The sequence below is a fragment of the Megalobrama amblycephala genome, linkage group LG7 (assembly GCF_018812025.1).
Source record: "Megalobrama amblycephala isolate DHTTF-2021 linkage group LG7, ASM1881202v1, whole genome shotgun sequence".
In the NCBI taxonomy this organism is placed as follows: domain Eukaryota; kingdom Metazoa; phylum Chordata; class Actinopteri; order Cypriniformes; family Xenocyprididae; genus Megalobrama; species Megalobrama amblycephala.
Window position 1 is genome coordinate 9,498,431 of NC_063050.1, and position 72,089 is coordinate 9,570,519.

The 72,089-nt window shown below is 38.7% G+C and overlaps 1 protein-coding gene across 1 annotated transcript; it reads right to left on the reverse strand.

Moving 5' to 3' along the window:
• Positions 1 to 26,503: 26,503 nt before the first annotated feature.
• Positions 26,504 to 52,827, reverse strand: LOC125273095 (NACHT, LRR and PYD domains-containing protein 12-like). Its single transcript, XM_048198363.1, has 9 exons — positions 52,401 to 52,827; positions 50,981 to 51,155; positions 50,697 to 50,870; positions 46,600 to 46,773; positions 46,345 to 46,515; positions 46,090 to 46,260; positions 42,325 to 42,498; positions 32,040 to 32,086; positions 26,504 to 28,090 (listed from the first exon to the last, which is right to left on the reverse strand). The coding sequence occupies exons 1-9, from the start codon at positions 52,825 to 52,827 to the stop codon at positions 27,534 to 27,536; spliced, it is 2,070 nt and encodes a 689-aa protein (XP_048054320.1). The 3' UTR covers positions 26,504 to 27,533.
• Positions 52,828 to 72,089: the final 19,262 nt, after the last annotated feature.

A 72,089-nucleotide genomic window follows, 5' to 3' on the forward strand; every position in this document is an offset into this window, starting at 1 on the left:
CACAAATGGCCTAAGGAGCACAAGATCTTCTCCAGATGGCTGGAGCTTCGAACCAAACCTCCCCTGATCTTCCTCATCTCTGTGCTTCCTAAAAAACTTTGGTAGGTTCAAAGCCGTCACTTAAATCGCCTCCAGAAACTGAGAGCACATCACAGTTCTTGTGAGGAAAGGCGTCCTCAAAAGCTGTAAATGAGGAACGGGAGAAGACCGTCGCTTTACACCAGAGCATGAAAACAAAGGTCAATCGTATTTAATCGTTTATATGCCTTCAGTTGCTCGGTGAGTCTTATGTTTGTTAAAACCTGAGCTTTTTCAGTCAGCAGGCCCTTCTGGTCAGATTTGAGCCCAGGCCACAGTGTTCCCCAACATAAAGCTTTACTAGGCTGATCTTTACTCTTTAGTCTGCTTCTCCAAATGTTGACAGATCTGCTGTGTTGAAGGAGAAAGCAGATCATTGTTGTTCAACATTGTACTGCATATGCTAGACAGCTGAAATGAAACAGAGACGTAATTCTGCTAAGAGAATTAGCATGAAAAGTTCAAGAGAAACTGCGACAGCATATTTGAAATGGAGCACATTTGTGATACTGTTTCTTTACAGATCTTTATCAGTTAAAACTGTGAGTTTGAGAGTATTTTTGTGATTATTTTTCAGGAAGTCTAGTTGAAGCCTTGTTCAGCAGTCACGTGACAGGAAGACTTAAACAGCTTTTGATTTCGACAGGGGCAGAACTGACATGGACCACCTTCACTAACCTGAAACTAACACAGAAAAACAACTTCTATTACATAATCATACATACGTAAATAACACGCTTAAAAAGACATGAAGATGAACTAGCATTTTTAGACTATCTTTTTTATTTTATTAACCTGTTATTTTTGGATTTATAATCTTTGAATTTATAATCGTGACACATTTATACTTTTACATAAATCAATACAAAACTGTTCAAAAACTATTACATTACGTACACAAATGGACACTATTTAGCCAGGTTACTAATAGATAAATAACACAAAATCAATAACTTCTTGCGTTCTGCTTCGGAGCGATGGTCTTCACCTCAGCCGTCGTCTTGTACTTTAGTGCTGGATTTTGAAATGGAAAGCTGAGGTTTGAACCCACAGAAATGCCTGTAGAGCCACAGTGAACGTCACATTCACTGTCATTGTGATATCTATGTAATACCTTTTTATTACATAAAAACTTAATGATGCTAAATAGATACTTTGGTTGATCCTTTCCAATTTTACAGGACTTTTATTCTTATTAGTTTGGACAAATGATGAATGAAATTAGTCACGGTTTACTTCATTAAAAAACTTCGAGCTGCAGTTTTCCCAACACTAACACTGTGCACATGGCCACAGGTTACGTCATTCTTCTCCTCAATCTTTAGTTTTTTAGCCTCACATGCTTAGCTGCTGCTTCTTGCATTTTTGAAAGCAGCTTGTGCCGGTTACGCTTTATTTTCACATTCTCATAACTTCCTACATTTGTGTGTACAGATTATAACAGTTTAATTTTAAACAATCATGATGCATCTTTCTGTTTTAGAGTGTTTAAACCATGATATTATGTTTTTGTGTATAAATTGTGTGTGAATATTCCCAAGCTCTCTGACAGTGCAATGTCAAAGTTGATTGTGGTTATATTTCTAAAAAGTACATTAAAACACGTCTGTATTAAAATGAAAATTATTGATCAACATGTTTTTATAAAAAGCAAGAGTAGAACTTAAATTTCATCCAGTTATTAGGAACACAGCATGAGGTGAATCACATGATACCCGTCATTGATGTCACCAGGTGTCTGATCCACTATATCTGTAAAGTGTCCGTCATTGCTGCACATTTCAAGCGAGGCGAGGCGCACCAAACAAGCCTGATATTTCACGTCAAGCTGTCTCGTGATGTCAGAATAAAGTTGAGTTTGTGGCAGAACCTTTGACAGCGCTTGCATTATAATGTTCGGTCTTTTATTGCATTTGCTGTTCGATTGGGTTCGCCACAGAGGGAAAGACTGATATGGCACATATAAACACAGACAATGACAGAAAGTGTTTGAAAGACTGAATGAATGTAGATGAAATAGAATTACTATAACGGTGAGAAAATACTAATAAATAAAAACACAGAATGATTTGTTCCTCTCAATCAAATGTCTTTCTGAAACACAGATTAAGGAGATTAATAAAACCTGGACTATGGAGTCTTGAATTAAAATAAACCAGATTCAATTTAAAACCAACTGTGCTAATCTGAATTAGCATGAGAGAGGCTGCCTGTAAAACATGGAATGAACCAAGAAAAGCTTAAAATTGCATGGAACGGAGAAGCAAATCCAAGGAAAACAATGGCAGCAAAAAATACTTCAATATAAAAACTAAAGTAAACAAGAGACATTTATTTTAAAGCAAGCAAAAAAACTGTGAAAAAAAGCCTGGAAATCTGTTTGTATCTATTTACATATAATAATCAAATGCTTTTGTTTTGTCCTTTAGCAACAAACTAAACATATGTGATAAGCGGTGTTGGCAGAAATGATACTGGTTTGATCCAAAGCACTATCATACTGGTTGTTTCATTACATAAAAAAGGCAATTCTTGTCAGCAGGTCCTCAACCCTCATCTCCAAAAAACACAAACATATCAAAAACTTTTACATAATAGAACAATTAAACAAAATTAAGACAGTCTCTCCATATTCTCATCTTTCTAAAAACTGCATAAAATAACACTTTTTCAACATTTACTCTCCCAATTCAGCCCGGTGCAAAGCATGATGGGAAGTGAAAGTCCTGTTTGATTGGGTTACTTGACTGAAGCATGTTATTTCAAAATGAAAACATCAAGTGAGTTCTAGTAACATTTCAAGTCAATTTAACATGAAGAAATCACATTTGAACCAGAAACAATGGTGTAAAATCAAAATAAATTGTTTAAATAAAGTGAAACAGCACCAAATATACACACAGACACAAACACACACACAGTGTATATCAATATCGATATATATCCAAGTAATACATGAGTCTTCTTTGAAACACAACGTCAATCTGAAGTTAAACCTCCTCCTGGTAGGTTTAATTTAAGCCTCAGTTTAGTCCTGGAGCAGCTCTAGTCTTCCTCCAGGAAATCAGCTTATTAAACTCTGGACTAGACTAAGTTCGGGACTCGAACTCGGGTCACATTGGCGCTATATGACAATATTTTTATTTAACTTTAACGTTGTACATAGTGCGCTATACGTTTGACTGAATTGTTTGCTTGTCTTTATTTCTTATTGTATAGCTTCTCAGACTTTATACTTATACTTTTATAATGGTTATTATTGATAATTAAAACTGACGTTTAACAAAAAGAGAAGGTTGTTTTGTCTTATTTCATTTTATTATAGGCTGCATACAGTGAGGATAATCAGAGTACATATGCTCATATTGCCTGAACCACACATTCATAGGTTTCATATTTTTAAAATGAAAACGAAAAGAGGTAGGGTTGTGTTTTATATATTCTGTCAACCAATCAACGTTCTGCAGAGTGTTGTGTGTGGTACCCCAGCGAAACGGTCCCAAAAAAGTGGTACGGTACGGTTCTGAATTAGGGTACCATTCACAACTTTTGACAATGGAAACAGCAAAAATTGCGTACCGTACTGTACCGAACCGAACCGTACCGCTCAGTGGAAACGAGCCATTAGTCTAAAATTAAGAAACCCTTAAAAAACAGTAAAAACATTGAGTTTACATCATTAAATACTTAATTTATTATTCCAATATACAATAACGTGCTGTCTTTTAATTTGATCACTGCACATTATAAACAAGACAAACATTTGCTGAATAAATGTTAGCCAATACAAACATTATAGAAAGAGAGGACCAATAAGAGCAAAACAAATCGAAGTATTCAAGAATATCAAGTAGAAGTTTAATGACATACAGTGATATGCGAAAGTTTGGGAACCCCTTGCAGAATCTGTGAAAAAAGTGAATTAATTTTAATAAAATAAGAGGGATAATACAAAATGCATGTTATTTTTTATTTACTACTGTCCAGAGTAAAATATTTTACATAAAAGATGTTTAGATATAATCCACAATACAAAAAAATAGCTGAATTTATTAAAATAACCCCATTCATAAGTAATGTGAAGCATTGATTCTCAATAACTGTGTGTGGTCACCTGATGATCCACGACTGTTTTTGTGTTTTGTGATGGTTGTTCATGAGTCTCTTGTTTGTTCTGAGCAGTTAAACTGAACTCTGTTCTTCAGAAAAATCCTCCAGATCCTGCAGATTCATTCAGTTTTCAAGCATCTTCTTGCATATTTGAACCCTTTCCAGCAGTGACTGAATGATTTTGAGATCCATCTTTTCACACTGAGGACAACTGAGGGACTCAAACTCAACTATTAAAACAGGTTCAAACATTCATTGATGCTCCAGAAGGAAACACGATGCATTAAGAGTCCTAGGGGTGAAAACTTTTGAACAGGATGAAGATGTCACAATTTTTCTTATTTTGTTGAAAAAAAAAAAAAAAATTTCTTCATTTAGTACTGCCCTTTAGGAAGCAACAGAAGATACTTGCATGTTTCCTGGAAGACAAATTAAGTAAAATTTACCTTGATCTTTAAATTCTAAAAGTTTTCACCCCCCGAAGGAGAAAGTGGCGCGGCCGGGTGGAGGGGGAAGGCGGGCCGGCAGTTTGAGACCACTGGTCTAGAGGGTTCACCCAACCGAATAACTGAACTAACAAACAGAAAGAGTCAGGTGAAATTGCTCACTTACTTTCAATTGAATTTAATTGAAGAAGTCTTTAACACACTGTGTTGCTACTGAACAAAAACTGTGACAAATTGTTGATTCAGCATTTTATTTCATTTTTTTCTTCAAAAATCAGCAATTTCTTTAATAGTTCATTTTAATACAAAGATTTGCTTTATTATTTAACCAGTGTTGTCTTTATTACATCTCCATAGTCGAACCTACTGGCCTATAGTAATATTAGTAACAAGTGCAGTATTATTTGACACGTGTGCTACACAACACCTGAAAATGCTGTAATAAAGAGGAGATTTCCATAAAGTATTGTTACATAAGGGATAACGTACATCCAACCGGTTGTTATCTCAGAATAATTATGACTTTGCTTGCCTGTATCCACAAGGGAACCTAATATTACAGGAACTATGCTCACATGCTTCCTCTTCTGTTAGATTCTGGCAGTGATGTACTAATGTGATCAATATAAATGTTTGTTTTTGTCAAATTCTCAGTTTTCAGGAAGTGTCAGTGACACAGACTACAGTGATGTCGACCACATACCAAAAATCAGCTCAGATGAATCGGATGGTAGTTCTTCTGGACATGACGTGGGTAAACGTGCTTTGATGCATCCAGAATCGCTCAAAGAGGCAGGCAGTTCATCTGATCAATTTATGACAGCACCGTCACCAAAAAAGATGAAATGCCAAACTAAAGAGACAAACACCTTGTCTGGTGACACAACCTTTGTTCAGTCCATGCCATCACCAAAGCAGGAACGCAACACATACAACAAGAAGCAGTATTGCCTTTATCGCCCTATATTCAAAAATGGCAAGACACCTTAAATTTGTGCATCGTAATGAAGTGGAGGTTGTAAAGGAAGTACACGAGCAGCTGCATTTCAGCAATTATATCCTCCTGGGACCCGGGAATAGACTTCTGTCTTCTGTAGTGGACATTATGTTTTAGTGATTTTCTCTGACAGAATACATGTCACACATGTTTTAAGTCTGGATGTCCTGTAAAGAGCACATTCAGGGCTTTGCAGAGATACCAACATCTTTACATATGACTGAAAATGAAAATGAGCACTTTTATGGAAATATGATAATATTTTGTAATTATAATTTAAATCGGATTCATTTTCAAATTGATTGTCATAAATCAACATCTCAGGAAAATGGGGTTTCAAATCAAAATATGTCTTTCTGTTATGAAACAGGGCATTGATTTCATACATGACCTCTGTAAATGACACCAGGACTGAAATCATGTTTATCAGGCATTTTAGGACATACAAGTGAATAGGAGAAGAAATTATATATCAATATTCCTATTAATTATTAGATATATTTTTATGAACATGTTGCCAGTTATTACTCCATTACACTTCTTTTTTTCATTGCATATTGCTCCAAGAACACATTAATATGCAAATTAGATACAGTGTATTGAATGGGAAAATCCATGTATGAATATTTTACCCACATATTGCATAAAGTAAAATGGCATATCAATTAATTCCATTATATCTTTCATAACATAGTTGAGAATCATCTTTATACAAAGTTTGATTAAAAACAATCCTGAAGCCTAAAAATTAATTGGTGATTTTTAAAAAAATCCCATTGTTTTTGCCTATACAGTCCTAGTGTCCACTACAGAGCACATAGCATAGCATTGTCACGGAAAAGAAGGCTGGATACAATTGCAAGTTAATATCTCTTTATTAGAGCTTCACACCAGATGATAGTGGACAAACAAACACACACAGTGCGTTTGTTTGTCTGTGTGCCCGTGTGATGATCCGTGAACGTAATCCAGAACGAGTAATCCAATGAAACAGACAGGAACCAGGAAACAGCGACGAGAAATCCAATCCAGGAACATACAACGGGACAAACACCAGGACTCCAAACAACGATCTGACAAACATGAGACGAAAGACATGGCGTTAAATAGGCAGGTTGTAATGATCCACAGCTGCCGCTGATCAGTAATCAGCAATCAAGTGACAATATAAAAAAAAAAAAATCTGGGTCTATACTATATAGATATAGATATAGTCAGGGATATACTATTTCATAAGTATGGGATGAACAGTGATTTATGATAATGTCAGACTTCACTGCTGTCACATAAGAATGATAATTATTTCAACTTACCAAGGGTGCCGAGGCTAATAACATTTATTAATTCGCTTTTAAAGCCCACATTTAACGTTTGCCCATCAGATCCATCAGATCCTGTCGATCGGTTAGTACAGTTTACTGCTGAACAACTCCTTTTGTCGGTGTGAAATAACACAGAAATCGAAAATTAATAGTTAGAATATATCTTCAATCTCCACTCGAAGCTCAGACAGTCAATCACACCTGTCAATCATAACAACATAACTACCTTAAATGACCAAAACGATCTTTCGGAAAATCTTAATATAAGTGTAATTCATTTTTTTATTTTGACTCAAGTCCCATTAGTTTACATGGAGAGGGCGGGGTTTATGACCTGTACTGCATCCAGCCACCAGGGGGCGATCAAAGAGCCCACAGCTTCACTTTTCAGGACATATGAGGCACACATGGTGGAAATATACAGATTAAGTGGCGGTAATATTATAATAAGATCCCCTTCCTATGTCACAAGTGGATCGAATCAGAATGGCTTGGTTTGTCACATGCTTGCAGAGAAAGGCTTGCCAGAACAAAATTATACTGGGTTGTCCTTTTTCACATTGAATGTGTTGGTAGATGCACCAATTATAGCACTTAAACACGGGAAAAGTCAGATTTTCATGATATGACCCCTTTAAATGAGCATAACATATCACTGAATGTCATTAAATATGAAGTTTCTGTATAATATGTGTTCATTATTCATTTCTAGGGCTTATTTTGTTTGTTTTATGGAGAGCTTGGTTAATCATCAGGACAAGAAGACACTATTAACTACAGCTCTTCAATTTTATTATACAAATGTCATTAAAATGTCTACAAGTTAATAAAACTGGTCTGAGATCAGGTAAAAACCATATCACTGGATGATGATGGTTCAGAGATATTTCCATTTTGATGCTAATTGTCGTAAAACACCCAAGAAGAAAAAAACAACTTAAATATTGTGACATTTTTATGAGTGAAGCAGAAAATTGAATGAGGAATGAGTGAAGTTTCAACAGTACTTGCGTTAGGTGAAATCTTTCTGACTTCTGCATCAGATGATTTAATGTGGAGGACTTTAGTCCAGAAGCCTCAGCGCTCTTCAGTACATTTGTGATGGAAAAGCTTCACTCTCAACTTTATTCAGCAAACAAACACTTTCTGTCCTACAGACTGACGAGAGACCGGTTTAGATGTGAAGATAACACTAGGAGAATAATCACCCCAGAGATGAGAAACAAGAACCAGTCAAATATGAGCTTCATTTACAAGCAGCTGCAAATACATACTGTATAAGAGCAGAAATAAAACAGATTACTATTAAAAACTGTCTAAAACTAACTGGAACATGCCATCATACATCAATGAAATGATGATTAAGAACAAATCAATAAATAGGATGATAAAACCAAAACATACAAAGTCATTTTCATAAATAGCTAAAATGAGGTTTCATTTCAGGTTCACACATCAAACATGAGGACAGTGGACACCCACACAGATAAAATATTGTTTGTGCAGCACTTTCAAATCTGGGGAAACCTCTTGTACCAAAATAAAGCAGGACTGAACACCCAAAAATGAAATTTCTGTCATTAATTACTCACTCTCAGGTTGTTCTGTACCCATAAGACCTTCATTCATCTTCAGAAGATGTAACGAGTGTAAAATGAACATTGTTATTTTCACTCAAAATCTCTTCTTTCTTAATTAAAAACTCTGATCCTCTTATTTTGAATATATTGTTTGAGTGTATTGTGGTTTGATTGAATTATGCTGGCATGTATATTTGTGGAGTTTTGTATATGATTTGTAATGAAGTGTACTGCCCCTTTAAGAATCGCTTAGCTTTGGGCGCGTTCTCTCCTATGGCTCAGTTAATGCTAAGCTACATTGAGATGAAGATGTCATACAATTTCAACATATTAGTTGATGTTCATGTCGAAAACTGTTCTTTGGAGTGTTTTAACTTTATTTACAATGTGGGATTACACCGATGTGCCGTTTTGTCGTAGTTTATATTGTCTGTATGCTCGCGTGGCTTATGTGCTGTTATTTCCTAACAGACGAAGTTTTTGAGAAGCTACACAATACATGCTTTCTAATATATATATTCTTCTTTTGTCAAGGTATGTTTGTCAGTGTTCTGATATGTTTATTGTTTAAACTGTTATGTGAAGTTTTATATAAGTTTGTGGGCCATTCCACCGAATGGGTGACATTTGCTTGTTGTAACTCTTCTTCAAAATTTAATTTAATTTTTTTCAACACTGAATCTAATACTACACACATTTAACTATTCAAAATGTGTATTGGTCAATCTCAGGTAACTTTATGTTTTTACAAGGTTTAATTTGGGTAACAGGACTGAGTAAAAAAACCAGGGGACACGACTGAAATATGTATTTTATATAACATATTATGGATTTCTTATAAAATTTATTTTTGTTTAGCATAGATGGTAAATGGAGTAACACAACAATGCAAAAATAAGATTTCTGAAAGATTTTAATGATTATATTTCATGATAAAGTTTAGGTTTAGATAGCAGGGACTATTTTTTAGTATTCTCAGTAGTTTTTAATAATGTTATAAATTATATATTTTAAATTTGCAGTTAGATTAATATTTAGGACACTTTGCTTAATAATAAAATATATTTTAGAGTTCATTTTCATGCATATTTATACATAAAATGACAGAAATGGCACTGATTCAGTGGAATGGCCCTTACATAAAATCAGTTAATGCTAAGTTACACTGAAATGAGGATGACTGATGATGAAGGTTTTGAGAAGCCACACAATACATGCTTTCTAATATCAATTCTTCATTTGTCCAGTTATTTCATCTGTCCAGAAAATAAAGAGCCAGCCAGAGACCAGTCAAAGAAGTTTGGTGTCCATTTTACACACACACACACACACACACACACACACACACACTGAGCTGCACAGACGCTCAGGTCCACAAACACACAGACTCTGATCAGTCTCTACATAATCAGACGCGACGCTAAAGCTTTTACTGTCTGTCTGTGTAAATGCTGAACTCTCTGGAGTGAAGGACACAAACGCAGCACACTTCGCTGTCATCTCAGACACGCGTCACATGGTTACATTTTCCCAGCTCAGCTGTTCAGTCCACATGTGTTTATTTAGAGAGCAACAGCTGCACACATCTGCATCACACTAACTACACCAGCCCTGATCCTGAAGCTGTGAATCTGCTGTCAGAAACACATTTCACACTGAAGCTCCATTCATTTCTCCTTTAACACCTGATCTATGATGTGTGCAGCCGTCCACCAGCTCCTCGCCGCCTTCCCCACCCACCTCCAGCAGCTCCAGCAGCTCTGAGCCCACCAGTTTGATGGTGACGGTAATCAAGATTAAGATATCAAAGCTGTTCTAGCCCGCATCCGTTGTAAACATTGCAAATAACAAATAATAAATCTTTTTCTTCTTTGCACTCTGTGTTTCTAATCTTTCTTTCAATAATTTGTGTTTGGCTGAAGGAACCATTATATTTTTCTACTCCCATCATTCGGTGCTTTAAAGCTCAATTCACACGGCACAGAGCGATGCCCACAAACACCGACAGACAGTTGACGAGTTTTGCGTCTGAGAAGTGACACAGGATCATTTTGTTATGGTCGGCGTCTGTCAGTGCGCTGTGAATTGGCCTTAAAGAGTTTGTTCACCCAAAAATGAAATTCTGTCATTTACTCGCATCATGTCGTTCCAAACCTGACAGACTTTCGTTCATCTTCGAAACACAAATGAAGATACTTTAATGAAATCTGAGAGATTTCTGTCCCTCCATTGACAGTCCACGCAACTACCACTGCGACGCCTCAAAACATTCATAAAGAGATCATAAAACTAATCCATATAAACTCAGTGATTTAGTCCAAATTTTGTGAAGAGACTGGATCACTTTATTTGATGAACAGACTGAATTTAGGCTTTCATTCACAGATAAACATTCATCAACTCACATCAGATATGGTGAACTGAAGCTCAAGCATGTTCGCTTGACGTGTGAGAACCAATGAGATTCATTCTCGTGTTACGCATCACGTTTGAGCTTCAGCAAGAACCAATGAGATTCATTCTGGTGTTACGCATCACGTTTGAGCTTCAGCAAGAACCAATGAGATTTATTCTGGTGTTACACATCACGTTTGAACTTCAAGAACCAATGAGATTCATTCTGGTGTTACGCATCACGTTTGAACTTCAAGAACCAATGAGATTAATTCTGGTGTTACGCATCACGTTTGAGCGTCAAGAACCAATGAGATTCATTCTGGCGTTACGCATCACGTTTGAACTTCAAGAACCAATGAGATTCATTCTGGTGTTACGCATCACGTTTGAACTTCAAGAACCAATGAGATTCATTCTGGTGTTACGCATCACGTTTGAGCTTCAGCAAGAACCAATGAGATTCATTCTGGTGTTACGCATCACGTTTGAACTTCAAGAACCAATGAGATTCATTCTGGTGTTACGCATCACGTTTGAACTTCAAGAACCAATGAGATTCATTCTGGTGTTACGCATCACGTTTGAGCTTCAGCAAGAACCAATGAGATTCATTCTGGTGTTAAGGTGCGTTCACGCGGCCTCGTAATTCCTGTAGTTACGAGATTCTAGCTTGTAAAAAGCGTTCACGTCCTCGTAGAGCTCGTAATTACAGCTTGTAAGCTGGGAGTTTTCTGATAGCTCCCACATGTACCACGTGGCCGCTGTACCACCTGACCGCTGTAGATTCATTTAGGCGTTGATAGTGGTGCCATGGAAACGCATAATTCCCAGTCCAAGGACCAAAAGGACGTGAACAGCTCCGAATATAACGTCACGTGTTGTCATTTCAGGATACCGGTAAATACGAGGTGACGTGAACGCAGCTTTACACATCACGTTTGAGCTTCAAGAACCAATGAGATTCATTCTCGTGTTACGCATCACGTTTGAGCTTCAGCAAGAACAACGACATGGTTAAATATCTTTGAATAATTCTTAGTTGAATCAATATCAAGATATTCACAGATAGATGAATTAAACCTGTCACTCATATCTTTTAAGTTGTTGTGATAACGCCGTAGGTCACATGATGAATGATGATGATCACATTCACTCTTAACGTGATCAGGCTATAAAGTACGTACTCTTTTAGCGCTCGTCGAGTCAGTACTTGTTGAAATGAAGTAGCTGCTCAGAGTCGAGGCTGTAATGTGATGAGACACAGCTGATCCACGCTGAGGTTTGATCTCCTGATAGAAGAAGATCTGGAGGAATCACAGCTGGAAAACGGCCGTCGTTCCGGTGAGTCTCTCTGTTTGACTGTCAATATGACATCATAAACACAGTATTTTACCTTACTTTAGTTCAATATGCATGTGTATATAATACATATACATTCACATAGGAATATTAAATTATTAATTTAATTTAAATGATCATGTGTAAGTGTTAAATTGAGTGGTAAATGTCTGTTGCAATGTTTAATGTGAAAATGAGTGTCTTTTGGATCAAATTGTTAGATGTTATTTAACTGAAATCATGAGATTTGCAAATAGTCGTCATGTGTTGCACACGTTATTGCCCTTTGAATCGCTCTTTCAGACTGGAATCAGCGGAAGATCCTGTGAATCCACTTCACTAGGACGGATCAAACCTCTGAAGTGACAGAAAAAGTGCAGAAGAATTAAAGGGGTCGTTCTGACATCACTTCCTCACCCTCAAGTTGATCAAACCTGTACGAGTTTCTTTCTTCTGCTGAACACAAAGAAGATATTTTAAAGGATGTTGGGAACCGGACAGCTGACGGCACCCATTGACTTCCAGAGTGTTTTTCCTACTGTGCTTCCCAACATGGTTGAGGGTGAGGAAGTGATGTCAGAGTTTTCATTTTTGGGAGCAGGATTGAGAACAACTGGATTAAATTATTGGAAGATTTGCAAGGGAAGGATTACAGAAGGGCAGGAATGGCGGTATTTGAGTCATGTCTGCAGGGAAGATGAAGGCTGTGAATAGAAAAATATAGTAGATTTGATTTTTAGTAGTTCTGCTTTAATTGTCATTTTATTTTATTTTTTATATGTGTTTTAGTGCATCAGGTTATTTTATTTCAAGTAATGAAGTTGTTTTATCTAGAGGATCTGCTGTGACTGACTTCTCCCTTATCTTTCTCTCTGTTAGATTCACAGCAAGGGCCAAGATGGGCGAGGAGCTGTTCCTGGAGGACACCGGCTGGAGCAAGAAGGTGGCGAGGGAGGCAGCGGCCCAAGCTGCTCTGGAGGAGCTGAAGAACTAAATATTAAATCATCCTATTTTGCACTGTATTTCTAATCGGTTTCTATTTTTTTAATACCATGTTTTTATAACTTATGTGGGCTTCATTTGTATTTTAACTAAGAAAATGACTTTTCATCCATTTGTATTTACTGACTTTTACCTCGTTTTTATTGAAGATTTTGTATTTGTCAGTTTTAGAAAAGTTTTTCCCCTTCAACATCATTTCTTTGATTTTTGCTTGTAATAACATCAAAATAGAAGGCAAGAAAAAAAAAATACAATAATAACGATAACAACAATGGATCACCACCCGGTTTCAGAGATCCACTCATTCGGCCAAATAAAGAGCATCCAGTTTCAGCTTTGCACACATTCGGCCAGAGGAAGGGACTGGAGGTGTCCTTCATTATGAAAGGCCCAAATGGACCGGAACACGCGCCCAGGTAACACATCTAGTGCTGAACTTTCTCAAGTGTGTGAGTTTCTCTCAACAGCTGCTGTTTCTGTAACCTGATGATCCTCAATAAAGTGAATGTTGAACCTGTAGCACTAGTGTTGAGACTCTTGACTGCATTGACCAGTCAGTCGTGTTTGCTATAGTGTTGGCATGACATATTGAGCCTCATTGTGCACAATGTGTAGATGTTAAATGCAGAAGACATGATTTATCAATGTATGAAATGTGTTTCTCAGCTGGTGGGTCACGGAGTGTGCAGTCTAAGAAACAACATCAAACGTGATTGAAGTGTTTTTCTGAAGCGAGACGAAAGCCGTGCGTGAACGCTGTTGACTCTTCTGTCAGTAAAGACTGTCTGGCTGCTGGAAAAGCACATTTCACCAACACACACATCAGTTACGCAGAGATTTCTGTCACTGCAGTTTGAAACTTGAACAATTGTGGTCCGAACAAGTCTAGTGTTCATCACAAAGGCGAGAGCGAGCGCTGCTATTGAAGCTACTTTTGAGCCGTTTCTCGATGAGGATCAAACACGAGCCTCGTTCTGTGTTTCTGTATGGGGAAATATAAACCTGTAGTGTTTCAGAAGTGACTGTAAGGAAGCATCAAGTGTTTGATTTCTAGGTGGCGCTGGTGTTTCCACAGCGAGTGTCGTGGATCGCTGTGTGCACTGGGACTCTTCTCTGGGCATGTGCTGGAGAAATCAACAGATCATTCATTTACCAAAGCAGAATTTACCTGTTTGCTATCAGCTGCTTTTGTCATTTCATTCATGGCTTCTTGTTCCACACATCTGATCAGAAGATTGGGAATTTTTACTCTTATTTTGTAAGTGTTCAGAAATAAGTATTTGATATTCATGTTTTTTATCTGCACATGATGTATTTCTGCCACATCTGCTTTGCTCAAAGTGCTCAAATGGAGATGTGGCAATGCAAAATTAAATCATTTCTTCATTTAGCTGTGAGCTGATTGTGTTTTCTTTAGCAGAGACTGACGAGAGACGTACCTGGACATTTGAACATGAGAACTGAGAAACTCCAGCGGAGAGGCTTATTCCTGTGAAGGAGTTTCCTGGAGTAAGTCGTCACACACTGAGTTTTGTCTGTGCAATGCAGGGATTGTTGTTGAACATAACTGAACTCATTTCTCCCGTCAGATCAACTTTGTGATGAAGATTCTGGGGCTGCAGATCAGGATCATTGAGGAGGACACGGGGGTGAATTTCAGGATCCATGAAGGACGAGATCATGGTAATGAACCAGCACTATGGTCAGAGGACAGGACTGGACGTGGCACGCTCCAAGATAACACATCTAGAGACAAACTGAATGTTGAACCTGTAACAGTGTTGAGGCTCTTGACTGCAGTGTGTGAGCATGACCTCTCTAGTCTTTCAGTATTGATCAGATTCACTTGAGTTTTTGATTCTCTTTCAGATCTTCTGCTGTTCAAATGATTCACTTGAGTTTCTGATTCACTTTCAGATCTTCTGCCGTTCAAATGATTCACTTGAGTTTCTGATTCACTTTCAGATCTTCTGCTGTTCAAATGATTCACTTGAGTTTCTGATTCACTTTCAGATCTTCTGCTGTTCAAATGATTCACTTGAGTTTCTGATTCTCTTTCAGATCTTCTGCTGTTCAAATGATTCACTTGCGTTTCTGATTCTCTTTCAGATCTTCTGCTGTTCAAATGATTCACTTGAGTTTCTGATTCTCTTTCAGATCTTCTGCTGTTCAAATGATTCACTTGAGTTTCTGATTCACTTTCAGATCTTCTGCTGTTCAAATGATTCACTTGAGTTTCTGATTCACTTTCAGATCTTCTGCTGTTCAAATGATTCACTTGAGTTTCTGATTCACTTTCAGATCTTCTGCTGTTCAAATGATTCACTTGAGTTTCTGATTCACTTTCAGATCTTCTGCTGTTCAAATGATTCACTTGAGTTTCTGATTCTCTTTCAGATCTTCTGCTGTTCAAATGATTCACTCGAGTTTCTGATTCACTTTCAGATCTTCTGCTGTTCAAATGATTCACTCGAGTTTCTGATTCACTTTCAGATCTTCTGCTGTGCAAATGATTCACTTGAGTTTCTGATTCTCTTTCAGATCTTCTGATGTTCAAATGATTCACTTCAGTTTCTGATTAAGTATTTATGTATTATGTCAGTTTAAGAAATGTTAGTGTTCCAGTTTTTGACTGTTTTAATGTTTTATTCTCTTCAACACTCGTGATTTGCAGCTTGTAAATAAAGCTCATCTTGGTTCTTGTTTCTCATCTCTGGTGTGATTCTTGTGTCCGTCGGCTCCGTTATCACCGAGTTACAGCATTATAAAAGTAACTAATTACCAGGGAAAGTAACTATTGCGTTTATTTATTTTTTAAAAAATGGGTCAAATAACTTGGATGCCCTTAATATTAAATAAATTTAAATCTAAAAATAAATGATTCTGGATCCGATTTCTTGGTAGCAAAAAAACGTAGTTTCATATTTGTTTAAATACTCCTATGTTATGTTTTCAATTCATCTATTTGATTATGAAAAGTGAACAGCAAGAGTAAGATGCATCAAAGATGCGCAATATATCGGGAGGCATGGAGTGGGTCAGACATGATTTTGACCATTAAGTTTTGTTTTCTTAAGCCTTTCTTTAAAGTAAATTTCATTTAGTAAAAAATGTATCTTAATTTTAATCAATGTTTCATCAACCAATTGCCTGGATTTAATAAGAAGCAAATATAGCAAACAATAATCCTGACATGAGGCGCTGGCGCGATCACATGCGCGTGAACTGAAGCGCGTTTTATAATGAACCGAGGCAGCTTTCCTCACAGACATGAGAATATCTATAGAAAGCTTGAAATATCTACTTTAAAACTAAATAATTAAAAACGAAAAGAAATAGGCTACTCTGAATGACATGTGCATTTTCTCAGGCGGTCCACGGAGATTATGAGAGTCCATAACAATGCGTCACGTCCATAACAATTTACAGATTAAGTATATATTGTATAACGATGATTAATACAAATAATTTAACTTTCTGAGCAAAGACAAAATATGTCAATATATGCTAATTATGATTTACAATTCAACTTTTTTGCTCTGAACTATTTTTATGATGCATTACGGATGTAACCATTATGGATGGTTCATAATAAATATATGCATGTGACCAGCGCATATTTGTTCACCATGATATTGCTGTTAAATTTACTGACATATATCACATTGATCTCTATTACTGTATATTGGAACATTTCAGAAAACAATTTATTCTAATAACATTTTAGAAATAAAATTAATAATGAAAACATCATGAAAATTTACATATCACCATAATGTTAGCATTATTACCTGAAAGATTATTATCTGAGAGAGAGAGATGAACAGGTGTGTGTACAACATGTTATTCCAAGGCAAGCACTCCAGAGCACACAGAATTTTGTTGAATCTCTGGCCTTCGATCCAGTCAGTCCCCACTGTATGTTAGGTCAGTGTGCTGAATGCAGGAATGGCAAGCTGTTGGAAACGCATGTCCTCAGTAACATCCCAGAGGAAGAAAAACAAATGAATGTGACCTGGTACACATGGCAAGCAACAGGAGGGCTGCCGAATAAGGTCCACTAGGTGATGTACTTGGTCTTCTCAAGGCAGCTGCTACAACATTTCTGCATCATTGTTTTGTAAAGAGAAAACAAAGCACATTTTTCCAGGCCAAAATATTGCAAGCAAAACCAGACAAGGAGACTGTGGTGCTGCAGGTAGATTTTGCTGAAAACGACACCGCTGTTTACCAAGATCAGATCCAGTCAGCACACTGGCATCAAAGGCAAGTGTTTCCCTGTGTTCTGTGTCTGATGGAGATCCAGAGTCGTATGCCGTAGTGAGTGACAGCCTGGAACACCACAAGAGGTCTGTGGCAGCGTTCCTCACTAAGATTGTGGAGGACATTCAAGAGAAACATCCTGCAATGAGAGTGAGGCACATATTTAGTGATGCCTCTCAGTTTAAAAACAAGTTCCTCTGGTGTTTCCTGTCAACCACATTCAAGGAGCTGTTTCCATCTTTAAGGGTACAGCGGCACTTCTTTGCCACAAGCTACGGCAAAGGTGCAGTGGATGGTGTGGGATCAACAGTGAAACGTGCTGTTAGCACTGATGTCCAGCAGTTGCCTTTTTTACAGTTTCCAGCAAGTTGAGAATGTTAGTGACAGCCTGGGATGATGAATTCTCTGCCAACAAGAAGTCTTTGTAGAGATGAACATGCTCTGCATGGTATTTCACTGCCTCAAACCAGCTCTACCTTGCTTCTAGGGGAACCCTGGCCTGGACTATCCTGCACATGAAGCCGTTCCTGTCACTGATGCATGCAAAGGCCCACTAAAGCTATGTTTCTGCATTGCTTTTGTCTTTTACAGGTGACAGCTGTGGTCTTTTAGTGTTTCATTTTGCTGTAGTGTTTGCTGTAGTTCAGTAGGCAAGTGGCAACTATAAAGTCAAACTGAATTCCAAGACCGAGCTTCTGTATTATAAAAATGTTGTATCCTGTTTTCCATTTGAAAAGGGTCATTAATCATGAATGCATCTGTCATTAGTTTGTATCTTTTAACAAATGCACTTTATGGTATTGTTATTCATTAGACAAAAGCTCAAATTCAGGAGGAGTCCTTAAACCTTGATGCAGTAAAGAGCGAGTTGGCAGATGACACACTTAAAGACTGGACCAGTGAAATCCAGCAGTGGTTGAAACAGGCAGGCATATTTTACATTACTTTAGCACTGTACTTTTGTAGTGTTGTGTATGATTTTTCTGTTTACACTTAAATTTAAGCCTCATCCTTATGCCTCTGATGTAATCATAATGTACATGTTTATTTCTATTGTAAAAGCATATCTTATCAATAACTTATCAATAAGACAACTGAGACTCTTTATGTGAGCATCAGTCAGAGGAAGCAGGATCTTTACTGTCAAACAGGTTAGATCATTTTAAACATCAAATCATTTTAAAGCTTTTAAAGACAGATTCACAGCGCTTTTCAGAAGAGTGCCGAGCCTTTACAGCTCACGCTAGTTTGGATACTCCGGCAACAGCAACTGGAATGAATAGAAATCCCAAAAATGGATCAGTACCATGATATATATTGTGAATGTTCGCAAATCACCTTAGTGAATGTGTTTGATATAGTGCATTTTCCAAAAATCCCCGTATCTGATTTGGTCCGGTTGGATATTGTAAGCCATAATATTTCTTCAGATGTGGTCATTTTGAAAAAAAGTTTTTGTATCCTAACATTATATTTGCGTTTGTGGACTGTGGAGCTTTTTTTATTTTATCTATGGTGTTATTACTGTAACAGTGTGGTCATTAACTTTATTGGAGGACTGTAATTGACAAATTAATTAAACACAGAAAGCTGCAATAACTGCATATTATGTTATATAATGTTGTTCTCGTACAGCGGTTCTCAAACTTTTTGCAACACGCGCCCCTTTCTAGTGTTTGAAACCTGTCAAGCACCCCCAACACCTTGCTTAAGTTAAACATCACATTTTAATAGCAATAACCAAATACAAATGTTCACTGTATATTAGAAAACATCAATAAAACAAATACTATTGCTTCAGTCAAAAAAATGAATTGTTGGATTTAAGAAGTGTCAAGTGGTTCCACACAACTATATTGAGTAATTTGTACACAAGATGAACACATTTATTGACTTAATTTACCTTATTAAATGAACTATTTCCTCTATATAACAAACTCAACTGAATTGAGAGCAGGAATATTATATTAAACATAAGCGTATATGAGGCTCACAGCCTAAACACAGACGACACTCTTCTGCATAATGGTGACCGCAACATTCAAAAACATTACTGAAACTCCTCCAAATGTCCAACATAACTGAACATTAAACACTAAGTCAAGTCAAGTCAAGTCAAATTTATTTATATAGCGCTTTTTACAATTTGTAATTGTTTCAAAGCAGCTTTACATATTAGGAGCACAGAAAAAAGAGAAATGGTTAAAAATAAGCTGTACAAGCAAGCGTGGTAATATGTAACATATACAAGATGGTGCTACATTAAGCCAATGTCGGCTGACCCCCAGGGGTGGAAAAAACCCCCTAGGAGAAAAACCCAGCGTGCTAGCACTGGGAAAAAAGTCCTAGGAGGGAAAAAACCCCTTGGAAGATATAAATAATATATGTAAATGGATATGGAGATCAAAATCTGAATTATACATTTTTATTATAGAGATTAAAAATAGATTATATATAAATATATGTAAGCGGATACGGAGATTTAAAAATCTGAAATTTAGATGCAGCCAGAACTGGATCTGTAGGCCCATTGTCTCCTGGGCTACGTTGTAGTCAGGTCCAGACACAGGTTCTCCATCTGATCTGGATACGGCCTGGATCCAGCACCCGGAAAACCTCAGGATAAGCAGAGAGACTGATATTAGCGTAGATGCCATTCTTATTCTGATGTACAGGTATATCTAGTGTTATAGGAAATGTTCTCGGTTCCGGCCGACCTAATTATTGCAGCGTAACAATCCTTTAACGGATTTGAAAAATGTTAATGTATTGATAATGTGTTATGTGTATGCAAGAGCAAAGAGATGTGTTTTTAGTCTAGATTTAAACTGACAGAGTGTGTCTGCTTCCCGAACAATGCTAGGAAGATTGTTCCAGAGTGTAGGTGCTAAATAGGAAAAGGATCTGCCGCCTTCAGTTGATTTTGATATTCTGGGTATTATCAACTGGCCTGAATTCTGAGATCGCAATAGACGTGAAGGACTATAATGCACCAAGAGCTCGCTTAGATATTGGGGAGCTAAACCATTTAGAGCTTTATAAGTAAGTAGCAAGATTTTAAAATCTATACGATGTTTAATAGGGAGCCAATGTAATGTTGACAGAACTGGGCTAATATGGTCATACTTTCTGGTTCTAGTAAGAACTCTAGCTGCCGCATTTTGGACCAACTGTAGTCTGTTTAAAAGCCGAGCAGAACAACCACCCAGTAGAGCGTTACAGTAATCTAGTCTTGAGGTCATGAATGCATGAACCAACTGTTCCGCATTTGTCATTGAGAGCATATGTCGTAATTTAGATATATTTTTTAGATGGAAGAATGTGGTTTTACAGATACTAGAAACATGACTTTCAAATGAAAGATTGGTATCGAAGAGCACACCCAGGTTCCTAACTGAGGACGAAGGTTTAATGGAGCACCCGTCAAGTGTTAGAGAGTATTCAAGGTTTTTTCGTGAGGAAGTTTTTGGTCCAAAGATTAGGATATCAGTTTTTTCTGAATTTAATAATAAGAAATTTCTTGTCATCCAGTTTTTAATGTCAGCTATGCATTCTGTTAGTTTTGTGAATTTGTAGGTTTCGTCAGGGTGCGAGGAAATATAGAGCTGAGTATCATCAGCGTAGCAGTGAAAACTAACACCATGCTTCCTAATTATCTCTCCTAAGGGCAGCATGTACAGAGTGAAAAGCAACGGTCCTAGTACTGAGCCTTGTGGTACTCCATATTGAACCTGTGATCGATACGACATCTCTTCATTAACTACTACAGACTGATAACGGTCAGATAAGTACGATTTGAACCATGCCAAAGCAATTCCACTAATGCCAATATAGTTTTCAAGTCTTTTTAAAAGAATGTTGTGATCGATAGTGTCAAAAGCAGCACTGAGATCTAATAACACTAATAGAGAAATACAGCCACGATCGGATGATAGGAGTAGATCGTTTGTAACTCTAACGAGAGCAGTCTCAGTACTATGGTATGGTCTAAATCCTGACTGGAAATCCTCACAGATTCCATTTCTTTCTAAAAAGGAGCACAGTTGTGTTGAAACTGCCTTTTCTAGTATCTTTGACAGAAAAGGTAGATTCGAGATTGGCCTGTAATTTACTAAATCTCTCGGATCTAGTTGAGGTTTTTTAATAAGAGGTTTAATAATAGCCTGCTTAAAAGTTTTTGGCACGTATCCTAGTGTTAACGATGAATTAATTATATCAAGAAGTGGACCTACGACCTCTGGAAGCATTTCTTTCAGTAGTTTAGTCGGCATTGGGTCTAACATACATGTCGTTGATTTTGATGATTTGATAAGTTTAGATAATTCTTCCTCTCCTATAGCGGCGAATGATTCTAGTTTTACCTCAGGGACACTACAGTGCACTGTCTGAAGCGAAACTGTAGACGGTTGCACTAACATAAACTAACAACATCTTTCCCTTTGCTGAAAAACACATAACACTTTAATCCCTAAATTTACTCTCCTAATGCAGTCCCTTGCAAAGCATGCTGGGAACTACGGATCCACTGCCCACTTAGTTATGTCAACATTAATTTGTGTGTTTCACTCAGCAATGTTAAGTTGACTGAACAAACACTTACTAAGTAAAGCTGACAATACTCATTTTTAGTAGAAACAAAGCAGTTAAATTATGTTCATGTTCAAGTCTTTTAAGTACGAGGGTGGTTTGAGTGAAACTAACAACAGTGAAAGTTCATTTTTTTGAGTGTTCGTACCCTTTTTAGTGAGATGGATGGGCCTGAATGTTTGCACACAAATCATCAAAATGTGGGGTAACAGTTTTACTCTCAAATCATACTCGGCATCTAGCCTGTGTCGATGTTTGGATTTCAACATTGTCAGTGCAGAAATCCTGCCTCACATATTGCAAAGGGCATCAACACTTTAAGTGCTTGTTTTGACAATCCTGGATATTCCTCCAGAAATCCACCAGTGACTTATTTTTAATCACATGCTCACCTCTCAGCCTATCGTGTAATGGCAGTGACATCAGTCACAACAGTCCCTAGTCTGCCTTCTCTAAAAAAATACATTTTAATCAAGCTAAAATAGTTCCCAACAAAAGTATTGTTTAGTAAAACATGCTGAAGATTGGCAAACAGGCTGTCCATTAACTAAACGATTAGCTATGTCCCACAAAAGCTGTTTAATCAGCATAGTGAAGCCTCTCATCCATTGACTTCCATTCAAAAACAGCCTCTGGTCTCATTCCCTGCGTACCGCCGGGGGTAGCATTAGCATTAGCCATTACGCTTTTTTGGCTAAAGGTTGCAGGCCTTCCAGTGGCTTTGGTAACCGCTGATAGGCCTGTATAAATGTGTCTGTGTGGACATAATATTGCTGTAACCTACAGACTATGGTGTGATTATACACCTGTTCACACTAACATTCTCTGGTTTTCCGGTTGGTGACAAATTCTGAAAATATTGCTGAAACTATATTGTCTTTTCATGGTTTCCGTTTATATATATTAAAGAAAGATACTCTGACACCACAAGCTTTAATTTTTCAATTGCACAATAAAACCAAGCATCCCAGAACACCTGAATGAGTTGAAGTAGATTATACTGATTTCATATAACAAATAAATTGGAAAATAAATAAATAACATTGTTAAAAATATGCAGCTTTCATTTCAATGATGTTGCTATGTTCTTCTGTTACCTCACCTTATGAAGATTTAAAACAGGGTCATCCCTCTGGAAATGAAGGAAATAATGTCTAAAATCAGTGGCCTAATAAAGATTTTTGCAGCCTTGTGTTATTCTCTGCCACCTGTTCTTTTGACCATGTGTGACTTGTGTACCTGGATATACAGTTATGAACACTGATGTAAACGGACAATTTATTTTGATACACATTCATTTGGCATATATTCAGGTTGATCGGGAAACTTTTTCCCAGTCATCTCAATGGCCAAAAGTGTCCCAGTCAACCTGAATTCACTGGTCATTAATGTTCATAAACATGCATGATCATCATGGGGTTTTAATTAGGGGCACATGAAATTCTGAAATTGAAATTTTGAAAGAAAAAAATTTTTTAAACTATGTCAAAACATATATCACAAATCCTGAAATAAAGATGGCAATATGGCCTTGATTTGCTTTTGATTAATAGATGCTTTGTATAATGTGTAATGGAGTGAACATGTGATATTGTGTGAGACATTTAATTAGGGGCCAAGCCCCGAAGGGGCTGTAGCCCCTATTGTAATTGTACGTTTTCTCTTTTATTATTATTCTTCCTCCCGAATGGGAGTCTATGGCAGCCCTATCAACGGAACATGAGAAAATGATGAAATTTGGCACAGTTGTAGAGATGCTCATGAATAGTGATTGGACCAAATTTGGAGTCTCTAGAACCAACTCTATAGCGCCACCACCAGTTCAAAAATTCACTATTCTAAAGGTTATAACTTTTGAACCATTTGCTCTAGAAAAATGTAATTTAGTACATCTGATTCATCTCGTTATGCTGATGCTACTCAACATCTTACATTAAGTCTCCGCCCATTACAGTAGCGGCCATTTTGAAAAGAACAGTATTCCGTTTTTTCGCTACTCCTCCTTCAAATTCTGTCCAATTTTGTCAAAGCTTTGATCAGATGATATTTGGACTGAGCCGCACAGAAATGACTGAACAGATTTTTTTTATTCATCTTTGTTCAAAAGTTATGATGTCACGAAGTTAACGAGGTCGACCCGAAATTAGTATAGATGCTGTATCTCGGCCAAACTTTGAGCAATCGAAACAAAAATTGGTACGCTTCATCAAGACCATGGTCTGAGGGTCTATGCCAAACTTGGGAACAGCGCCACCTACAGGTCATGAGATATGAAAAATGGCTATTTTGGACAATAACTTTTGAACAGTTTGTCAGAAAATCAAGATCTTGGTGTCTATGGATTCCTTGGATCATGCCGAATCCGACGATACCGATTCTGTCAATATTGGATGAATCAGGTGTCCGCCATTTTGAATTATGTCATAAATTGCAATATCTTTTAAATAATTTGACATATCTTCACAAAAATTGGTACGTATGACCTTTAGAAGGTCCTGAAGGTACCTGAGAAGTTTCAGCACAGCGCCACCTACTGTTCCACAGATGTAATGATTATTGCAAAAACGCTTATAACTTTTGAAAACATTTTCCAAAATGTGTATGCTTTATGTCATTTTATTCCCTGGCTTATGCCGATTCCGACAATGTATCATTTGTCATTTTCCTTAAATGTACCTGTCTGCCATATTGAAGTAAATGAAAAACAGTTTTTTCGCTACTCCTCCTACAAATTTTGGTCAATTTTGTCCAAAATCAGCTCAGATGATCTTTGGACCGAGCCGCACAGAAATGACTGAACGGATTTTTGATATTCACTACCATTCCCGAGATATTTGTCTCTGAATGTGACCTTGCTTGTGTTTGTTGTCTTATGCTAGTTAGCTTAGCATGCTAATTGCTTAGCATGCTAACCAGTTGTCATTCTCTTTAATGTGGCTGTTCAGTTATCAAGTTAATCATGAGCTTCATTAGCATTAAGTTAGCTTAGCATGCTAATATGGTTAGCATGCTAAGTAATGCTTTTTTTGTGAATTCTTTGTTACACTAAAAGTATTCTTCCACAGACTGTTGAATGTGCATCCTCAAGTAGCTCAATGTGTAAAGCCAGGTACCTGAAGAGCCCTGTGCCCAAAGATAGTGGGTTCGAATCCCAGGTGGAGCGGTTTTATGAAATAGTGTGTTTTGATTCCTTTACTGCCTCTTGGATTAGAAATAAATGCTTTTTGTTTCATGCTGTGTTCATTTTCATCTAAGCTTATGTACATTCTGAGTTCATTCTTGCCCGTAATTCTGAACCAGCTGTTTCATGTTTGTTCATTTTCTGCTGTTTTTTCTCTTCCTGCTCTGTATTGCGTTTTTATATTGCAGTTTTATAAAAAATTCTTCATTTTGAGTTCATTTTCACATTAACTAATGAACTTCGGCAGTTGTGTCAGCATTCAGCTGCACAGTGGTGCAATGAGATGAGAAGTGGACATTGGACCCGGAGGTCGTGGGTTCGAATCCCATGTGGGATGACTTTATACAATTGTGTTTAATGAGTTATTTTGATTCCTTTTTTATCCAAATAAGCATTGTACTAATCTTTATTCCTCTTCAATGAGATACAAGTGTTTTTAGTTCATTCCGTGTTCATTCTCTGAACTTCTATTGATTTTTCATTTCATTTCCACCTGTCCTTCTGAACCAGCTGTTTTGCATGTACGTTCAATTTCTGCTGTTTTTGCTCTTCCTGCTCCGTATTGCGCTACTGCCCCTTCTGGGGCTTGGCCCCGAATTGCTGCTTGCAGCTATATTGACATTTTGTTTTTGTACAAAAAGATGGACATGGACTTGCCAACAACAAACTTCAGCTACTGTAGCAGTCCCTTAATATATGGAAATATGACACATAAGAAAGCTATTCTCACATCAAAAAATTACATTTTTAGTCAAAGATTTTGGCATTTTTAATGACATTTTTTATTTACTTAAAACATTTTTATAACAACAAAATGTTATCTCTTTAAACAGGCAGTGGCCATCAAATCATTAGCACAAATGCATTATTTGAATGTCTGGAATCACTGTAGTTTTTTTTAAGAAATTAATTTCACAAGGATGAAGTTTATTCAACAAGGATTAATTAAATAGATTTAAAAAAGAAAAAGACATTTCTAATGTTACAAAAGATTTGAATACTGTTCTTCAAACTTGCTGATCTGTGAATCATCAGCTCACGGTTTCCTGTTTTCAGCACTGATAATAGCAGCTCAGAATGATTCTTGATCATCAAATCATCATATTAGATTGATTTCTGAAGGATCATGTGACACTGAAGACTGGAGTAACAGGAATAAACAGCCATTTGAAATATATTAAAATAGAAAACAAATCACAAAATTACTGTTTTGCCTTTAATGATCAAATAAAGCGTAAACATAAAGAATTGTATTAATCCTTTTGAAGAGCAATATATCATATCAAAATGAACAAGAGCACAATAACAGAACTGATATCGGTCCTCAAAAACATGTACACAGGTTTATTTCAGTTGTTACAGGCAGTGATGAACTCAATGATAATAACTAATGAAATACAGAGTTTTAAAACATGGCAAAGGAAGAGCAGAACGAGCTGAACTCATTGTAGACGATAGCTGAAGGTTGTTACACAAAGTGTCTGTCATTCAGTTACAGACGACTGCACAAATCCAGCATACTAATGACAACATTATGAACTGTTAGCTAGAAGAAAACAACTGTAGTTTAGGCGTAAGTCAGCCGCCCGTGACGCTGAGAGTATAGTTATCTTTATGGAATAATCCACTAATGTCTGGAGATTCAGTGTGAACTAATATTCTCAGTCGCACGTGCAATCGCGCATGTCTGCCAAACTCATTCATATTCATATAAGCTCCGCCTTCAGAATAGCTGTTCTCACTGTCCAATGACAGCGCGTGTTACATTCACAGTGACAGAGGATTGGCTCTTCACACTGAGGTGAAAGCTGATTGGTTGCTCCACGTGTGTCCTGACCAATGGCGTTTTTAACTCGACTGACAAACGGATAAAGAAAAGCAATTGGCCAATGCTTTTAAAAAAGAGATTTAAAATGATTTATTAATGTACGTTTAAAACATGAATCAAATAAACAGTTTTAAATGTGTGTATTTATTGATGCGTGTAAAAATGTCCATTTGTGTTTGAATGATTAAATTGATGAATTGATTGTTGATGTTATTTTTCAGTGGGTTAGTGGATCTAAATCTGTAAGTGTCACTCCTGCTCCTCATAACGACACCACATGACACAATATACATGAGTTCAACATTTATTACAATATTTCAACATTTACTTCATCATGTGATTCTGAGTCATTAACACACATTTATTGTGTCCTGATATTTCAGTGTTAATGTCATGAAGAGACTCTACAACAGTTTCACTGATGATCCAGGATAATAAACACTAAACCCAGGATAGAGCGGTTGAGTGAATGTGGTCTGGACTGTGTGGATGAGGATCATTGTGTCTCCAGAGACGCTGTAGAAGGACAGAGTTCCTGCTCTGTGATCAACATACACTCCTACTCTATAGTGATTCTCCTCATTCACTGTTCTGCTGATGATGGACTTTACAGGGAGATCAGTCTGTATGTTATTGTGTCTGAATGAGTAACTGTCAGGAGAGCAGATCAAACTCCAGGACTGATCATTAGATCCAAACCAACACTCATGACTCCGTCCCTTCCTGCTGATGCTCTTATATGACACTGATATAGACACACGTTCTCCACTCCACTCAATCTCCCAGTAACAGCGTCGATCACACACACTCTCTCTACACAACACCTGCTCCCACTGATCAAATCTGTCTGGATGATCAGGATACGACTGTGGTGTGTCAGTGTAAGTAATCACTGTGTTCTCCTCAGATAGACGGATCCATTCATTCACTGTGTTCAGATCCGCAGTGATCCGATGGGAATCTGATGGAGATAAAACACATCACAATCAGGAATCATCAATCTGTCCATCTTTTAATCTACACTGTAAACATGATTTCTGCTGCTTGTTAAATGAACCTCATTAAAATGAGTTAAAGCACACAATTACTGCACATTCTGTCCTGATTTAATGGAGTAAATCCACTTAAACACGTCAAACTGAAGTTGACTTCATCATTATTGGTGTTGAACGAACTGAAACTGGGCAGTTCCCAGCATGCTTTGCTCTGGTCTGGAGACTTTAAAAATACAAATTATAATGTTACTTGATTTTTGACACCATTAGTATTGTGATACTTTTGTTTTTTCTCTCTTTCTCATTTCAATTATGGTGTATACAGTGTTTGATATAGAATGATATGTAATCTTTAAATTCTTTCACTCCTGTTTCCCTGAAGTAGCATAACCAGGTGATTGTTATTAGACTAATTAACTGCTGCTCAAGATGAACTTTCAGTGTGTTTGCTGTTCACACCCTGACGAAGGCAATAGGTGTGCAGCTTGTGTGTATCACCTGTTTTTAAGTAACAGCCAAGATGAAATAAAGGCTTTTTAACATTACTTTTCGCTCGATTCGAGTGCCTTGGATTACCTTCTATTATAAGTAAATAATTGTGTGTTTGACAGTGAACACTCTCACAGAAGACGAGATAAATAGACGAGATGCTGTAAATGTCTTGAAATAATGTTTTCTGGATGTTCAGGTTCTTCCTCTCAGTCTTTATTCATCTTTTTCCATGGTTTCTCAGCAGAAATTAATAAAAGTTGATTATGCCAGTTGTATCGTAACTGTATAGTATAGCGGGACACATTGTAACTCAGAACGAACCCTATCTGGATTATAAACCTGGTCAGTGTCTTCTGATAGTTACTGAAGCAATAAAGAACGAACAGATTGGAGATTAAAATAATATCAGATTAGTCTCATTTTACATAAACACAAAAATATAGATGAAAAATTAGCTTAAGTAATAAATTAACTTTTGCTATTGTTAAATAAATGTTCTGTGCAAAAGACTACTTCATAAAGAGTAACGATGTCAGAGTATGGATGTGCTGCCCTAGTGGGGACTCTTATTATGAAAATATATAGCGCGAATAGACGGAAGAAAACACTGTTCACTCACCAACAGCGCGAATGACAGATTGCATCAGCTGCTGCTGACGATCGGGTTTGCTCCATTCATCAGTGCTGAGGACGCGCATCAAAGTTGTTGTCAGCGTTGGATTGGATGTGTTTTGTGTTTGTGTGCGTCCTATGGGAGTGAGTACTGTTGATTCTGTTGTGTTTGCTGATCTATGCTCATCATCAGTGATGACGCAGTTAATGCTAGACGCAGTATAATGTTTCAAGACGATGTTAACTCATCAGTGCTAGTTCTAAATCGTTTAAGTTGTCTCCGATGTTCACAATTATAATGTTTATAATGTTGCAGTAAGGCATGTAGATAAATAATGATAGTAAACGTGATGGAAGGTGTTATTTGAATTATATAAAGTGACAATGCAAGTCAGTACGCTGTTATATCGCATGTTTATGCATTATTGCATTATTGTATGAGGGGAGCAGCCTATAGTTGTATGTGAATGAGGATAATGTAATGATGTTGCTGACAGTTGAGTGCTGCTGTGTGTTTTGCAGATAAACCACACAAACACACGTCCTTACCGTACCATCCAAGTCTACATCAGCTGATATGTATCCAACTCATTTATGAGCAAACCCACGCAAGATAACACAGGACTCTTACTGAATGTACCTCAGGTTCTCCTCCACCGGATGTGCTCAACCTGCTCACAAGTTTTATCATTCATATTAGTCCTTGCATACTTATCTGTGGCTGTCCCAAGGCTCAAACTAAGCTAAAGAGATACATTGTTCCTGGATGCCGCAAAGGAAGCCTCGTTGCTAAGTCTGCTGCAGCCCTTTCTATTCAAACATCTATTTATTAATGTGCATGTAAAGTAATTTGTATTTGTGTACAGAGGGTCACCATGGTCCAATATTTGTTTTTTCTTTAATGAAAAACATGGTAAGTTTTGCTGAATCTATATTAAGTTTAAATAAAAACTATTGGATTTGTCAATGAAATATGTCTCTTCATTAGTGATGTTCTTATATTTTATTTAATTGAATGGCCTTGAAAACAAATGCATTCAACTTTGGGGAAAATGTGTTAAACTGTTTAAATAGTAGCACAACTGTATTGTGTGAGATTATGTAATTCAAAGTACAGTAGTCAACATTTGAAGTGGATCAAAAAAGTTAGGACAACTTTGATTAAAGGTTTTGATCCACTTTAAATGTTGACTATATTATACAAAGTATAAGTAATAACAAAGTGTATAGTTATTGACTGCAAAGTGTGTAATGTTTAATATTTGGAATAAGCCAAAGGTACTGAGCATACAGTATATACTATTACCTGTAAAATAATATATTCAGTGTATATTGCTTGTGTTTTCTGAAGACACTTGTAATTATTTTGTAATGTACTTAAATCACAAATAAAGTGTACTTATAACACAAATAAAAGTATACGTATAACAGAAATAAAGTATATTTATAATGCAACTTATATTGTAACAAAAAATATATACTTATAACACAAATAAAGTATACTTATAACACAAATTAAGTACACTTTAATATCACTAATCAAGCATGTAATTAGTCCCTACACAGACATATACTTAAAGTGTACTAAGTATACTTTAAGTTGTTCCAATTTAGTACACATAAGTATACTAAATATACTTAAAGTTGTATTTTAATACTACTTAATTTCAACTTAAATATACTTAGTACAAAATTAGTTGTTTCAAAATAACACACTTTAAATGAACTAATCATTAACACACTTGAAATATACTAATAATTAGTCTTGCTGCAAGTATACTTAGTATACTTTTTTTCACTAGGGTATATATATATATATATATATATATATATAGGTAGTTTGATCTAATATTTGATGTTTTTTAAAATGTTGTTGATTTAAGTAGCAAATGAGAATCGATTAAATTAATGTTTGTATTTTCAGACAAAGGTCTTCTTAATGATTTTCAGTTTTGTTCAAGGTAATTCAAGCAACAGTTTTTCAATAACGGGTGAATATGTAAAAGTATGTATTTGGGGTAAAAAGGAACAATAATTAACATGATAATGAATAGTTTGCTGACTTTTTCATTTGTTGTGACATGGAGTGAGATGGCGAATATCATTTATCAAATTGGGTATCCATCTTAGAGATAATACCCATATTTATAATGAAACAGTCATATTTAAAAAATATTATATGAATCATATAATACAATATAATTTATTGTTACTACATTAATTTAATCTGCTTCGACACAATCTGCATTGTAAAAAGCGCTATATAAATAAAGGTGACTTGACTTGACTACTATAAATCTATATTAATATTATGGGATCTCATTCAATGCTTTCAGAATCTTTACTTTTTAAAGTAAGTTTGTTTCTGTATTTTTAAAATATATTTTTATATTAGCATTATTAACACTATTTTAATAACAGTATATTTATTGAACAAAAATGAATTCTTCTGTTTATCAAAATAAACAGAAAATAGTACAAACTTTGCTAAAGTGATTCTTTTGAGCAAGTATTTACTTTCACATTACTAAAAACATTATTTTAGCTAAAGTATCTGTATGAACACTGTGTGCCTTTTACCCCATGTGTGTCCTCACCACCTCATACATTTATAAGATTTTTAAACAAAATTAGCCACTTTTATGATTTATTTTCGCACAAAATCTGCTGCTCCATCAATGTTCAATACAAACATATATATTTTTCCTCTAATCATCTACTTTGAGAGTAGTGAAAAACACATTTTTTCTTAAGTCGTGCCTTTAGCCCACTGTACCCTATATATGTGTGTGTGTGTGTGTGTAGACATACATTTGTGCAGTCCTGCTTTAATCCTGAAATCTCCTCCATGATCCACACTGCAACAAAAACATAGTGTCAGTAAATACACATTTAATCAGTGAACGCACACACACAAACACACACACACACACACACACACACAAAGCATTGTACATTATTATCAATTTAAAATTATATTTGTGTATGACTAACCCCAACACACAGCAGAGAAAACACTTTGCAGGTCCTATGCTGAGAGAGAGCCTACTAACCTACCGCTTCAGTGAGCTCAATTATAGTAACGCGGCATTTTTTTTGTTTCAGTAACGGTAACGCCGCCGGTAACAGGAGAAAAAGTAATTTGTTTGATTACTCATTACTAAAAAAGTAACAGCATTAGTAACGCCGTTTATTTATAACGCAAGTATTCCCATCACTGACCATTATAAAGCTTAGAAGAATTTTTAAGGTTATTTTTAAATATAACTCTAATTGTGTTTGTCTGAAAGAAGATAAACCTAGGATGGTGTGAAGGGTGAGTAAATCATGGGATAATTTTCATGTTTGAGTGAACTATCCCTTTAATTGACAATAATGACCCTGGAATGAGTTCCTGTAATTTTATAATTAATGAGTAACATTAAACAGTCTGTGTAAATACACATTTAAATGCTACTTCAAATGCAGCTTCTGTTCCACCTTTGCAGTGTAAAGATGTATTTTGTCAATGATGAATTTATATTGGTAACAGTCTATAGTCTATAGGATTCTGATTAATTTAAGTAATTGGTTAAATTTAAGTATTTAACATAAAACACAACACAGGTAATCATAAAAATTGGCCCTTATGAAGGTAAAAAAAAAGCCCCTGGAAATCAATTGCAAGCAGCCCCTTAATGGAAAAGTTAATGTATGACCCTGGCATAGGGTAAGGTCAGGCAGTAGTAGTTTGTACTCCCACCAGGTTCACACATACTCCGTCTGCAGTGTGTATGCGGCACATATTTCTCCGGTGCCCATATTAACAGGTTAGAGCGCTTGGATGCGGTCCAGCAATGCATTTCAGGAGCGTTGCATCTGCAGCAGTGCAGCGATCATTCACGCACGAGTCTATTTTTGCTGTGCTACACGCACTGAATTAAAGCGACAGTGCATTGTTCGTCCTCAAAATCAACACAGATTGATATCAGAATGTAGTAACCTCACCATAAATGCATTTAATTCTATTATACTACTGTTTTTCACAGTCATCTTTTTACTTTAAGCCTGGGGTAAAGCAAAGAAAAGCAAAACACTTGCCATGAGTAGCAAAAATAACTAATGTGGTCAAAATTATATTAAAAGTTTTTTTTTTATTTTTTATGTGAAATGCACTGCACAGTTAGTTATATTATGTCAAGGCGAGGGCCTTACATCTCCGCAAAAAGTGATAATCATGTGACAGGCTGGTGTCTGAGAACTACATGAAACAAGGCTGTACAATAAATGTCACTCAGTTAATTACTGAAGTATAGAAACGTACTCCGTTACGAACGTAACCTCGGTTCCCTGAGATACGGGCCTTGATTTATTATCCCCAACTTCCAGCTTGACACTCCAGGGATGGCCTATCAGCCTCAGCCCGCGTGTAAGGGATTGAATCAGAGAGCATGTGTCATGTTCAGCTGAGCAAAAATGAGCACTGAGTGCGCTCTCATATACCCCTTTTCCACCAAGGCAGTTTGAGTGCTGGTTCGGAGCCAGAGCCTAGTTTCAAATCAGTTCTTTGTCTTTTGACACACAAAGCACCAGCTCCGAAACAGGAAAAGTGGTTCGTAAGTAGCACCAAAACATTGTTGGGCTAGTAAGAACCGCTTGCGTCAGGGGCTGGGGGGGGGGGTTACCATGACCAACAAGAAACTTGTGACTGCCATTTTTTTAAATAGCAGCTAATCGAGCTAATAGCAGCTCGACTGTAATCTCCGTCTATATACAAATGGATGTAGGTTTGCAAAACCATGAGCATCAACAGTAGTGAAACATCCGAGATTGTTAATGGAAGGCTTGTTCGAGATGCATCGGAGCAGCGCGGACTGATTCGGCGGGTGACATCGGAGTGCCACGGGTTCACAGGAGCATTTGTAGAGCATACGACTCCTTGTGCTTTTGGATCGTTCTCGCGGTGCTTTGATGTTATGCGCTGATCGCTCTGCGGGAAGCCGATGCATCTCAAACAAGCCTGGTGTGTTTGGCGCTGCAGTGCTAGCTTTGCTGTGAAATATGAGACGTATACAGTGACGTAAATCCTGGATCTGTGCTGGCTCTCTAGCTTGTGGAAAGGCAAACCGGTTCTTTGAAGGCTCGTCAGTTGAACCAACTCCGAACTGGCACTAGCACTAGCTCTGAACTAGCACCCGGTTTGTGCTGGTGGAAAGGGGGTAATAGAGAGCGTGTCCTCAACGAACGCGGCTTGGGGGGCTGAGCCGGCAAACAACACGCTGAGAGGCTCGGCATTTTATAAAAACACCAGAGAAATGCTCATGCGTCCTCAGTGAGGACGCTCATTCTCATTGAACGTGGCTTGCGGGGTGAAACCGACAAGCGTCACGCTGAGAAACTCAGCGACAAATATATGCTTCTTAGAAAAAATATACATCATGAATCCCACCTGAGTCAGAGGAGAGCATCAAGGTATATTCAGCCGAGCGGTTTTGGAAGTGAGACCGCTCTTCCTCAATGAACATGGCTTGCGGGGTCCAGAGGTCCAGCATAATGAGCATATGTTAGTTCCACCGAGCACGAGTGAGCATTGAGCTCACTTTCAGTGAGCGCATATGTCCTCATGAACGTGGCTTGCAGGGGTGGGGCCAGCAAGCAACACGCAGAGAGACTGAAATACGCTATATCAACTGAGTATAAATAACATAGGTCTCACCCGAGACGGGGGAGAGTGTCATGTTATATTTCTCAAAGAATGCGGCTTGCGGGGCGGAACCGGCGAGCAACGTGCATTGAGATAAGGAGATACACTCAATCAGATAGAAAATGCATCATGAGTCTCGCCTAAGTCAGGGGAGAGCATCATGTCAAATTCAGCTGAGAGATTCAGATAACTCTGCAAAAATCTGCTATATAAACTGAATGTATATAACTGTCACGGTTCATGAATCCGCTGTCTCATTCTGGTGTCTGTGTGATGGTGTGGGTGTGTCACCTGATTGTTTTGTGTGGGCGTCGCCGCTGATTGTTGATCAGCGGCAGCTGTGAGCAATTACTATCTGCCTATATAACGCCTTGCCTTTCGTCTCTTGTTTGTCAGATCGTTGTACGGTGTCCGCGTGTTGTTTCCTGTGTTGCTTGTTGTGTGTTTCCCTGGACTGGACTTTGATTCCTTGCTTCCTGGTTTTCGTGTTCTCATTGGATTACTCTCTGGACTTCACTCACGGATTACTTCACGGACACTGCTCTTCGGTCACCACTCATCACGGATCTTCACCGCCCATCGACGTCCCTGTGTTACCACTCTCCTGCTGACTGTTATATGTTCTTTGTTTATGTTGTATCTGACTACCTTCGGTGTGAAGCTCTATTAAAGAGATTTAACTTGCATCTGCATCCTCCCTTCATTCTGTGACAATAACATGGATATCACCCAAGAGGGGGGAGAGCGACATGCTGTATTTCTCAATGAACGCGGCAGAACCGGCAAGCAACGCATAGAGAAATATGCTCCATTAAATTGAGTTTATAACATGTTTCTCGCCCAAGTTGAGGAAGAAAGTCATGTCATATTTCTCAACTGACGTGGCTCGCGGGGGTGGGACCGTCATCATGTCAAATTTAGCTGAGAGTGAGAGCTTGCTCTCGTGCTCCCGAATTTTTGTTTTTAAATATGAATAAGTCCATGACACAGAAGCTGCAGATCAGTAGCACACTGCAAATGCATAATATGTGAAAGCACAATGGCGCGTGCTGCTTCTGAAACACATACGTACTGCAACACACAATGCATACACACTGCAGAACGGAGTACGTGTGAACCTGGCGTTAGGTGTAAATTTTAGAAAGGAAAAAATAAACTCGAATGTTTTGGGGAAATACAAATAGGGATGTTTGATGGTAATCCACTGAGATTAATGATAAATATGAGGTAAAACTATTTTAAAATCTTCTTAGTTACCAAATTTATAAACTTAGTTACTACACCCGGAGGAGTGGGCAGCCATTTTTGCTGTGGCTCCTAGGAAGTGATTGGGGGTTAGGTGCCTAGGGTGCCTCAAGGGTACCTAATTTCCTGCCGGTATTGAGAATCAAACCTGAAAACTTCGGGGTTACCAGTCAGCGACATGCTGTATTTCTCAATGAACGCGGCAGAACCGGCAAGCAACGCATAGAGAAATATGCTCCATTAAATTGAGTTTATAACATGTTTCTCGCCCAAGTTGAGGAAGAAAGTCATGTCATATTTCTCAACTGACGTGGCTCGCGGGGGTGGGACCGTCATCATGTCAAATTTAGCTGAGAGTGAGAGCTTGCTCTCGTGCTCCCGAATTTTTGTTTTTAAATATGAATAAGTCCATGACACAGAAGCTGCAGATCAGTAGCACACTGCAAACTTAGCACACTTAGTTACCAAATTTATAAACTTAGTTACTACACCCGGAGGAGTGGGCAGCCATTTTTGCTGTGGCTCCTAGGAAGTGATTGGGGGTTAGGTGCCTAGGGTGCCTCAAGGGTACCTAATTTCCTGCCGGTATTGAGAATCAAACCTGAAAACTTCGGGGTTACCAGTCATGGCCTAATGGTGGCAAAGCTGGTGAACAATAGCAGAGACGCCTCAATAATCAAGTGAGTAGCCGACTGGAATTAGCAATGTTACTTTAGAGTTGTAATGTTTTATATTTTGAGCATTTAATACTTTCCTGCTTCAAATGTTTGTATTTTATTGTCCTATTTGAAGGTTATAGTTATTTAAATGTACAAATTTAACATGATAAACACTATACAACTATATCCAACAGTTAGTTGTGGTCCTGGGATCTGATTGACAGAGAGTCTTGGATACTGGATTCAACTGGGTATACAAAAAAATCAGATTTGGTCTGACAGTCTGAACGTAGCCTTTGATGAGCAAAAAGATGTTGGATCAATGTTGGTCGGAGCTCAACATTGTTTCGATGTGAAACATAGATTTTACTTTGAATCTACAGTGAACAGCAGGAGTTCATCACTAATTCTCAATCCTCACTCAATCATTTAATTATCTTATTAGCTTCAACTGTCACAGACACGTCAGGTTCCACCTCACTCCCTTACCCACGCACTCAATCACCAGCATACTAATCACCGCCACCTGAAGTTCATCACCACAGTCATCAGCTCCAGCATTTATACCCCACACTCACTGTCCGGTCTCGTTTGTGATACAACCTGTTGTATACTTACCTCAAGGACTCCCAAAGCGATACTTACCTGCCTTCATCATCTCCTTCGTCTCCATTGTCTCCAGATCTCCTCGTGTTCCTACCTGCCTGTGTGTGTGAGTGTTCCTGTCTGCCATCTCCAGCGTCTCTCTCCATCATCATCTGCAACACAAAGAAAAGGACAGTATTACCTCTCATTCACCTTCAAGATCATCATACTCACCATTCACTTACCGTTTGCTCTGCTGATTGTTGAAATAAACATCCAAACTGCTTTTATCTCTGCCTCCAGTGTCTCTGTCATAACAGAAGACCGGACCATAACAGCTACCCATCAGCATGAGCCACAATGATCCATTTCAAGAGCTCGTGGACGTCTTACGCCGAGCACTCACTCCACAACCACCGTCACCGTCACCAGCACCCACCGCCGCTGCCGCTTCCGCATCCACCGCCACGGCGGCTTCTCCTGTGTTCACCGCCAGTCCCATGGCCAAACCGGCGCCCTACTCTGGATCGGCGGAGGACTGCAGCGGATTCCTTCTTCAGTGTGAGTTGGTCCTGGAGATGCAACCGCACCTCTACCCCACCGACACGGCGAAAATTGCGTTTATAATATCTCAACTGCAAGGTAAGGCCCTTCAGTGGGCGGATTCCCTCTGGACTCAAAAAGGCTCTGTCATTAAATCATATCCTGCATTCGTCTCCCACTTCAGAGAAGTCTTCGGGAAGCCCTTGGCCGACTCTTCTACTGGTGAGAAATTGTACAACCTTAAACAAGGAAACAAAACTGTTAACGATTATGCCTTGCAGTTCAGAACGCTAGCCGCAACCAGTGGTTGGAATGAACAAGCCCTCATCACCACCTTTCGACAAGGATTGGAGCCTAACGTGCGGTTGCATCTCGCTGCATACGAGGACTCCCTAGGACTCGAACACTTCATCCAACTCGCCATCCGCGTGGGTTCTCGTATGCAGTCGTGTCTCCTTGAGCACCAGGGCCAGCCACTGACCACCACGCTCCTCCGTCGGTCCGAACCCGTCAGCTCTCCAGAACCAGCAAACGAACCCATGCAAGTGGATAACTCCCGTTTATCTACTGCAGAAAGACAGAGACGGCTGACCCTGAATCTGTGTTTATATTGTGGATCCCCTGGGCATGTAATCTCCACATGCCCAATTCGTCCTCCTCGGCCCGTGATGAGTGCTATCATTCTCTCTATCCAAAAAATGAAACCACTCACTACTATAGTAAACCTTACTGCTGCTAATGCTTCCGTTCCAGTGGTGGCGCTTCTCGATTCAGGGTCAGCAGGAAACTTCATCTCCGGCGCCCTCTGTCGACACCTCGGGCTCAAGACCTCGCCTTCTCCGATTAACTACCAGGTCCACTCCATCACGGGCAAACCCCTGAGCCGTAAGATGATCCGACGGGTCACTGGACTTCTTCAACTGCAAGTGGGTATCTTTCACACGGAGAACATCCAGCTGCTGGTTCTGGAGGAGTCCACCGCTGACGTGGTTCTAGGGCGCCCGTGGTTGGAACAACACAACCCCACCATCTCCTGGCGCACGGGCGAAGTCCTGAAGTGGGGCGACCACTGCTTCTCCAGCTGCTTCCCAGAACTTCCTATTCCAAGATCTCCTCTCTCCAAGAATATCTCCATGAATGCTACGTCCATCGAAAGTCCTGTGGAAAAGTGCTCCGTCGATATTCCACCCGACTACGCCCCCTTCAGTGACGTCTTCTGCCCGCAACGCGCCTCCAAGCTTCCTCCACACCGGACATGGGACTATGCCATCGATCTGTTACCGGGTGAGCCAGTGCCTAGGGGACGCATATACCCCCTATCAGTACCGGAGGAGAAGGCCATGGAGGAATATATCAAAGAGGCCCTTAACCAAGGATGCATCCGCCCATCTACTTCCCCTGCTGCTTCAAGCTTCTTCTTCGTGGCCAAGAAGGACGGAGGCTTGCGGCCTTGCATCGATTATCGCTCCTTGAACAAGATCACTGTGAAATTCAGGTACCACTTCCCCTCGTCCCAGCGGCCCTGGAACACCTCCGCGGTGCCACTGTGTTCACCAAGCTGGACCTCCGCAGCGCGTATAACCTCATCCGGATACGCGAGGGGGACGAGTGGAAGACCGCCTTCGTCACGCCCACCGGCCACTACGAATACCTTGTGATGCCGTATGGCCTGGTCAACGCCCCCTCCGTATTCCAGGATTTCATCCATGAGGTGCTCCGGGAGTTTCTCCACAAGTTCGTCCTGGTGTATATTGATGACATCCTCATTTACTCCTGGAGCTTGGCCGAACATCGCCACCACGTTGCGGAGGTCCTCCAACGCTTACGGCAGTTCCATCTATTCCTGAAAGCAGAGAAGTGCTCATTCCATCAGCCCTCTGTCCACTTCCTGGGGTACGTGATAGATCACAGTGGCATCCGGATGGACGAGGGGAAGGTTTCCGCCATCCGGAACTGGCCAACTCCAAGCACCATAAAAGAACTCCAACGTTTCCTTGGTTTCTCCAACTTTTACCGTCGCTTCATCAAGAACTACAGCACTATCGTCAGTCCACTCACCAACCTGCTCCGTCATCAGCCCAAGTCTCTGTCCTGGTCCCAACCTGCCACCGAAGCTTTTGAAAACCTCAAGAAAGCCTTCACCACCGCTCCCCTCCTCGTCCACCCAATCCAGACCTGCCATTCGTCGTGGAGGTGGACGCCTCCACCACCGGAGTGGGAGCGGTCCTATCACAGCAGCAGGGGAATCCAAGTAGGCTCCATCCATGTGCCGCCTTCTCCCGCAAGCTCAACCCGGCGGAGGTGAATTACGACATCAGGGACTGTGAACTCCTGGCTGTCAAGCTCGCCCTTGAGGAGTGGAGGCATTGGTTGGAGGGAGCCAACCATCCGTTCCAAGTACTCACTGACCATAAGAACCTCGAGTATCTAAAGGCTGCCAAACGACTCAACCCTCGCCAAGCCCGATGGGCAATGTTCTTTTCAAGATTCAACTTCTCCATCTCATACCGTCCAGGCTCCAAAAATCTCAAAGCTGATGCTCTCTCACGTCTCCATGCACCCGAGGAAAAGAATGAAGACCCCGAAACCATCCTGCCCGAGTCTATCTTCATGAGCCCCATCGAGTGGTCGGAAGAGACACTACCCTCCTCCAATGCCTCACGCACTCCGCCGGGTTGTCCCCAGGGCTTGCGTTACATCACCCTGACACGACGCACTCCACTCCTGCACTCCGTTCACTCTTCACTTGGCACTGGTCACCCGGGGGTCAATGAGACCCTCTCGCTGCTCAAACAGCGCTTCTGGTGGCCAAACATGGCCAACGACGTCAGAAGGTACGTGCAGGGCTGCAGGGAGTGCGCCATCTCCAAGAGCCCACACCATCTTCCCATCGGCAAGCTCAATCCTCTGCCCGTTCCTGAGAGACCCTGGTCACACCTGGGGGTTGACTTCGTCACCGACCTCCCAGAGTCTGATGGTCACACATGCATTCTAGTCGTCGTAGACCGTTTCTCCAAAGCCTGCCGACTCATTCCCCTGGAAGGTCTACCTACCGCCATGACTACAGCCGAATTAATGTTCAACCATGTCTTCCGTCATTATGGAATCCCCGAGGACATAGTCTCTGACAGAGGACCTCAATTTATCTACCGAGTCTGGAAGGCTTTCTTCTCGCTCCTGGGTGTGACCGTCAGCCTATCGTCTGGATACCATCCTCAGTCGAACGGGCAGACGGAACGGAAGATCCAGGAGATCGGCCGCTTCCTGCGTACCTTCTGTCACGGCCACCAGGACTCCTGGAACCAGTACCTGGGTTGTGCCGAGTACGCCCAGAACTCCCTCCGTCAAGCCACAACTGGATTAACACCTTTCCAATGCGTACTCGGCTTCCAACCCCCACTGTTCCCCTGGAACGGGGAACCCTCCAACGTTCCAGCTGTCGACTACTGCGTTACATCACCCGGACCCTTACGTGGTGCGAGAGATCCTGGACTCCCGGCGCCGTGGTGGTCTCTTAGAATACCTGGTGGATTGGGAAGGCTACGACCCCGAAGAATGCTCATGGGTCCCCAAGAATGATATCCTTGATCCTGCTCTGTTACAGACTTTCCACACCAACCACCCAGACAGACCTGCCCCACGACCTCGAGGACGACCACCACGACGTCGGGGTCCTCGGCCCTCAGGAGCGGGCCGTGGGAGGGGGGGTACTGTCACAGACACGTCAGGTTCCACCTCACTCCCTTACCCACGCACTCAATCACCAGCATACTAATCACCGCCACCTGAAGTTAATCACCACAGTCATCAGCTCCAGCATTTATACCCCACACTCACACACACTCACTGTCCGGTCTCGTTTGTGATACAACCTGTTGTATACTTACCTCAAGGACTCCCAAAGCGATACTTACCTGCCTTCATCATCTCCTTCGTCTCCATTGTCTCCAGATCTCCTCGTGTTCCTACCTGCCTGTGTGTGTGAGTGTTCCTGTCTGCCATCTCCAGCGTCTCTCTCCATCATCATCTGCAACACAAAGAAAAGGACAGTATTACCTCTCATTCACCTTCAAGATCATCATACTCACCATTCACTTACCGTTTGCTCTGCTGATTGTTGAAATAAACATCCAAACTGCTTTTATCTCTGCCTCCGGTGTCTCTGTCATAACATCAACACTGTTTTAGTGTTACTTTTTTTACTCTTTGTAGACTGGACTCATATAGACACAAAGTCAAGTAATAATTTAACACTGAAGATTTTACTATTGTCCTTTACTGCCATGCAATTCTCTAATTTATTTTTATGTATTATTATTATTATTATTATTGTATTACATATATGTTAATTAGATTTTTTCACTCTTCATGCTTAACATACTTGAGTTTGTTCAGTCTGTAGTTTGGATGGTTGAGTGTATCAGTGAGTAGCTTCACTCCTGAGTCTCCTGGGTGATTGTAGCTCAGATCCAGCTCTCTCAGGTGTGAGGGGTTTGAACTCAGAGCTGAAGACACATAACCACAGCCTTTCTCTGTCACCATACAGCCAGACAACCTACAAACACACAACAACAATCCAACTTTACAGGCAGTGTAGGAATGCAGAACATCAACACAGAGCAGAGTATATGCAGAAAAGGAAACAGGACTGTGCACGAGATATTGAGACAAAAAAGAAAACGAAAATGAAGGACAGAAGAGAGCTCAATGCAAGGCACAGAGAGACTGTCAGCAAAGATGCAAAGACTCAGAACAGAAATAATAATCAGGTGTAGTGCTGATGTAAATGTGTATATCATCAGCGTAACAGTGATACCCCAATCCATGACTACTACTAATCTGACCAAGGTGTAGCATATAAATACTGAATTATAAAGGGCCTAAAACAGACCCTTGAGGGACTCCATGGCAGAGTTGGTTTTGAAGAGATCAAACGTGATTGGTGATCTCAAGAGTAGGGTTGTAACGGTATGATATTTCCACGGTATGATAACCGTCTGAGTAAATATCACGGTATCACGGTATTAAACAATCAATTTTTATTTATATCATCAATTAAATTGACCAATAAATTAATTTAAATGTTTGTTTTCTCTATTCAGATTTCAATAATCAAAAACAATCAAATACATTTAATAAATTATTATGGATTAGAAATTGAACAACTTTTATTAATAATTAAAATTCAGAAATTCTGCTTTGACTTAATTCTTCTGACTTTTATTTTTTTAATACAAATATTATCAAAAATGATGGAAATGAAATTAACCTTTTTTATAATTATTTTGAGAAGTACATTCTATTTAACAATCATAATAAATTTGTCAATTTCTTCGAGTTAAAAACCGGTCTTTTATTTTGACGGGATGTAGTGAAGAGCTTTGATTTTCAGTGTATTTGACAATGGTTTTTCTCAAATAAAATGATGAAATGCTCATTAAGCGCTATCTCAGAGCATCCGTGGATATGTTTGTGTTCATGTCCTCTGATAACGAGACGGCAAACACTTAAAAAACAATAAGAGCGCCGCGCATACTTAAGTATGTAGTACACGAAACATCACAGCTCATTCACACAGGCAGACACGTTAAACAGACAGATATATTTATACAGCAGTCTGTTTGCGTTTAATATTCAAAGACCCCGCCTAGACCATGTCGCGATTTGATTTATTGTACAGCTCTGCTTTCGTTTTATTCATCAGTCCAACAAATCACGCGTTTTACCTGACATTGCTGCGTTATACTGTACATTCCATTTTCATGACTGGATTCCGGGATTCCCTCTCCATCACGCATATCATACGACCTAAGTTATAAACGGAACATACCTGCATCTACACGGATGGTGTTCTCGAATATAGGTCAACATGTTTGATGTGTTTCCTCCTTTTGCAGGTATGCCTACTTTGCGCCCGCATTGTTTTTGGATATCTACACTCAAGGACAGCCCCGCGTTTGTTTTTCTATAAAGTATTCCCATACTGCAAATTGTAACTTATTTTTCAACGGGGCACAGAGAATAGAGATAGCAACTTCTGTCTCTGACATTGTCTGCTGTATGTGTGGGTGTGGAGCAAGTTTAGTGAAGTGGAAAGTTGTTGTCTATGCGCAAGTGAAATTCTGCGTCTTGATTTTATTTATTTTTTTACCATACCGTAAGTAAGCAAATGTACACGATATTATAATCGTACGTGTTCATACCGGTATATTGTTACAACCCTACTAAAGAGTGACCCCTAGTGTCGGTTTGACAAAACGTTGAATATGATCGACAGAGAGAGAACTGTCATTTACAGACAGAGCATTTTGAAATAGTTTACTTGCGGTTTGCGATGCTGCTGCTGACAGACCTGATACAGTTTGCTGCTTCATCTTTCAATATCAGTTTCTTTCCAAACTTTCCATTACACCATGCCTCATTTACAAAACAATCTACAGTCAAATGCACAGAACAAACATGTGATCATCTAACACAATCTGGGACACCATTAAAAATAAACCATCCACTTGATCCTGATGCTGAGATCCTTGTGAAATCTGTACAAAAACACAAACGAGCTGTTACCATTACTTCACTCTTCCATTTGTCCTGTTGTCAGCAGACTTAAATGTGTGGAGTACGTCAGAAACTGAATAGGCATCTGTATAATGTATCCAGTGTAGTTAATGGTGATTGGTTCTGTTTGTTTTTGATGCAGCATGACATATTGTAAATTATGAAAAAAATGTGAGCGACATCCTTATGTCGTGGCCATGCAATGTAAAGTCGTGGCCTCAAGATCATATGGTGAGGGAATTATATATTTTTTCTCGTGGCCACGACTTCATTATGTTGAGGGAACAACATCTATTTCTCATGGCCACGAGTTAAATGTCTAAACAACCTGCACAACCATAGCAACCTGGAATTATTACAAATGGACAATACCATAATAATATTTTTAATTAAGAATGAAAAATAAGGGTGGAATTAAGGAATGATTATTAACCTATATAAATTCCCGTAAATTAACTTCCTGTAAAATTCCCGTGCACCTACAGAAATAAAATAAAATCATAAATAAAGCTTTCTTAGGTTATATACAGGTAATAAACAAAATATTCTTTTAATATAGCCTATTAATAAAAACATTTTTGAACTTAATTCGAATGCTGTCACAGGCACGAGGGACTACAAGTGAAAACAGATGCTCATTTAAGCTACTGTAGTCAGAAATAGGCTACAGAAGATATCAAAGTCAAAACTTTATTGGCATTATCGGGCATTTACAGTATTTACAGAATACAAACTTTAAGGTAACAAAGTACAGAATATTAATTAGATAAAGAAATATGGGAAATTAATGGGAAAATAAAGCAAATAAATGTACAAACGTAACTAATAATAATATAAACATTAAATAAACAATAAACGATCAGTGAATGGATTTAAAAGACTGTTAGATGGGATTAAAATGTACAACATTTAGACGTTTATTGATAAACTTAATTCGAATGCTGTCTAAGCAACATCGCGTGCAATATAATATGCACTACGTTAATATAATAATTTCTTAATTCCATTCTTTTTCTAAAGTAAAAATAAATATTATTATAGTCTTGTCCATTTGTAATAATTCCAGGTTGTTATGGTCGCGCAGGTTGTTTACACATTTAACAGAAATAGATGTCGTTCCCTCAACGTAATGAAGTTGTGGCCACGAGAAAAATATATTGTTCCCTCACCATATGATCTCGAGGCCACGACTTTACATCGCGTGGCCACGACATAATGATGTCGTTATCTTGACAAATTCATCTCGTGGCCACGAGTTATTATCACGTTTCCACTAAATACTATCTTGTGGCCACGACATATTATCATGTTCCCACGAGTTTATGTCGTGGCCACGACAAAACTAAGTGAACCGAACATGTCCCCTCCCGGTCACCGTAGTATATGCACTAACTTGGATGGATTAAAATGCAGAGGACAAATATGGTTATCATACTTGGCCTTTACATTTCACTCATACAAAGTGTTCAGATCACTACGTTTACTGTTTGGAGAACAGTGACCTGAGTTTAGACAAATATGTCAAATCAATTAAGAAAAAATGTATTATGGTAGCATTTTGTTAATTATTTTAAGGAAAACCATTTACCTCAAAATCTCCAGCTCACAGTTTCTCTTCAGTCCATCAGAAAGAAGCTTCACTCCAGAATCCTGTAGGTCATTGTTACTCAGGTCCAGCTCCCTCAGGACACAGTTTGAAGATTGTAGAACTGATGAAAAACTCTCACAAGACTGAACAGTGAGTCTACAGTGAGTAAGGCTGAAAGAGAGCAGATTTAGTCAGATCATCTACAAACACTATGACCGAGTGACTGCAAATGATCTCTTATATGTTCTTAAATACCTCAGTATCTCCAGCTTACAGTTTCTCTTCAGTCCATCAGAAAGAAGCTTCACTCCAGAATCCTGCAGGTCATTGTTACTCAGGTCCAGTTCTCTCAGAACAGAGTTTGAGGATTGTAGAACTGATGAAAAACTCTCACAAGTCTGAACAGTGAGTCTACAGTGAGTAAGGCTGAAAGAGAGCAGATTTAGTCAGATCATCTACGAACACTATGACTGAGTGACTGTAAATGATCTCTTATATGTTCTTAAATACCTCAGTATCTGCAGCTGACAGTTTGGACTCTTCAGTCCATCAGAAAGAAGCTTCACTCCAGAATCCTGCAGGTCATTGTTACTCAGGTCCAGTTCTCTCAGGACAGAGTTTGATGACTGTAGAGCTGAAGACAAACTTTCACAGGACTGACCAGTGAGATTACACCCACATAGCCTGTGTAGAGAACAACACAAACAGTGACATCAGTGTGATTATAAGGAAGGTTTTATAATCTGAACTGCATGTTTGTGCTAAATTCAGTGTAATGAGACATTAGCCATTAAAATGTAAGGGCTGAGGGTTAAGTTTGTAACTCATGTGTGCATTTGTGCTCAACACTGCAGCAAATTGTACATGGATGCAACTGATACAGTTTAGGGGTCTCATTTATAGAGTGTGCGTACACACAAAACGGGGCTGGAAATGTGCATACACCAGTTCCCACGCAAAGGTTGTGATCTATAAAAAACAAACTTGACGGGAGAATGTGCACACCTTTAAGCAAACATCGAGCTGTGCATACAAACATTTTGGAGACAGCAGTTTGGCGACACCGATGGTGAGCTGAGGGACTGATGGCAGATGAAGGAAAACCACTTTAAATCCTCATTATGAGTCATAATCATAAATACAGTGCATGTTCACAATAACAGTTTAAATAAATACAAGAATGATTTAAACTTGCATGGAAACTCACGTTTTCATTTTGATATACACATTTACATTAATGTTACACTTTCACTAATGGCGATAAGCACTGAAATTACATTACGCAGTCATTACGAAGAAGTTAATCAAACGTGACATGAATTTACATAGTAGATGTGCTACTTTCTATCACTTTTCCTGTGAGACGCTGCTTTAATGACAGCTAGGAGCATAATAATACCTCTTTAAACTACACTGCAGATGTTATACAAAATATTTTAGCGAGAACGACGATCGATGCACACTTAACTTTGATATTATGGAATACACTGCTGGATTCGGTGGTCGAACGGTCCATTGATTTCAATGATAATAGCTTACTAAACCGCAGCTGTACGGTGGTGTTCGTGTGAAGGATCTTCAAACAATTACCACTGTATATGAAGGATACAATTTGAGGAAAACGGAAAGATTTGCATGTTTCCTTTTTAAAATACTTCAGTGAAGCACCGAGAAAGACAATTGTATTTACACTGCAATAAATAAGTAGGCATATCTGTTTCCACTAAAAAATATAGCCTATAAACTTCCTAAAAGATATGTTCACCTTATCAGCAAAACCGCATAAATTTGATTTGAATTGTTTAAAACAATTAAAATACTATTTGGCCAGTGGAAATGAATGAATCAATTCTATTCTATTCTAAAACCTTTATCTTAAGTATTTAATACAATTTTGTTTTTGTGCATATTTTGATATATTTATTCTAAAATATAAGAATATTGGATGATTTTTAGCAATGTAATGTGTATGGCACAAATGTTAACCATGGTGTCACGTGGATGGGAACATGCATGGAAATGATATGCAGATGAGGTTATGCATAGTAAAACTAGGCGTCATAAGCTCCATATATGGTGATTTCGGGGAGGAGACAGGGTGGAGATGCACGTACGCACAATCTTCCACTGACTGAGATTTATAAAAGGGATTTGTGCGCAGGATCTGGCGTACGCATGGTTTTATAAATCTGATTTTTTTTTGTGCATACACAGAATCTAGCTTTTGCGCGTACGTACACTTTTAGGATGAAATCTATGCAAAGTTTTATAAATGAGACCCCAGATCAATTAAATCTCAATGATCCAGTCACAGCGGTTCTCAAGTTATCAACACACTGAAACTGTCCTACTTAAATAAGGCAATTACTGGAAGTAATATGATCCTCAGAGCATGGTGTGCAGAGAATTTGACTGATGAAATGAAAATAAAGCTACTGTAATAATCAAATGCACAAGGATAGGAAACATGTTTTAAATTGTTATTATGACTTAAAAACATTTAATTGAACCAAACTGTTCATAAGAATCACTTTGGCCCCATTTACACTGCACGGTTCAAATGACCCAATTCCAATTTTTCCTCCCATGTGGCACAGATCGGATATGAGTCACAACCGTGTAAGCAGGAAAAAAGCGCATGGATTCCGATTTTCACAGATCGGTTTCAGGCCTCATTCATGGTTATAAATCAGATATGAATCGGATACGGGCGTTTGCGCCTGCAGTGTAAGCGGACAGATCGGATATTCCCCTGTAAATGCGACTCCTGCGTAATTGAAAAGTGAGGGGTTTTTTATTTTTCGCGGTACAGACATACCTATAACAAATGGAGCATCTCTAGTTGACTGGTAGATCACACTGAGTGCTCGTTGCCGTGGTTGTCAGTGATGACGGCTCGTGCACAGATGTGCGCTTCAGTCCCGTTGTGGAGACTAACTATTCGTTCCATTGAAACCACAAAATGAAAAGCAGCACACAAACTTGCAATATGAAATTACAATCACTGATGAACGCATTGGTTTTAATGACAAAAAACTAGTATAGGATGGCAGATTCGAGCCCATGAAGCTGTGAATATCTACCCGTACCCGAGTATTCAACTCGCACGCTTCCAGCTGAGCTGTGTACGTATACCGTCATGAAGAATTTGTATTACTTTTCAGGTAGGGATGTAACTATTGCATTAAAAGGGTTTCTATATGAATTCATGTCAATAAATTAAGCTCAGTGTACCATTGAAATTGATTTGTGATGTCATATAGGCTATTTTTGGTACGTTTCGCCAAGTGCAGTGTAAAAAGGAGACATCGGATACAGGTCACTTTTAAAAGAAGTGTAAGCACGTTGTCCAAAAAAAACGGAAATGGTCAAAAGATCGGATCTGTGCATTAAGACTTGCAGTGTAAATGCGGCCTTAATGAAAACAGAAAATTTAGGTATTATTTAATTGGAAATAATTGTAATTGGAAAAATGCATTAAAAAAATTCAGTGTCAGTCTTCATTTGCCTCACGATTTTTTTTACAATTCAGAGGGTAACGATTAGATTATAAATTAATTCATAATTCATCTTTTCCTCCAATTTTTTGATTAATAATAATTATTATATTAATAATCACAATATAGTTCAAAAATACAAATGACAAAAAGTAGAACAAATACAATATAAGAAAGAAACTTTGAAATTAATAATGAAATTGTGCTTCACTTTTTTCATTTTACAGAAATTAAAGGGGTAGTTCACCCAAAAATGAAAATTTTGTCATCATTTACTCACCCTCAGGTTGTTCCAAACCTGTATACATTTCTTTGTACTGCTGAACACAAAGGAAGATATTTTGAAGAAAGTTTTTAACCAGGCTGCTTTGGGACACCATTGCCTTCCATAGTAGGAAATACAACATAGTAGGAAATAAATACTATTGAAGCCAAAGGTGGCCCAAAGCATATTAAGTGGATTAATTCAGTGTATTAATTGTAAATAAATTGATTGTTATTAAAAATGAAAAAAGTTTTTCAGTCCAGAGCAGTGAGTGATTCCCTCTTATCTTTTGTTGTTTGATTAACATTAATGACAAAGACAGCAGGAGGTTTATTATATTAAGGCCTAATGCACAGATCTAATATAATGCTACTGTTACGCATTCCCAGCTTTGTGTACCATGTGTTTTTGTTATTTTGGTTTGGTTGGTAGTCCTTTTGTAGTTTTTCTTGTTGATTAGTTCCCTGATTTGTTGATTAGTTCCCAGGTTTGTTTTGTCATCCTGTTAGCCCTTGTGTATTTAAACCCCAGTGTTTTCTGTATTCTTGGTCAGGTCATGTCCTTGTGTGGGTGTTTTTGTTGGTGATCTCAGTTCTGCTCCTGGTGTTCAGTGTCGCTTGTTGTGTTTCCTGGTGTTTTTGTTTTATTTTGGACAAGTGAAGAATCTGAAGAACGATTCAACGAACGATTCAAGCGCATCCATATTTGTACGAGTACAAGTACATGAGCTTGGTATCAGTCCCGATCAATTTCCATTGACTATTTCCATTACATCGAGAACAAATGTCACATTCGGTTATAATGATTTGTGACAGCATTTTGTTAATTATTTTAAAACTATTTACCTCAGTATCTCCAGGTGACAGTTTGGACTCTTCAGTCCATCAGAAAGAAGCTTCACTCCTGAATCCTGTAGATCATTGTTACTCAGGTCCAGCTCTCTCAGGAAGGAGTTTGAGGATTGTAGAACTGATGACAAACTCTCACAACACTGAGCAGTGAGATTACATATGGAAAATCTGAACAATAAAAAAAAAGTAACTGCCTACAGAATCAATCTTAGCAGTGTGTTTTTAAATAATTAACTTAATGGAAAATAAATAAATAAATAAAGCATTTAAACTCTAACCTCAGTATCTCCAGCTGACAGTTTGGACTTTTTATTCCATCAGAAAGAAGCCTCACTCCTGAATCCTGTAGATCATTGTTACTCAGGTCCAGCTCTTTCAGGAAGGAGTTTGAGGATTGTAGAACTGATGACAAACTCTCACAACACTGAGCAGTGAGATTTACAGCACTGTAGCCTGTGTAGCGAACACAACAATCAGTGATAACAATGCTTATTATGTAGTGTTTATAATCTAGAGCATAGATAACTTTGAATGAACCTTTGAATGTAGCGATGTAAGCAAAGCAAAAACAATTTTCATAAAACATCAAACATGTAATTTTTTAATTTATGATACAATTATGAATAATAAAAAGGGTAAAACTCAGGTTCAACTTGTCTGATGGTGGAGACACTTTGGCATTTAATATCACACACATTGATTTACATTTACATTTAATTTTTTCTGAACTGTCTAGGCCAACAAGTCATCCATGTTAAAAAGAAGTCCCAACTACAAAAGACCAAAAGTGCATATAAATGAATGTAAAGAAGACTCTTACAGTGGCTTTTCGTTGTGTTTTTGATCACTGGCAGCAGTCTTATCACTGCTTCATCAGATCTTCTGTATTTCTGCAAGTTCAAACTTCTCTTGAGTCTCTTCTGACATCAGGAGCACAAACACCAGACCAGACCACTGAGCAGAGGAGAGAATTATGTGCTGAAAGATTTCCTGAGCTCAGGTTCTTTCTGGAATTTCCTCCACAAAATCATCTTTCAGTTCACTCAGACAGTGGAAGAGATTGATGGTCCTCTCCACAGATTTCTCCATTCTCTATTGTTCTGTTTTGATATAGTCAACAGTGCTTTTTCATGTTTCTCTGTTTTGAGTTTCCAGGCCTGGCACTAATTCCTTCAGGTCACTCTGATTGGACTCCAGAGAGAGACCCAGGAAGGAACCGGAGGAAAAGGTCCAGGTGTCCATTCTTGCTTTGTAAAGCCTTGTTGATCGCAGCCCTTATGAAGCTGAAACTGTGTCTTTCCGGACAGTTTCCATCTCAGTTTTTCTCTCAGGGATTGAAAAAGCAGCTTTGCTTTCTCATCTATTGCTAATCAAAAACACATAGAGAGCAGCAAGGAATTCCTGGATGCTGAGATGAACGAAGCTGTAAACGTTTCTTGCTGAAACAGCTTTTTCCTCCTGAAAGATCTGAGTGCATAACCCAGAGAACACCGACCCTTCACTGACATCTAGTTCCACATTCCTCAAGATCTTCTTTGTAGAAAATCAGATTTCCTTTCTCCAGCTGTTGAAAGGCCAGTTTCCCAAGCTTCAGAATAATCTCATCAAAAGACCTGGCATCTGGCTTTAGGTTCAGGGTCCATCACGTGTATTTTGCTGTTCATCTGTTGCTGCTGAGTAAGTAAGAAGCTTGTGTACATCCCTGTGAGAGTTGTGGGTGTTTTGTCATTGCTCTCTTCGAGCCAGTAGAGGCTGAAGAACAGTGAGAGAGATCCAGCAGAAGAACGGGGATGTGGCACATGATGTACAGGCTCCTGGATTTCCTGATATGACAGATGATGTTTCCAGCAACCTCAGGACTGCTGTTTTTGTTGAAGTATTGCTCTTTCTGCTCATCGTTGAATCCTCGTACCTCTGTCACCTGATCAATGTAGTTTCGGGGTATCAGACCGGCTGCTGCTGGTCTGGATGTGATCCAGATGAGAGCAGAGGGAACCAGATGTGTCTTAATGAGGTTTGTTATTATCTTACTCAATGTTGTTTTTTCTTTAACATCTGTAAATCCGTCATCCTCTTTAAAGTTCAAAGGGAAGCGACATTCATCCAGCCCATCAAAGATGAACATGATTTTACCGTCACCATCAGGAAGAGAGGGCAGTTCTTCAGGACTACTAAAAAAGTATTTGTTAAGAAGTCCTATAAGACTGTACTCTTCTTTAATCAAATTCAGTCTACGGAATGGAAGAGGGAAAATTAAGGCAATATCCTGATTTTCTGTTCCTATCAGCCCAGTCAAGGATGAATTTATTGATGGAGACTGTTTTTCCTACCCCTGCGATGCCCATCGTCAACACTTTTTTGTTTTGTTGACCGTTATGGACTTTAAAAATGTTATTGCACTGGATTGGTGTGTCCTTGGCATCAAATTGTTTGAATTCGATCTGTCTCACCTCATGTTCACTCACTATTCCTCCAGTCTCATTCTCCACCACATATAGATCAGTGTAAATATTGTTCAGGTATTTCTGATGACCAGTCTGAGAATTACCAACCAATATTCGTTCATACTCCTGTTTTACTTTGAGCTTCAGTCTGAGGCTGATCTCATGAAGAGCAGCTGTACTGTCCTCTGCAGCTGAGCCTTTGAGAAAGAGGGAAAATGTCAGCAAAAAGCAATCAGTTTTTAAATAAAATAATAAATCTTAAAATAAATAATAAATCTTTATGTAAATTCTAATCTAGTCTGCAATTCTTTTTACAAAAAATAACTATCGCACTTGACATTTGATATTCAACAGTGTTTTGATCTGCCAGCATTGAGACCATTGTACTGTATGTGAACTGACCTGAGCTGGATGATGACATCACTGTTTACTCCAGTGCTGATATAAACATAAATTAACTGAATTCATAACTATTCTTCCTTACATCAAAATGAATCAATACTGAATTTACTTAAGCTGGACAATGACACCATTTTCTTATACACCAGTTATTACTGTAAAGCTGCTGTAAAGCTGCTGTAACACAATCTGCATTGTAAAAAGCGCTGTATAAATAAAGGTGACTTGACCACACGTGTGGTAACCTGAAAACTGTGCTTCTAACTCATTTAAATGAATCACACTCATACTGTAACAGTGTTTAAATGCAGTCTTACACAGACTGCTTAAGTTGACTACATATGCGGTCATTGAAATGCCTTAACTCATGTTAACTCGCATACACACCTTGTAGGGGTGGGTGATAAAAATCTTCACGATATGAATGATTTTATTTTCACACTAACAAATATATATATATATGCAACAGAGTTTAAAAATATTATTGTTAAATTCAGCATAAATTGGGAAACTCCATTGGCTGTTGCGTCACTCGCGTTAGTGCACATGATATTGCGGGGCGGAGCTGTATAATCAGAGTCTAATAGCTCGTCCTGCTGGTAAGTTGCATCAATGTTTGCTCCGTCTTAATAATTAAGTCTGGATAATTTTCAAGCCCAAGTCTGAACTATAAACCACACAAAAGTTTACTTATTTTGTCTGTTAACTCCTAGTTGTGTTAATCGAGTCAAATATGTGTTATTTGTGACTATACGATGAAAAGTGTGTTAATTGGCCTGATTGTGATCTCCAAACTTCTGTTTATTTCATTTAAGACGTTATATGCGACATCGATGCGCTGTATGCTGTATTCTGATAAGCCTTTTAGTGCTGTTTTCCCAGGTATGTGTTTTATTCGAGTTTTGTCGTGTTCTATGTTAAAATATTAGCCCCAGCTGAGTGTTAGCTATTAGCACATGTGTGCTCTAAGCTCACATGTGCTCTGCTCTGTAACTGCGCCATCTAAGGGCTGCGTTCTTCTTTCCTCAATTCATTTATATAAAATATGTAAAATGATGGTTACTTGAGATTATATTTTCACTGTATTAATGTGAATTGTCTGTATTAGTGTTTTATATTTTATTTTCATGGATGTATGCTTTATTAAGAATTTTTCCACTATATGTTCACGCTCGATTTGAGAAAATGTATATAATCAGAGTCTTGTAGCTCGTCCTGCTGACGTTAAATGCGACATCGATGCTCTGTATTCTGATAAGCCTTTTGGTGCCATTTTCCCAGTTTTGTCTTGCCCCAGATACAGTAAAGCAACCCCGAGTGACCATCCATCTGATCTCCATGTGATTTTATTCCATCTACACACACACACACAGTCACACATATATATTATATATATATAATTATTTTTGCTTAAGGTTGTAACAATTTAAATATTTTTATTTACATTTAAATTACATTAAATAATACCATTTAATTTAACCTTTTAATTTAACCTTTTAATGTAATTCTCAACACCAATTTAATCCGATATCGCTACCAGCCTAACTAACATAATTAAAAATGTTCTTGGCTCTTGTTATGATTACCGTCTGTTCCTGTCTCTTCCCGGACTACATTCCCCATCATTCTCTCTGCCAGTCACATTCACACGCTTCACACTAATCACCACACCCAGCTGCAGCTCATTACCAGGACTATAAAGGACTTTCACTCACACCACCTCACCGCAAAGTCTTGATTATCCTGTGTGTCAATTCCAAGAGTGATCCTGTGTTTACCCTGTTTCCCTGTCTGTTCCTGCCTTTGACCCTTGCCTTGTTATCCTGTTCCGTGATTGATATCTGCCCGCCTTTGACCATTGCCTGTATTTTGACCACGATTCTGCCTGTTCCTTGTGATTCCTGTTTGCTTCTGTCTGACCCTGCCTGTAAGACCACTCTAACTTCAATAAAGCTCGCAGATGGATCTTACCATGAGTCCCGCATCGGTACAGCTCTCAGGCAGAGTAAGAGTATTGAATTGAGTTCTTTTTCATGGCTTACTGCACTTGAACGGTTTAAAATCACAAACCACATAGCCTAAAACTCATGCAAGTGATGAGCTTTTGCTGTATACAAAGTCACGTGAGTGTAACCCTGATAGATAACCACAAAATCTCTATTGATTGACAAAGTTCAATGGTATATCCCCCACCCCAACACCTTGGTTTCAATTCAAAAGTTTGTACAATATTTTCTAATTCCTTCCAGAGCATTCAGTGGATAGACTCATTTTAAGCCAATATGTTATTAAACGCTTTTCTGATATATTAAACCATTAACAGCTAGCACATCAATTAGGACTCAAGGCTATATTTCCAGCACATTTTGTCCTGCTTAAATTACCCTTTGCATGTTTGATTGCAATCATATCTTGGCAAGTCATTCTGGTGACAGTGCCACCAACTGGTCAACCTTAATAATTAATTTTATCACAGTATAAAAAGTTTTGATTACTGTAAAGCTTTTAAACCATTGTAAGCTTTTTTTAAAATCACCAATTGGGACACTGTTCTATTTTATTTATTTGTTTGGGATCTACCGCAGTTGTGCTCGGCTCTGCAGTTGCTATTAATAATAATGAAAATGCACAACATTGTTTAAAACTTTATAATAAGTATACAGTAATAAAGTACTTACAAATCATTGACAAATTATTCATAGTTAATATCTCTACACTGTTAATATACAGTATTAATAGGCTATAGTCAAATAGTGAGTTGTCCATTCATTGTCACTGTGATTAACCAAATTATTATTGTTTAATTAGCGTATATGTAGAGGTAGAAATGAACTAATTACAAATACTTTTGTTACAGTGCTTGAGTACATTTTTCAGTTTTTTTCTACTTTCCTGGGTACAATTAAATTGCGGTACTTTTACTCAAGTTGAATAAAAATAAAGTATTTAGCTTCGCTACATTTATTTTTCACTAAAAGTATAAAGTGCTTTGAAAAAGGTTCAGATGGAGCAACAGGGCATTTGACAGGCACTTTCAAACCACTGCTGTGGAGCTATGCTCTACCTCTCCGTGCACTTCAGGCAATGACAGACAGATCTGACTTGTTATGAATTGGTGGGGAACCAATCAAAACTTCCAGTTCATTACTATAGGAACAGCGGATTCCCAGCACATGTTTGGTAGGAAAAAATACTTTGTTTTTTATTATTTTTACTGCCATTTTTCTATTCAGACTGCTTTAGTACCTCATTTTTTATCAAACCTCTCAGTCTCTTGTTTACCTTTAACATTTAAATGATCTTATGTAGACTTACTTTTTAAAATTAGTAATCAAACAATTGATTCTGGCAACAGGGATAGCTAGTATATTTGCTTAACATAGTGGCAAACATGACAATTATGAGATTAATATTCCGTTTCGCTCCAAAATATACAAAATTAGAGTATGCTCCAAAATCACTATCAGTCGTGTTTAAAATAATGAGCTTCTGTAGTCCCATGTGTCACAGTCACCATCTTGTTCCGTTTGTTTTGATTGTGCTTCTTTGCTCTCAGTTCCCGCCACTCATCATTCACCATGGACACTATTACCCTCACACAACTGTGTAGCATATGCACACGTATCAGGATAATCAGTAAACTTTGGAATGTTCAGAACGCTTTTAGCATGCTGGACTGGGTTGTAAAACCTCATCTCGGCTCCGAACAGTCTGCCAAAGATGAGCCCTGTATTCGTAGTTTGCATATATTAAACACATTATTCACGCTCGATTGTTCTGTTTGTTCTTTCAACTGAAGACCAAGTCACTTTAACGTTTTTCGATCGTTTTATGCTTTGATGCTATAATAGCAAGTTATCTCATGGCCAGAGAATAACTCCGTTCATAATATTCTATGAGAAGCAGCGGTTTGCTGGACGAGCTGGTAGTTTCCCTAAATAATTATTGAACCTGAACTAATCACATATATAATCAATTATAATTCGTTGTAATTGATTTACAATATATGTTTAATTCCCCCTTGGGTCGGTATGTGCATAATGATTCAAAAAACCTTATGAATTATTATATTCATATTCCACCCATAAATTGATTAATAACGCTACCATTATCATTACAACTGTTTGTTATTTGCATATATATATATATATATATATTATATATATATATATATATATTACACATCATAGCAGTCATGTGTTTATTGTAAATGTTTCACCAGTCAAATGTCTCTATCATGTTATTCAGCTGTAGAGATAGTTGATGTTCATAAGGGATTTAACGTTTTAACTGGAATGTCACTTAATACTTCTACAAGTCTCAGATGTAGATTTTCAGCGAAAGCACCCTCCGCCTTCCAGTATGAATGAAACAGACCTTACAGAGAGCTTAGTGCTCATGTCACCTCATTTTGGGTAAAAACAGAAAATAATACTAAAGTACTTTGTAACACAGTAACTTGAGTAGTTTTTCAGCAAACTAATTATTTTTAATTAACTTATTAAATTATATTTAACTACGTATTTGTAGTACTTCTACTTGTTAAGACTTATTAAGAGTAATATTACTTTTTAGTACTTCTACTTGTACTCAAGTAATTAATTTCTTAAGTAGCAATACTTTTACTTAAGTAAAAAATGATTAAATTATGTTTATTTATGCTTTGGTAAGAATTTATTAACTGTAAATTATCACTTTAGATTAGATCACACATATACATGTACACACACATACACACATATATGGGGCGATCGAACATTCATTTTGTACAGTATAAAAACCATTACGCCAATGGAGAGTCTGTTAATATTAATATATGAAGAGTATAGTTTATATACAATATATAAATTTATGAATAAACTGTAAACTAAGTTTGTTAATAATTTGTAAGTAGTGCAATTTACTTCCGGTGGCGCTGCTCTGCTTGCGACCCGGGCTCCTGCTCTACTGCATTCGTCTGTTGTTTGTTCATTTTTTTTTTTTGTTATTTTTATTTTTATTGCGACAGCTTTAACGCCGGTATAAGTACAACTATGTTCGTTCAGTTGTGTCTAGTAGTTGCTGTACTGGGATATCTGGCACGGTGCCAAACACTGCATACAGGTGTATCAACATGGATGCCAATCAGCTACAACAGAGACGCACTGCTTGCGCTTCACCATGATGGGCCACCTCCCTTGAACCTGCCTGTTTGCGTGAGGCCGTCAACTGAACGCAATAGAAGGCATAGGAGACGGGGCCAATGAGGCGGAATACGGCAACGTCTTCGACGACGAGGAAACAGACCACCCTTACCAGCGATGATACTGTGCAACGCCAGATCTTTGCACGGTAAAATGGAGGAACTTCGAGCTAACTCCAAAGCATGTTTTGAATACCGCACTTCAAGTTTGATGGTGTTTACTGAAACATGGCTACACCGCGATGTCCCGGACGCTGCTCTGGGGCTGGAAGGATTCTCGCTGGTGCGGGCGGATAGGAATGCACAGTCAGGCAAAATCAGAGGCGGTGGTCTGGCGGTGTATGTGAGTAACGCTTGGTGTAAACAGTACACTATTAAAGACATGATCTGCTGTCTGGATGCTGAAGTTCTGTGTTTGAAAATGAGACCTTTTTATTTACCGAGGGAGTTTGGTAGCGTCGTTGTTTGTGCGGTTTATGTCCCTCCTAGTGGAAATCCAGCAAGAGCAGCAGAATGTATAGCGGACTGTGTTCACCAACAACTACAGTGCTCTCCAGAGGCTCCAGTATTCATTTTAGGTGATTTTAACCAGTGCAAGCTTGAACTGTTTTTGCCTGGTTTTGAACAATATATAAAATGTGGGACAAGAAAGGACAGAACTCTAGACAAGTGCTATGGCAACATTAAAAAAGCCTATGAGGCCAGAGCGAAACCACCGCTGGCTAACTCCGACCACAACACTTTCCATCTAATTCCTACATACAGGACTATGCTTAAGCGCAGTAAACCATGTATGAGGGAAGTAACTGTATGGTCGGACGACGCCATAGAGAGACTCAAAGGTTGCTTACTCTGCACAGATTGGAATGTTTTTAATGATCCGGACATTGATACAACTACTGAGACGATAACGGATTATATTAATTTTTGTGTGGACAATGTACTTCCTAAAAAGAATGTTATTATATATCCAAACAACAAACCCTATATAACTAAAGAAATTAAGAATTGTATTAACAGGAAAAGGATTGCGTTTAAAAAACATGATCTTGCTGGGCTGAAAATAATACAAAAAGAGCTTAATCATCAGTTAAAGGAAGCAAGGGGACGACAGAAAGACCTTACTGAGCGTCAGTTTTCCACTTCAAATTCGAAAAAAATGTGGAACACAATGAAGGCTGTTACTAATATGGAATCAAATAGACCATTTATTAGTACGAGTGATGATTTACAGAAAGCTAATGAACTTAATAATTTTTACCTGCGGTTTCAAACTCATGATTCTTCTGATAAATGCAGATCTGTTATTGGTTCTCTGACGGATGTTACGGGCAGCAGACTACAGGTAGATAGTTCTAAGGTGCAACTGCTATTTCATCAGCTATGCACAAGGAAATCTAAGGGACCTGATGGGATCTCTGCCCAGCTTTTGAAAACATGTGCTGCAGAACTTACTCCAGTGTGGTGTACACTCTTTCAGCGTTCATTGGACTCACATATAGTTCCTGCGCTTTGGAAAAAAGCTGTGATCATTCCTATTCCGAAAAAGCAACACACGTCTGAGAATAATGATTTTAGACCTGTAGCATTGACATCCATTGTAATGAAATGTTTTGAGAAGTACATTGTGTCCATATTGAAAAGTGAAGTAATATCTAAATTAGATCCGTGGCAGTTTGCATACAGACAGGGCAGGAGTACGGATGATGCAGTAGGAAGTATCACCCATTTAGTATCTAAACATCTGGACCACCCAAAGGCATACGCACGCCTACTTTTTATTGATTTTAGTTCAGCTTTTAATACTTTGCAACCCTATTTATTATTGGAGAAATTAAAAGAGATGGATGTAAATCCTTTTATTATTAAATGGTATTTTTCTTTTCTATCGAATAGAACACAACAGGTTAAGGTTAACAAGAAGATTTCCGACCCTCAGGATATTAGCATAGGAGCCCCGCAGGGGTGTGTCAGCTCCCCAATTCTCTTCACACTGTACACAAACAGTTGTGTGAGGAATAACAGTAATAACTATATCGTGAAATTTAGTGACGATACTGCGATTCTGAGCTTATTATATAAAGATCAAGACATTTCGTCTTACTGCTCTGAGATTAACCAGTTCATAGAGTGGTGTGATGCCAGCTACTTGATTGTAAATGTGAAGAAAACTGTAGAGATGATATTTGACCCAAAGTCATTCGGAAACCATAGCCCTATATATATTCATGATGTTCCTGTCACACAAGTGTCCTCATATAAATATCTTGGTGTTTATATTGATTGTTCTCTAACATGGCAGGTTCATATAGATACTTTGTGCACTCGGCTACAACAAAGAATGTATTTTTTGAGAAGGCTCAGACTTTACGGGGTCAGTAGTAAGATTATGATGATGTTCTACCAGGCTGTATTGGAGAATGTGATCAGATTCGGAATACATCTTTGGTACGGTAATTTATCAGTACATCTGAAATCTAGGCTTGAACATCTTATTAAAACGGCCATGAAGATCATGGGCAGAACAGAACCGTTTTATCTCCAGACCTTATATGAAAGTTCTATACTGAGGGAGGCAAATAAGATTCTGCATGACACAACACATACCTTGTATTCTGAGTTTGAATTGTTGCCATCGGGGAGAAGATTACGAAAGCCTAGCTGTAGATTAAATCGTTTCAAGAACTCTTTCATTCCCTCATCTGTTAAGTTATTAAATAATATCAAGTAGAAGTTATTATTCTAAGTTTGGTATTTGTGCAGGTTTTTTATCTTTTTTATTTTTTATTTTTTTTTTTTTATTGTGTATTTCCTTCTTTATTATTATGTTATGTGTTGTTTTATATTTTTTGTCAATGCAGTGGTTGTATTCGTGAGCCTGAAACAAATTTCCCATTGGGACAATAAAGTATACCTAACCTAACCTAAGTACTTCCTTAAGTAATGTATACTTCAACACTGTGTGTTGTAGCTGCGTAACATTATGTTCCTGTTCAAACATCCCACAACCTGATAAACACTTGATGAAAACCAATGTCCAATATCAACAGAGGAAACACTGATCCAACCAAACCCAACGAATGTGTCTGTTGATGTTAGTCAGCATCTGTCAGTACAGTGTGAGAGAATACGACTGTTGTACCTTGATCTGCTGTGTGCTTCTCCGTCTGTCTCTCTGAGGCTTTTTGTGGCACTGTGTGGAGAGAGAAAATAATAAAAGTAACATAAAACATCTAGCTAAAACATGTCTGCCCATGAGCAATATCTCCATAAAACAAACTTCATTAGTTGTGTCTCAGTGAGCACTGTTATATTAATACCTGCAGTATTGTAGATGAAGGTCACTGGGCCTGTGAAGTTGCTTCTATTGAGTACAGGGGCATTGACAGTTCCTCCAGTTTCAGCATTCAGATCAACACTGACTCCAGTGTGATCTCTGCTGCTCATCTGGACTGGAATAGAGACAGAGATTAATTACATTTCCTAAATGACAACTTTAACATTACTGATATTCTTTCCTTTATTACCTTCCTTGTGTTTCAGCTTGTCTTCTTCCTGCTGATCAGCAGATGCCATCGTTCTTCACTGACTCACTGCTGTTAGACATGAAGAAAAAGCTTTACAATAAGTCCACTTTTACCAGACACATTCAAAATATAAAGGTACTATTAAAAAATTAATAAATAACATTTTTTTTTCAAATAGTCAGTGAAAGCAGGTGTTGAACCTTCAGAAAATGTTCATTACTTGTAGAGACCAAACTAAATATTTAGTGTTATTTAGCTACACAACTCTATTAGTTATTGGTTTTCTGGCAATGTTCAGGACTCAGACACACTCTCACAGTTTAAATCTTGAACATAGACTCATGTCTTTAGCCTGACATACACCTAACTTATGTCTTAACCTTGTAGTAACGCTGCTTCAGTCAGGAATCACACTGTGAAACATGAATCTCACTCCACTAACATCATCTGTTTGTCTTCAACCTCTAGATTCAGCTCCTGCTCCAGCCTACCATCATGTGTCCATTAATGACTATGGAGCCAGATCTGCCTCAAAAATAATACATTTACAAAACTAAATTCATAAATGTACAGCACAACTCACATTTACAAAATCCGAAATTCAACACAATTCATAAATACACAAGTAAAAGCTTAAATATTTCCCCAGATGCTCACACCTAAATCCTGGCACATTAAGATTCATAAATATAGTCTTATACTCTCTCTCAGCACTGATATCTGATGCGCGAGGGCTTTTTAATTAATTCATTTGACTTTGTGTTGAGTTTTTCATTCATTGAAGCGTGGGTAATCTGATCGCTTTCTCGCGTATCTCGAAAGGGATATTAGGTCGCGTATCACTCAGATAACAACACATTTTGCCCTGTTTGAACAAAAGTGGGTAATTTGTGTCCTTGTGTATATGCAAGGGCTAAAATAAAGCAATATAATTTGAATTAATATCAATACTGGAGTAAAAAAAAAAAAAAAAAAACTCTAAAATCAAAAAAAACATCGATTTTTTTTTTTTTTTTTTTTTGTCCCAGCCCTATTACATAATTGTTGTTATTAAATGAAATATCTGGACTTTTAACACTTGTTTAATAACATTACAGATTGATCTGAACAGGGCATGTGCAGCTTTGGTGTATAAGACAGCAGGCTAACTGTATTTTGTGTGAATGATATAAATCATAATGTGATTTTGTAGAAGTTGTAATCAGGTGCTAAAAAAGAGAGCACCCATTAAAATGTCTTTATACACTAAAAAGGACCCAATCATGGACCAATGCACAGTACAAGTGCAGCGTTGATCTTCTTGAGTCTGTTCAGTAAGGAGCGTTTTGATTGGTGGATTAAAATATCACTGCGATTGGCTAAACAGAACATCCTCCAAAAAAAGATATTTATGAATCTTAACCTGCCAGGACGGTCTCAAAAATACCACACACAAATTCAGAGCAGTCCACACACGTGTGACGATTCACAAATGCAGATTCAACGATCCATAAATACATGTAACATCATTCATAAATGTGTGATGGAAATTAATTCAAGAACTTGATATATACACATTTGTGTAAACTTTTTAAATTTATTTAGGTGTGAGCATTTGGGGAAATATTTATGATTTTACTTGTGTATTTATGAATTTTGTTTTGAATTTATGAATCGGATTGTGTAAATGTGCTGTACATTTATGAATTTTGTAAATGGGTCAATGACGTGACACAATTTTTTTTTGTGTCCATATGGTTTAATTAAATTTTAAAAGGTTAAAATTTCTAAATAAATTAGCAAATTACTTGCATACATTCTCTTTTCTGAGGACTAAGTCTGTTTTAATTAATTTTGAGAGAATAGTTGGAGGATGATTGCAAAAATGTCAATTTGGTGTAACAGTAAAAACCTCATGCCAAATAGATGATCATGTTTAAAAATGGTGAAATTAAAAAAACACTTAAATAGTTCCAAATAGTAGGTTAGTTTATATTACATCTTTAATCAGCATCATAAATTAGGGATATTTGACTAAATTGGCCCCTGTAACAGAAAGACTTGAAATAGGAGTCAAATGTTGTAATCAGTTACACCATTTGACATTTCAATTTAAAATCAAATTTGATAGGCATTATCATGGACACCTACTGTATGTAAGCACATGGCCTTGGAGGGAATATTTTAAAAAATAATAATACTTATGTCACATGGTCTTCTTGCACAATTTGGACAAAATGGCTCCTTGAAAGGTGGTTACACCACATTGACACTTCAGAAATTTTATTTGACTCACATGATTCCCCAAATTAATTATAATATCCAGAACAATGGTGTTCCATTTACTTTTATTGAGAATTTCACATTTTTGCAATCATCCCCCAAATATTCTCTCAAAATGAATTAAAATCAGACATTTTCGACTTTGTCCTCAAAAAAGAGACTGTATACAAATAATTTGCAAATGTAATTGGAAATTTTTAACCCTTTTTAATTTAACTAAACCATATGGACACAAAAAAATAGTGTCACGTCATTGACCCAAATGTATTATTTTTGAGGCTGATCTGGCTCGATAAATGACGGACCTCAACCTCCATCAGCCAGACACGTCAATAAACACTTATGAAAATAACATTTCTTTCATTTGATAGATGAAGATCACTGGACTAACACAGTAAATGACTGTAATATTAATTCTGCCACATCAGTTTTTTTTTTTAATGAATCTCAATTATATTTTCTTTTGAGATAATTGCTAAATATTTAATTAGAAGCACAACAACTACTAAATTGTTTTGTATGTTACATGAAATACTGAACAGACATTTCAAAGTTTAAAGTTCAAAGTACTGAAAATTAAAATGTGTAAATAAAACTCTGTAAAAACTGTTCCTGAACTTTACTTGGTCCCGTCCTATTTTAAGCCTGTCCTGGTGTAGCCTCTTAAAAAATAAACAAGTCTGGACTCTCCAGTGTTCAGTAATTATAGACTGATCTCAAAGTTGCCCTTTTTGGCTAAAATAATGGAGAAGGTGGTTCTTAATCAACTTTTGACATTTTTAAAAGAAAACAACATTTCTGATTAATTTCAATCTGGATTTAGTTCTGTATAGCAGCAAAACTGCCCTTACATGTATTCAATAAAGGCAATTAGAATAACAAGACATTGATTTGTTATCAATCAAATTAAATTAAACCAACCAAATTAAACCAACCGAGGGCACGGGCCATATGCAGCTGTCTGCGGGTCCTGAGCCAGATTAACCCCAGGAAGGCAGATAACATCCCGGGGCGCGTCCTCAAAGTATGCTCATCTGAACTGGCTGATGTTTTCATGGATATATACAACTTGTCTGTGGCACAGGTGTCTGTACCTCGCTGTTTTAAGTCCACCATTATTGTGCCCCTCCCAAAGAAAACCCCGGTTACATCATTTAATGACTATCGACCCATAGCATTAACGCCTATCATCATGAAATGCTTTGAGAGGATAGTTATGACACACATTAAGAAATGTATTCCAGCCATGCTCGACCCCTATCAATATGCATATCGTCAGAACAGATCCACTGATGATGCAGTAAATGCTGCCATTTATACCATTCTCAGACATCTGGAGTATGCGAGAATGCTCTTTATTGACTATTCTTCAGCATTCAACACTGTCATCCCTCAAAGTTTGTGTGACAAGCTCCTCCTCCTGGGACTGACACCATCCCTCTGCAGCTGGGTGCTGAGTTTCCTCTCAGACCGGCCCCAGTCTGTCCGTATTGGGAATATAACATCAGCCACAAGATCTGTCAGCATTGGTCAGCATTGCCAGCCCCCTGCTCTATACTCTCTTTAACCCATGACTGTGTGGCATCTCATCAATACACCAGCATTATTAAATTTGCTGATGACACCACAGTCATTGGGCAGATCACCGGTGGAGAGGAGAGGTGGCATCACTCGAGGTCTGGTGTAGGGAAAACAAGCTCCATTTACACATCAACAAGACCAAGGAGATGATTGTCGACCCAAGGAAGAGGAGAGTGCAGCACACACCCATCTACATAGGAGAGACAGAGGTAGAGAGGGTAACAACTTTCAAACTCCTCGGAATCTACATCAGCGAGGATCTCACCTGGTCACAAAACACAACACAACTTATCAAGAAAGCCCATACAAGGCTCTACTTTTTAAGAAAGCTCAAGCAATTTGGCATGAGAACCAAAATCTTGAGTAACTTCTATAGAAGTACAGTGGAGAGTATTGTTACCAGCTCCTTCATTGTGTGGTTTGGAAACTGCACGGTGCAGCAGAGAAAGGCGCTCCAGCGTGTGATTAAAACTGCCCAGAACATCTGTGGAGCGGCCTTCCCTTCTCTAGAGGACTCCTACGAGAGTCGAGTCATCAGGAGGGCCCAGAACATCATAAAGGATCGGACACACCCTCAAAACTGTTTTTTTGCTGTTTGCACTACTCCCCTCTGGGAGGCGCTACAGAAGCATCAGGTCGAGAACAACACGGCTCACCAATAGTTTTTTCCGCCACACCGGTCTCGAGTTTCTCACGGCCCTCGGCCTCGTCCTGCTTACCACATTCTGCTTTGTGCAGCGTTTTTATTTGCTGTACATTTTCAAAACACAAAAATCCAAACTGATCTTGTAACACTAACCTGATCTCATGCTTTCATTCTAGCTGTACATATTTTCATTCCACATAATCACTGTTTCAAACACAAGATCATTGTGATATGTAATGAGAACATTTGGTTTAATCACTGAAACACAACAGTATGATCTTCTTTCAGTTTAGTCCTTTAACAGTCAGTATGTCACGGCCATGATGTTCTGTGCTAGAACAGAGTTTGCTGCCAATACAGTAAATGTTCTCACTGAACCATAGTGCGTTACAGTAATGTGTCAGTCTCTACCATCTGTTTACAGTATCACATGTCAAACTGTAATGTAAAATGCTGTATTTGACGTCACCTGTCTCTCTTCTGTTCAATCTGACGTTATACAGTCATTGACTGTTTCTTTTCCCTCGTACTCAATCCTGATCTGTGTTCACAAATATGCTTATAATGCAAATAATTTGCAATAATTTGTTACTTTTGGATATCCATATTGGAAATTGCAAACAAAGTAGAAACTATATCTATAGGAACTGTATCTATAGAAATCTAGAGATGTAACAAATGATTCATTGATTAACCAGTTGGATTAAATAATAGACAAATGCATTAAACTGAATGAGAAGAGATGCAAATCAAAAGATTGATAGTAAGAGCTTTATGAAAGTCAGTTACTGTATAAAGATGAAACACTTATTTTGTGTTGTGAAAATGATACTTTATGATTGTGTGTATTGTGCTCACACAATTGAAAATATGCTGAAATGTTAAAAAAGTGCACTTTTGATGATTAGTTGTGATATTAATACTAAGAGTTTGTGAAAATGTACCAATTGCTTGTGAAAATTGCACTAAAGTAATTAAAAAAACTGTAAAGACCCAGAAGTGACCAATGACACATCATAAGACGACACACACACATGAAAACAACTGAAGAAAGATGAAACTCGTTCTGTTTCCTCTGAACTGTCGTGTTGAACAGCAGCTCTGGGATTTCTTTCACTTCTACAGAACCAGCAGGACGGAGACGTGAGAATGAGAAGAATGACAGTCAGACATGTCAACACACGCTCTCAGAAAGATTCATTCTCAGGAAACACCGATGAACTTTTCTGTAACTCACACTTATAAAAATCAACTACATTATAGATTCAGTGACAACATTTACTGTATTGGCAGCAAACTCTGTTCTACACCAAACCTCATGACCGTTTTATAACTTCATCATAACTGGATCAATGCTATTACAAACATTAACGATTCAATTACATCACTTTTGAAGAGTTTTGAAGAGTTTTGAAAATGGACAACTTACTCGTGAAAATAGTACCAAAGTGAATTAAAAAACTGTAAATGATCCAGATTTATATATTTGGGGGAAAAAATGTATATATATATATATATATATATATATATATATATATATATATATATATATATATATATATATATATATATATATATATAATAATAAAACATGATTTTGTTTGTCTGGTTTGCTTAGCTTTTACTGAAAACAACATCTTCTTTAAGTGAATTTGTGTTTTGGTGTATATTAAAATAATTCTAATAACAATCATAAACTAAACTAAAACTAAAACTAACTTGTCCTGCCTCTCTGAGCGATTATCGTCCTGTGGCACTCACTCCTTTAGTAATGAAGTATAACTGTTCAGAGCTTATATTTGTTCCTCTCAGTTTGCATACAGATCCACAGATGATGCTATTAACCACATTTTGCTCTCTGCTCTTTCACATCTGGACCAGAGAAAAGAGAACTGTAACCCAGTTCATATATGTGGGATGAAGGAGGCGGGAACGTTCACAAACTTTAATATATAAAATAAACAAACAGCAAAACAAAAGTAAAATGTCGTCAGATCCTCACGGACGTCTGCCGCCCACACAAACACAATAAAACACAAAGTCCAGGCCTGGTCCTCTCTCGCACCACCAGCCTCGCTCTGTTCCCTCATGTCTCTCTCTCATGTGCGGATGCTTTTCGTGGATTATAGCTCTGCTTTTAACAGCGACGTCCCCTTACACACACATCACCTCTTAAAGAGGGAAAATCAACGCATCTATCATTTACGACGGCTGGACAGGTTTAAGGTTTCTCAAAAGTGAGCACTTTCTACACTGGAGCTGTGGAGCTTTTCATTCTTGATTGGTGGAGTTTCAATTTCCTTCAATTCATCAGCCAGTTCATCCAGTAAAGAAAGAAAATAATGAAATCGCCACTGACAATCACAAGATTGTTCTTCTTAGCTCTATGTTACTTGTTTGGTTTATAAGTAATCATAAGTTATGGCTTTAAATAAAAGGATAAATGTACTTGCCAGATCTCTCACGGTCTCAGATCCATTCGATGTGTCCCGCTTCACCACATACATGAAAACAAACTGAGGAAACTAGATAAAAAACAAGCCATTTCATCAGACCATTCCAGTAAAACAAGTGAAGCAGGTTTTCAGGATGAGCTGTGAGTTATGAAGAAGTGTGAAGAATGTCTTTTATACACACAGAAACACAAGAACTACTGACTTATGAAATCTACTGAAGATAAAAGAAGACATTGAATCTCTGAAGATCTCAGCAGAGGAGGATTAAACACCAACAGCATTACCAGCTTCACTTATCACAGAAATGAACTAGTTAGTGTGTCTACAAAGCTTCTTATTGAGAATGAACAGAGCTTTAGCTGCAGTCACTGCTGGTGTTTTAGTGAAACTGTTTTTCTAAGAAGAGTGTCTGCAGGATGCTGCATGTCAAGTTCATGTGTTCAGAAAAATGAAAGATACAGTAAGAAAAGCAATAATATTAATGTATCGACGGGTGTGAAATAAGCAGGCAGGGAAGCGGATCTAAGTGCAGGAACATTTAATGACAGCACTGGTGTCTTTATAAATGGCTGCAGTTTTCTCGTGTCTGATGATTAAACTGCACTGCAGCTGTAGACTCGTATTCTTTACTCTTCTCTGAACTGTTGAACAGCAGCTCCATCACTAATACAGATGAAGTAAATGTTTCCAGGAAGAGACGTGAGAATGAGAAGAATGTCAGTCAGACATGTCAGCACTCGCTCTCACTCTGATCTGTGTGTTATTCAGACAGATTCATTTTCTGTGCATGACTTTTGGACTTTCAAGGATTAGTTCACTTTCAAATGAAAATGACCCCAAGCTTTACAAACCCTCAAGCCATCCTAGCACTAACAACTGGGTTGTATCTTCTTTTGTTTGAGTGTCTTGGGTCACTCGATACAACCTATCTTTTATGATCGCGAAATATGGATAAACAAGCGGACGTCCAGGCTGGAGAGGCTGACCATCAATTACGCAGACCCTTTCAAATGCATGTTTTAGCGTCTCATCGTGAGACTGCTCCAGGGGGAAATCATCGCGTTCCGGAAGAATTAGTCTTCCGGCTTCACTCAGCTCCCCTGCAGCAGAGCTCTCCGGTCTCTGATCAGTCTCTCCTACCTGCACACGCGCCTGTTTCCCCCCGCATTCCTTTCCCCCAAGAGGCATCCGAGCATAAACATCCCAATAATTGTTTGAACGCAGGCCAATCCGTTCCCAAAATTACCGGATGCCGGAGGTGCGGGTTAACTGCCACCTCAACACTATGCTTTTGTCCCCTAAATTTAATGATGACGGGCATTACAGGATATCTCACCACATCCCCGTGCACACACCGAACCCCAACCATGCGGCCTGTATCCAATGCCCCAGATGAAATCAGGCTTTGATGAACAGAGGTTTGGTTGCAGCCCGAGTCCACCAAAGCCTGATAGGTACCCCCCCTTGATACTCACAGGTATTTGGTACCCGCCAGCTTGACCAGGGGCGGCCTGTGGATTGTCGGGGACCCGGATCATTGTCCCGACCTCCATAACCGGACATTTATCCACAAAATGATCCGGATCCCCACACCGCCAACAGGCCGGCCCAGACCTGCCCGCCGCTCCAGTGGCAGAGAGTGGGCTGAATGGTTGGCGCGGAGAAAGGGGAGAAGCAGGAGTGGGGTCCGTCCCGGCAGCAGGGAGTCCCGCCCCCCTGGACGGGGCTCTGGGTCCGTAGGAAGGTGCCTGTCCCGTTCCGCCCTGCCCTCGGGGCGGAACACGAGGTGGGCCGGGCGGACGAGACCTAGGAAGAGGGACAGGTCTAGAGAGAGAGGGGGACAAAAGAGAGGGAGAGAGAGAGGCAGCTGGGAGGGGCTCGCCAACCCCTTGGCACGCCACCATGTGGTCCTCCGCCAATTGGATGGGTCCAGCGACGTGGGGCGGTGGCACTGGAACCCACTCGGCAGTCTTTTTCGGGAGCCGAGTGATGAACTGCTCCAGCACCACGCGATCGATGACCAGGTCCACGTCGCTTCCCTCAGCCAGCAACCATTTGCGGCATGAGTCCCGGAGCTGTTGGGCCATCATAAAGGGCCGGCTGGACTCACCCAGGTCGAGGGAGCGGAAGCGCTGTCGATGCTGCTCCGGGGTTCGACCAACCCGGATGATGGATGATGGCCCGCCGTAGGTCGTCATAGACCAGGAGGTTCTGGACTGGGAGCTGCTGTGCCGCCACCTGCGCTTCTCCTGAGAGGAGCGGGACCAGCCTCATAGACCACTGGTCCCGCGGCCATTTACACGCTTCAGCGGATCTTTCGAAGAGCTCGAGGAAAACTTCTGGGTCGTCTAGTGGGCCCATCTTGTTTAGGGGCAGGTGGACAGGCACAGCTGGCTGCTCGATGGGCTCTCGGGGAACCTCCCGGTCAATCCAGCTCCGGAACGCCTCGCGGTCCTCCTGCTGAGTCTGTAGGATGGCTTGAAAACACCGCTCCTGATCGCTTCGTAGCTCCAGCAGGGCCTGTTGTTGTTCGCGGTGTAGGACCGCGAGGGACGCGATGATGTCCGCAAATGGGGTGGAGGACGATGCTTGCATGGCGACATGCTCCCGTCTTCCTTCCCGGGTTTCGGCACCAGTGTAGCACAGTTAAGTTCGTAGTTGGGGAAGGAAGAGGACAGAGTCGACGAACAACTGCTGCCTGAGACTTTATTGGCTTTCAAAAAGGTTCAACAGAAAGACTGTGCAGCGCACAACAACAAAAATAAACAATCCACAAAGGGCTTCACTCCAGGTTTGGTATACACCATCCACAAAGGGCTTCACTCCAGGTTCGGTATACACAATCCACAAGGGCTTCACTCCAGGTAACTCAACACAGCTCAGTCAGCAG

Coding starts and splice junctions, on each gene's coding strand:
- LOC125273095 (XM_048198363.1), bottom strand. CDS start 52,827: ATGTTCATCTTTGATGGGCTGGATGAATGTCGCTTCCCTTTGAACTTT. Junction 46,516..46,599: donor TGTCAGCTGCAGATACTGAG/GTATTTAAGAAC, acceptor GCTCTCTTTCAG/CCTTACTCACTGTAGACTCA. Junction 46,261..46,344: donor TGTAAGCTGGAGATACTGAG/GTATTTAAGAAC, acceptor GCTCTCTTTCAG/CCTTACTCACTGTAGACTCA.